Source organism: Polypterus senegalus, chromosome 4 (assembly GCF_016835505.1).
Source record: "Polypterus senegalus isolate Bchr_013 chromosome 4, ASM1683550v1, whole genome shotgun sequence".
Taxonomy (NCBI): domain Eukaryota; kingdom Metazoa; phylum Chordata; class Cladistia; order Polypteriformes; family Polypteridae; genus Polypterus; species Polypterus senegalus.
The window spans coordinates 112,511,124-112,583,212 of NC_053157.1; the positions used below are offsets into that span (position 1 = coordinate 112,511,124).

A 72,089-nucleotide genomic window follows, 5' to 3' on the forward strand; every position below is an offset into this window, starting at 1 on the left:
GATCAGTTTAGTCTACTTTATTCAGATAGATAGATAGATAGATAGATACTTTATTAATCCCAAGGGGAAATTCACATAATCCAGCAGCAGTATACTGATACTGATTCAGCACCTTCCTCAGTTCACCATCTCTTGACTATTTACTAAGCACAAAGCAAGCACACACAAGGAAAATAAAAATATCTGGGAACAAAATGTCCTCTTTTGTAAACAAGCACAGACCCTTCCCAGTTTACTGAAGGCACGTTCCTGCATGGAATCATGACCCTAGAGTGGCAGTGTTGCCCCTTAAGATAAGTTAAGGAGCATCAAGGAGACTTTTGCCCTTTTGATGGGGTTCCCTCATCAGATCTGTCTAAAACACAGGCTACCAAAACAGAGATCAGAAACCTCCTTCTGTGACCGTTTAACCAACAAATAAGAGATTCACATATATAGTATGGCTACCAGGACCCCCCTTTGAAGATAGGCAAGTTTATTTTTGTCAAGCACTTGGTGATTGGATGACCCAAACAGCCTGGTCTGGCTGGCTTACAACCCAAAAAGTTTTTTACATTTACTTATTTAGCTGATGCTTTTATAAGGGCAACTTACAACATTTATGATACAATTAATTACATTTCTTTTGGTTTTCCAGTTGAACAACAGGCAGGTCAGGTGACTTGCTTAGGGTCACACAATGTCAGTAGCAGGATCTGAACCCACAACCTCAGGGTTTGAAGGCCAAAGCCTTAACCACTACACCACACTACCTGCAGCTGCATGACTGAGTTACGTGTGATCTTCATAGGTAAAACAGAGGGTACAGTTCTACTCCAGAGATAAGCATGTTCAGGAAGGGTGCAGATAGACAACGCCTGAGCAATGGAAACTGCCTAGAATACAAGGTAGCTTTTGGGAAACAAGCAGAGTTATGTGGGAAGGTAAAAAGTCCTGGGTTGGTGTAATCTATCACACATTCATGCACACAGTTGGCAAAAGGCACCAGGCTTAGCGATGAGTGCTGATCTCTGTCCTGCTTTGGTGCTCCCCATGGAAGGGGTCCATAGTTCATGGTTCAGCTTCAGATTTCTTAGAATACGATTAACATTTCCAAATGTTAATTAATGAGAATATCATTTCAAAGTAACTAAGTTGTAGAGAATGAGTGTTATTTGTGTGTATGTAATGCTCACCACCTGCTGAGTGTGTTGCTCTACTGAAAAACTTCAGAGCTGACACAGGCAATGATGGAGACTTGACAGAGACACGTTTGATTACACAAAGGAAGTTTTAAAGTTGTAAAAAGGGCTGGAGAGATGTGGAAAATTAAAGCATCAGGACTTTCTGACATTTGAATTAATTAGACTTAGCCTTTAAATATGACTTTTCAATAGTGTTGATTGTTGAAATTTGTAAAAGAGTTTTTTACAGCAACCTTGTTGGCCAGATATTTTCCTGGAAAAATCATCAAGCAGTCAGTGTAAATATTTTTGTTTTCCCAGTACCCCATGATGCTTTGCTAGGCCAGTGTGACATCACAGGGCTGTAGTAACTATGCACACAATACTCACATGTGTGTACTGTAAACGTACTTCACCTCACATTTTATATTGCCGCACAGTTTGCTTTGCACATCTGCAGCTGCTCCAGCTGGATTTTTACTCCACATGTCTTTAAAAAAAGCCAAGCAAAACAATTATAGGGGTACATTAGCTGACCACAATGAGAATATTATAAAAATTTGCATACATTCATTGTACATTGTGTCCTCACTGCTCGATTAAGCATGTTATGCTCCTTGGTGTGTATCACAGATCAGGTACTGACAGGCATAGCACCCCCTAAGTATGTAATGCAGATTCCTCGCATCACAGGCTCTCTGATGGGTGAAGATACACACCGATACCGTATATCATCTACTGGTACTCTGAAGACCAAAACGGGGAAGTGCCGGAAATTCACTGTGCACCGGGTCCATATAAAGGAAAGAGGTGCAGGCCAAATGCATGCAGATTTAGTCATGTTGCAACACCTACTCAAACCAAGCCTTGAAGGTATAAAAATAACAATAATGAAAGATTTATTACTATTTACAGGGTGTTTCTATCTTTTTGATGGAGAAAAAAATATAAAGGATCGGCACAGAAAAAGATAATCCAGTAAGTGTTGGGACTACAAAAAGACATGCCAGCTACATCTGCTGTATAGTATCTGTGCAGACCCTTTGTACTTTTTTCTTCCATCAAGAGGATAGAAGTGCCATGTAAATAGTAATAAATCTTTCATTGTTATTATTATTATTTCACAGAGTTTATGTTTTGTTGCAGAAGCATTAATTTCCATTATATGGGCATGGTGCATGGCATGCAGTGACCCCCATGGCATGCATGCACCCCCATGTGTGTAGTTAACAGTATTCATTATTTAAACGAAATTATATGTAAAATGTAACATACACACTTTAATGCATTTCATCGTGAAAGTGATATCAAGTACAAATCTAAAGATTCTAAATGTGCAGAGAGTTGGAATATCGTACATTTAATTTGCTGTGTGTGGTGATCTATTGCTTCTTTCCGCTGCTGTCAGGTCCAAGAAGCTCGTATCGATTAAAAACTGGGATGACGTTTACGACGGTCTGCTTTAATGATAAAGTAAACTACGAGGTTAAAGTGGACATTTAGAGATTAAAGACGAAATCTCCACTTTAATCACAAAATACACGTTTTCACCGTGTCCTTTATTTTTTTCTCAGTGGCTCAAATACAGTGCTATACATTATGTTGCTGTTGTTAAGTTGCAAAAAAGACGGCACAAAAGATGGTATGTGAGACTTTTACAATATATCGTGTCATTACGATTGGGAATATGCGACGCTTGAATATAAAAGGCACCACGAATGCATCTGTATGTTGGCATTTTGCTTCACCACATCGAAGCATTCATCCCGTAGGATCAGCATAGAGGCTTTCTGTCACATGTAGATAGTAAACAGAGACACTGACATCACATTCCGACTTTTAGCACACTGCGCCCCCGACTTTTTGCTGGTACTGCAACTCGCGCACGCGTCGTGCTAGGGCCGGTTTATACTTCACGCTCAGAACGCGTACATGCCCGCATCATGGCCGCCACGCGTTCCCAGCGTTCATTTCACGCGTCCTCTGAGCAGGTCCTCAGAAATTAACGCGACGTGTGCGCGAGTTGCAGTACCAGCAAAAGTGGTAGGCGCAGTGTGCTAAAAATCAGAATGTGACGTCAGAGTCTCGGTTTACTATCTACATGTGACGGAATGCCTCTATGCAGATCCTACGGGGATCGATGTGCGTGCGCTGTTTGATGAGCGGTTCGATGTGGTGAAGCAAAATGCCGACATACAGATGCATTCGTGGTGCTTTTATATTCAAGCGTCGCATATTCCCAATCGTAATGACACGATATATTGTAAAAGTCTCACATACCATCTTTTGTGCCGTCTTTTTTTATTTTTATTTTTGCAACTTCACAACAGTAACATAATGTATAGTGCTGTATTTGAGCCACAGAGAAAAAAATAAAGGACACAGTGAAAATGTGTATTTTGTGATTAAAGTGGAAATTTCGGCTTTAATCTCGAAATGTCTACTTTAACTTCGTAGTTTATCATTAAAGCAAACCATCGTAAACGTCATCCCAGTTTTTAATCACTAGGAGCTTCTTGGACCTGACAGCAGCTGAAAGCAGCAATAAATCACCACACAGAACAAATTAAATGTATGATATTCCACTTCTCTGCACATTTAGAATCTTTAGATTTATACTTGATATCACTTTTATGATGACATGCACACGCATCGTCCCGTACATAGCGCGATTGACGACGTCACAATCATGTCACAGCCATGTGTGCATGCCCCTCTATCATGCACCTCGACATACTACACATCAAATGAAAATTCAGAGTCTCGTCTTTCCGATGATATAAACCATTTTGACACACAACAACCACAGCACTGACACTAAATCCTTTTTTACAGAGAAGTAAATACTGTTAATTACACACATGGGGGTGTCACGGTGGCGGAGCGATAGCACTGCTGTCTCGTAGAGAGTTATGTTGCTGGTATTTCCTCCTTGTATTCCACACTGTGCTCCAATTTCCTTCCAAAGATATGCAGATTTGGGGATTTGGTGCCGCTAAAATGACGCTAGTGTATGTGTGTGCTTGTATTCACCTTGCGATGAGCTGAGACCTCGTCCAGGGATTGTTTCTCACTCGTGCCCAATGCTTGCTGGAATGGACACATCCCTGGATTGATGGATTTAATCAATAAACATCCTTTACAGAGATATCACAGTAAGGTGTCATCGGAATTTAATAGGTGTTCTAGGCAATTCACAACACAGAGAAGCCAAACATGTTCTCACCGTGATAATATCTCGCTGCCACCTAGTGGATTCCTTCAGATTTATGTAAAGTACGCATGCAAGTATAAACACTACAATGCTTGCATAGCAGGAGTGTCCTCTGCAGCATGCATCGCGTCACGTGAATTAACTCCGGCCTTAATTTCTAAGGACCTGCTCAGAGGACGCGTGAAATGAACGCTGGGAATGCGTGACAGCCATGATGCAGGCGTGTACGCGTTCTGAGCGTGAAGTATAAACTGGCCCTTACCTGGCATCTTCATTGACACTTTAAAGGTATCACTGAAAGAGAGATGCAATCCACACCTGCTTCAGAAAGACCACAAATGGCCCGGTGCTTAAATAAATCAGAAGTGGTCTGTCTGTCTGAATGCACAGCCATCACCCCCACTGTGAAGGAATGTTAAGTCAGAGTCGTGCTGGGAAACATGAGGGACAATATGCCATATAGATTGGGTAGCTTCCAGCCTGCATATCATCACAAGCTGGCCTCTGAGGATACTCCGTATATTACCTGCACTTTGTTCCCACTATACTATAGTCCTCTTTACAGACTGCAGCTCAGCCTTTCACACTATTCTACCATCAGAGCAGATCCCTCTAATTTAAGATGCGGTGACCCCCTCTGAAACTGGATTTTAATTTGCATACCCTAATGTGCAGACTGGCAGATTTACATCCTCCACACTGACCCTCAACACATATCTCTCACAGGGTAGTGTGCTGAGCCCACTTCTGTCCTCTGTGTCCAGCACTGACTTTGTGGAAAGCAGCTCTGACCATTATTTAATCTCCCGCGTATCAGCAAAGCAGACCTGCTCACCAACCATAAAGACACATCTTACACAGAAGAGGTTCATCTGTACCATAACAATAATCACTCTATTAATGCTGGTAATACCAAGGAGGTGGTGACAGACTTTAAAAAGCACACTACACTTCCATCTGGATCAGACAGGTGCCATAGAGGGAGTTAGCAGCTTTAGATTACTTGTAGTTACTGTCACCAGTGACCTGAAGTGGGCACAACATGTGTTAGCTACAGTAAAGATGGCTAATCATCACCTTCTTTGGGTGTCTGAAAAAAGCCTAAATTTCTCCATCTGTGCTCACGAACTTGGAGAGATGTACAGTGACATCCACCTTGATTAGCTGCTAACATCCTGGTACAGCACATTTTTGGTTTAGGATGGAAGCAATGTGGATGCTGGCATAGAGTACCGCTGGCCTGGCCCACAGCTGCCTTCTGACATTGACATTTAACATGTGCTGCTTAGGTTTTTCACCCATATCTCCATATGTTTTATACCAACTTGGAATTCCAAATTGGCTCCAGCTTGAGTGTGGGTGTCTGCCACAGGCCCATCTCAAAGCCCACTCACAAACACCAACCTACTCTGGCCCAATTTGTTGGATTATATCAAACATATAATTTGACTCATTTCAACATAATTATGACTAAGTTTTAATTGGCACCCATAACAGTATGTGTAGAAGAGTGTCACTGCAGCCAGGGAGTGCGGAGTATGAAGGACTAGTGTCGTGTAGGCGGGGTTTATGGGCGCTGACCCTCTCACAAGTGTAATTGGGTATATGATGGTCATATATCCCCGCCCACTCCTTGACTTTCAGCTGCAGAGATATATGCTTCGAGAATGAGGCTGCCCTGCAACACTGAACGATTGGACAGAAAGAAACCCCTTCAATGTTTTTTTCTCTCAGTAAAAACAAAGAGGGGCAACAAAGATGAGAAAAATCCACACCACACCCCATTCAGAGGCTCCTGGACAAAAAAAGCTGCCTGTGGTAAGACGGTGATCCCTATTGCGAAAAAATAAGCGATTTTTAACAAGTGCAACTTCTTTCCTAAAGACGATATTGTGGATGGAGCTGCTTAAAGTTCAAAAAGAAATAAGGTGTAAAATACGTTCCTCCAGGAATCTGCAAGACATTGGTGTCACTTTTTCTAGTGAGATGCTTGGAGAGTCTTCGTAGTCAAGGAAGTCACTGAGATCTCGTTAGAACAAGATAAGGAGTATAAAGAAAACTCCAGAAATAGAAAGCCGTGAGGTTCCAGCCGCAGTCTGACCGCCTTATTCCCCCTTTCATTGATTGCGCAGCATTCTTCACGGTTCCATTCCTGGCTCCTGCCGCTAGATGGAGTTAACATTTCATAAATAGCACGTCTTTGTGCTTTATAATATAGTGAAGTGTATAATACAGTGGACGTTTCTAATCACTTTACTGATGTGATTCTTTGGAGCTCTCCGCGTAAGTGGAGCGATTCGTTTGATTTCCTTTAATAAGAGCTGCAGTTCAAAAAGTCCCCTCTGAATGATTCACATCGCAAATATATAATCATATAATTAACAGGCCTGGTCGACGCTCGGGAACGTGGTGGCCAAAAAAAACAAAACGTTGCTCGTTCACTCTAACGAGCCAACATGAAAGGTCACAGTACTCACAAATAAGTGAAATGAAAACCAGTGTCCATTGTCCAAACACAGCACTTCCACGCTGTGGGAAAATGATGGAGTTGCCCTGCAAGCAGGCTCACGGCAAAACGCTGCAAACGAAACGAAGCTAGTCCGTCGAGAAGGGGTGAAACTTGTTGTTTTTCCTCCGTGCCTGAGGAGCTGCCAGGCTTTTTTTTTTGGTCACCTGGAGTGCTATCTCCAAGTCTCCCGTGCCTCTTCGCAACCTTGACCCCCTCGATCGCCTCTCCCGCTCAACTCCAATAACCACCTCCTCTTTTTTTTTTTTCAATTTCCCCGCTTCTTCCTCTCTCCGCGTCCAACCGAATCTCGTGTGAACACCGCCTGGAGCTCTAAAGCCTCCGCAACCACATAAAACTTTTTTTTTTTAAACAAGTGAAACAACCAGTAAACATTATTAAGGGGAATATTATATTATATTATATTATATGAGCCTAGGGCTACATAACTATAGTGCAAGTTTACAGTGAGGTGATTGTACTTATAAGTACTAACAGTTCTACAAGGAGCAATTGATTGAGTGCGTTTATAGTTCTTGGGATGAAACTGTTTCTGAACCGCGAGGTCCGTACAAGAAAGGCTTTGAAACGTTTTGCCGTGGCTGAGGTAGCGTGTGCTTGAACTGTATACCGATAGTTCTCTTTCCGATCAGCTGCTGTGATTCACACTCAGATACAGTGATATAAATACTCCGAGTGGTGCAGTGAGAGTAATATGGAAAAAGATGATCCGCTGTGGCAACTCCTAACGGGAGGAGCTGAAAGAAGAAGGTGCAGTGAGAGTAACAACGCTAAAGCAGTTATGGTATTTGGAATACTATGGCTATTCCCTGGACCATTATATTGTTACAAGTTAATTACAATCAGATGCGTTACACTAATAAACAATATGCGGTTAGTTTCGGTGTATTTATAAAGCCGCGTCAGGAAAATAAGGTGTAACCACACAGGAACAGTAGCACTGCTTTGACGCTGGGTGCCGCCAGTCTGCAAAACCGAGCGGAGAACTTGCATACGACAAGGTATGAGGTACCGTGGAAAAGTGCTTAGCTTTACGCCAAGCGTAGGTTTTATACATCGCGATTTGAACGTGGAAAAGTTCTTAAGCAACATTTCTGTGCGTACGCACCGTTTATACATGAGGCCCTGGTGACTGACTTGGCCATTCAAGAATTTTCCACTTCTTTGCTTTAATAAACTCCTGGGTTTCTTTGGCTGTATCTTTTGGGTCATTGTCCATCTGTATCATGAAACACCGCTCAATCAATTTGACTGCATTTAGCTGGATTTGAGCAGACAGTATGTCTCTGAACAACTCAGAATTCATTCGGCTGCTTCTGTCCTGTGTCACATCATCAATAAACACTAGTGTCCCAGTGCCACTGGCAGCCATGCACGCAGGGCCGTTTGAAGGAATTTGGGGGCCCCAAGCAAAATGGACATGGAGGCCCCCGCACACGCGCACGCAAAGGAACCACAGCATAGCCATACAGTTTAAATTCACTCACACTTTATATAAATAAAAAGGTTTACAGTGCAAATACTGCTGTTGCATATACTGTGCATAAATAAAAAAATGTTTAGAGTGCAAATACTGCTGTTGCATATAAAGTGCATAAAATTTGAACATTTTCAACAATTAAACATTTGCAAAAAACACCACTGTACCATAAAATCAAATATACATTAAAAAAGTGCATATAAATAAACTTTTTACTGTTAACAAACAATGAAATTATAATTAAATGTTTACTAATTATTAGTAGTGCTGTGAGTCGACTACCAATGCTTAAAAACATCCCAAGCTAATGTTTGATGCACAGAATTTATTGTGTGGTTTTCCTAAATAGATTATCACAGTGGAATAGTTAGTATAGCATGCTATGCCACTTTCACCAAAACCTATTACAAAGCTATAGCAATGTCATGTCATTTATGTATGATACATAAACATATTTCTGCTAGCCTACCTGCTGCAAAATTGCACCATTTGTACAAGACAAGTAGAGCTATTTTATGTGTGTAATTTATCACTTACCACTGTCTTGTTTTTTCTTATCCTCCACTTCCTTTCTCTTCTTTCTTTTTTGGCTTCCTGAAGCATAATTCCACTTCATGACTGCCGAGGAAGTTTTTGTATTTTGCCGGCAGCAGAGATCGCGTGGTTGGCTGGCTGCTGTCAGCGAGGGGGGCCCCCTTGAGGGGGGTCCCGATAACAGTGTCATTGCACTTTACTGCATTCACTATCAATGGGGCGCTCACACAGTTTGTCGCTGCATTTTATTCTTAACCAGTCGTCTTGGGGCCCCAGGCCAGCTGGGGGCCCCAAGCAATTGCTTGGTTTGCCTGCCTTGTCGCGACGGGCCTGCATGCACGCCCAAGCCATCACACTGCCTCCACCGTGTTTTACAGATGATGTGGTATGCTTTGGATAATGAGCTGTTCCACGCCTTCTCCATACTTTTTTCTTGCCATCATTCTGGTAGAGGTTGATCTTGGTTTCATCTGTCCAAAGAATGTTCTTCCACAACTGTGCTGGCTTTTTTAGATGTTCTTTAGCAAAGTCCAATCTAGCCTTTCTATTCTTGAGGCTTATGAGTGGCTTGCACCTTGCAGTGCACCCTCTGTATTTACTTTCATGCAGTCTTCTCTTTATGGTAGACTTGGATATCGATATGCCTACCCCATGGAGAGTGTTGTTCACTTGGTTGGCTATTGTGAAGGTTTCTCTTCACCATGGAAATGATTCTGCGATCATCCACCACTGTTGTCTTCTGTGGACGTCCAGGTCTTTTTGCATTGCTGAGTTCACCAGTGCTTGCTTTCTTTCTCAGGATGTACCAAACTGTAGATTTTGCCACTCGTAATATTGTAGCAATTTCTCGGATGTTTTTTTTCTGTTTTCGCAGCTTAACGATGGCTTCTTTCACCTGCATGGAGAGCTCCTTTGACCGCATGTTGTCTGTTCACAGCAAAATCTTCCACATGCAAACACCACACCTCAAATCAACTCCAGGCCTTTTATCTGCTTAATTGATAATGACATAACCACGGACTTGCACACACCTGCCCATGAAATAGCCATTGAGTCAATTGTCCAATTACTTTTGAGCCCCTGAAATGAAGGGATTGTGTTAAAAAAATGCTTTACTTGCCTCACATTTTTATACAATCGTTTTGTTCAACCCACTGAATTAAAGCTGAAAGTCTGCACTTCAACTGCACGTGAGTTGTTTCATTTAAAATTCATTGTGGTAATGTACAGAACCAAAATTAGAAAAAAGTTGTCTCTGTCCAAATATTTATGGACCTAACTGGATGTGATAAATGATATATTAAACATTCTCATAATTCATCCTGCTTGAAAACATGAAGCATGGCAACGTAAATGCATAATTAAACTAAGATAATCTGGTAAGAGAAACCCAAGTGAACGAGAGTTACGTGACTTGATTCAGCTAGGCAGTGTGGTAGAGAGCGCAGTTAACGCTCTGACTGCTGTGGGGAACTGGATTGTCTTTGAAATAAAGGTGCTAAAGTGGTTTTTCAGAGTGATGCCACAGGGTGAATCTTTCTGGTTCCCCAAAGAACCTTTATTATTTGAAATCCACTGCTGTTTTTCCAAGATACCCATGAATTAATGGTAACAGATTTGTGAAATACCAGTGGGTTCCTTCGCTGTGTACAATGCCAAAGGCTAAGCTAAGGTTTTTATGTGCTCTGTTGTGTCCTGCCAGGTAGCCTACAATACATTAAACATGTCTGTTTTGTCCACTTATTATAGGAACCTTATTCCAAAGCCCAAAGAACCAACTTCATATCTGAAGAACCCTTACTCTTGTGAACAGTCATAACATTAAGACACAACACACAAATGATGTGAGGGTTGGCACTAATAGTGACCAAAGGTTTGTGTTAACAGCCAGGTGAGGATAATTCAAGCATAACATCCTCAGACCTACTTAATCTCTTTCTCTTCTGGCTCAGTAAATGGACACGAGGTAGAAGCAGCTCTACACAGGCTGCCACCAATCCATTGTGCATCCATTTACAGATATGCCAGCAGTGGACACATGTGCAAGATGTTAGTGGAGAGATGGGAGGAAAACCAGCGATGTCAAAATCCACATGGAAGTCCAGGCATAGGATTGAAGCCAAGAACACTGGATCTGTGTGCCTCACAGATGATGGGCTATAGATAAATTCTACTTACGAGTACAGCAATAGACAAAACATTGTAGACTTGCAAGTTTTGCAGTTGGTGGAGTAGGCGTAGGGATGGACATCTGTAGCTGGCTCTCTTCAACAAATTGTTACTCATAAACCTAAGAGTCTTCTGCCATAAAGCATTTTTATTCTTCCTGCAACGCTAAATTGTCTACTGCAGTTACAATTAGAAACCACAAAACATGCACCTAAAGCAAATTTGTTACAGACAGGGGTTTTAGATCTGCTAGACAGTGTAGATCACCCAATGCTTAAACAACTAGTTTCACAAGCTATGCAATTTCTGCAAATCTTCACACAAGATGCATTTGCGCAAGAGCTGTATGTCGCCCCCAAGGCCCTGCTTGCTTCATTGCCAATGGGGCCATTTCTTAATGATGTTATACAGGGTGGTTCCTGGACAGTCGGTGGATCCCAGCTGCCGGTGACCTTTCAAAATATAGCTGGACTTCAGCAGCCCTTTGGACACGGCACACTTGATGAGCTGCTGAGCAGCGTTAAGAGCTTGTGCCCCAGGGGCTACACCTAGAAGAGAACAGCAGACAAGTCCACAAATGATCAGTTTAGTCTACTTTATTCAGATAGATAGATAGATAGATAGATACTTTATTAATCCCAAGGGAAATTCACATAATCCAGCAGCAGTATACTGATACTGATTCAGCACCTTCCTCAGTTCACCATCTCTTGACTATTTACTAAGCACAAAGCAAGCACACACAAGGAAAATAAAAATATCTGGGAACAAAATGTCCTCTTTTGTAAACAAGCACAGACCCTTCCCAGTTTACTGAAGGCACGTTCCTGCATGGAATCATGACCCTAGAGTGGCAGTGTTGCCCCTTAAGATAAGTTAAGGAGCATCAAGGAGACTTTTGCCCTTTTGATGGGGTTCCCTCATCAGATCTGTCTAAAACACAGGCTACCAAAACAGAGATCAGAAACCTCCTTCTGTGACCGTTTAACCAACAAATAAGAGATTCACATATATAGTATGGCTACCAGGACCCCCCTTTGAAGATAGGCAAGTTTATTTTTGTCAAGCACTTGGTGATTGGATGACCCAAACAGCCTGGTCTGGCTGGCTTACAACCCAAAAAGTTTTTTACATTTACTTATTTAGCTGATGCTTTTATAAGGGCAACTTACAACATTTATGATACAATTAATTACATTTCTTTTGGTTTTCCAGTTGAACAACAGGCAGGTCAGGTGACTTGCTTAGGGTCACACAATGTCAGTAGCAGGATCTGAACCCACAACCTCAGGGTTTGAAGGCCAAAGCCTTAACCACTACACCACACTACCTGCAGCTGCATGACTGAGTTACGTGTGATCTTCATAGGTAAAACAGAGGGTACAGTTCTACTCCAGAGATAAGCATGTTCAGGAAGGGTGCAGATAGACAACGCCTGAGCAATGGAAACTGCCTAGAATACAAGGTAGCTTTTGGGAAACAAGCAGAGTTATGTGGGAAGGTAAAAAGTCCTGGGTTGGTGTAATCTATCACACATTCATGCACACAGTTGGCAAAAGGCACCAGGCTTAGCGATGAGTGCTGATCTCTGTCCTGCTTTGGTGCTCCCCATGGAAGGGGTCCATAGTTCATGGTTCAGCTTCAGATTTCTTAGAATACGATTAACATTTCCAAATGTTAATTAATGAGAATATCATTTCAAAGTAACTAAGTTGTAGAGAATGAGTGTTATTTGTGTGTATGTAATGCTCACCACCTGCTGAGTGTGTTGCTCTACTGAAAAACTTCAGAGCTGACACAGGCAATGATGGAGACTTGACAGAGACACGTTTGATTACACAAAGGAAGTTTTAAAGTTGTAAAAAGGGCTGGAGAGATGTGGAAAATTAAAGCATCAGGACTTTCTGACATTTGAATTAATTAGACTTAGCCTTTAAATATGACTTTTCAATAGTGTTGATTGTTGAAATTTGTAAAAGAGTTTTTTACAGCAACCTTGTTGGCCAGATATTTTCCTGGAAAAATCATCAAGCAGTCAGTGTAAATATTTTTGTTTTCCCAGTACCCCATGATGCTTTGCTAGGCCAGTGTGACATCACAGGGCTGTAGTAACTATGCACACAATACTCACATGTGTGTACTGTAAACGTACTTCACCTCACATTTTATATTGCCGCACAGTTTGCTTTGCACATCTGCAGCTGCTCCAGCTGGATTTTTACTCCACATGTCTTTAAAAAAAGCCAAGCAAAACAATTATAGGGGTACATTAGCTGACCACAATGAGAATATTATAAAAATTTGCATACATTCATTGTACATTGTGTCCTCACTGCTCGATTAAGCATGTTATGCTCCTTGGTGTGTATCACAGATCAGGTACTGACAGGCATAGCACCCCCTAAGTATGTAATGCAGATTCCTCGCATCACAGGCTCTCTGATGGGTGAAGATACACACCGATACACGTATATCATCTACTGGTACTCTGAAGACCAAAACGGGGAAGTGCCGGAAATTCACTGTGCACCGGGTCCATATAAAGGAAAGAGGTGCAGGCCAAATGCATGCAGATTTAGTCATGTTGCAACACCTACTCAAACCAAGCCTTGAAGGTATAAAAATAACAATAATGAAAGATTTATTACTATTTACAGGGTGTTTCTATCTTTTTGATGGAGAAAAAATATAAAGGATCGGCACAGAAAAAGATAATCCAGTAAGTGTTGGGACTACAAAAAGACATGCCAGCTACATCTGCTGTATAGTATCTGTGCAGACCCTTTGTACTTTTTTCTTCCATCAAGAGGATAGAAGTGCCATGTAAATAGTAATAAATCTTTCATTGTTATTATTATTATTTCACAGAGTTTATGTTTTGTTGCAGAAGCATTAATTTCCATTATATGGGCATGGTGCATGGCATGCAGTGAGTAGAGTGCAGTTCTGGTTGCTGAGACTTGGTTTGGACTAGCCTCTTTGTGACATGGCCAATTAATTCGCCGATTATTATAATTGTATTGTACTTTATATATATATATAATATACAATATATATATATATTGACTTATTGCTAGTTTGTGTCCATTTGTTCTATTTTGTTTGTAGTATTCCTTCTGACTGCATCCTTTGTTATTTGTGGCAGAGTGCTGCACTGGTTAGCACTGCTCCCTCACAGCTCAGGGTACATTTTATGCCCCATAATCAGTCCAGTGTAGTTCATAGATGCTTCTTTGAAGATCTGGATTAGGTCAACTTACGCAGTGTCTTCTGCTTGATCTCAAACAGGTTTAATACCCCGAGTCTATTGGAGTACAACATCTCCTGAAGTTGTAGGATGCACCTACTGTAGTTACTGTCCTCCGCACAGCTTCTGTGTCTTTATTGTACCGTAGTGACCAGAATTGCACACAGTACTCCGGATTGGACTCAGTAGTGCGTTTCTACGTAGTCTAAGCATAACTTTCCCCAATTTATATGTTTGACAATATAACACTTTTTGTTCCCTTTTTACAGCTTCTGTGTATGCCTTGGAAGATGGAAATGCTGTGCCAACATAAACCAATAATTTCTCTTCAGAGGTTGCCTCCTGTACGATGGCCTCTCCCATTTGTATTTATAAGTGATGTTCCTTTTGCCCACATGTAGCTCTTTGTACTTTTCTACATTAAGCTGCATTTCCCAAGTGTCTGCCTAGTTCTGAAGCATGTCCAAGTCTTCTTGACTTGTTTTTGCAGTCTTCCTAGTCTTTTCCATTCCTCCAGTTTCGGTATCAGCTCTGAAATCCACATGTTTACTAACTACATTGGAATCAGTGTCATTAAAATAAATCAGAAAAAGTACCGGCCCAAACACAGACCCCCTGAGCGGTTCCACTAATCTCCTCCCTCTGTGTGGAGTATTCCTCTCTTATCTGTACTCTTTTTCTTCTGCCACTTAACCAACTTGAGGTTACCTCTGATGTCTGCAGCTTCAGGTTTTAGAATTCATGTATGGTGTGTGACTCTATCAAGGCTTTTTATGTCTGTAGTATTAGGGTGTTGTACCGTGTTAGCCATAATGAATGTACTGAAAAGTCAAGCAAAATGACACCTTTTATTGGCTAACTAAAACGTTTGAGGCAACTCAGGCCCCTTCTTCTTCCTGATTATATCTTGCCTGAAGAAGGGGACTGAGTTGCCTTGAAAGCTTGCATATTGTAATCTTTTTAGGTTAGCCAATAAAAGGGGTCATTTTGCTTGACTTCTAAATGCTTAAAAAGACTTGCTTTGTTTTGTCAGCTACTGCAGCGGCCTGCTCTTCCTCTCATAAACTCATGTTCGCTGTTATTCAGTATGTTATTTTCCTATTGGTACGTTTCTAATTTACTTTTTATCGTTTCCGTAACTTTGCATGGTACACAAGTAAGACCTTTTGATCTGTTATTAGCAAGAACAATTTTGTCTCCCTTCTTTAAGACTGAAGTCACATTTGCAACCTCCCAGTCCACATGTCCTGTTCCTTTCTCAAGTAACTGCTCAAATATGCCTAATTAGTGTTTATAAGTGACGTTTTTAAGTACAACTCTTAAAAATCCCATCAGGTCCAGGTTTTGTTTTAGTTTTCAACATAATGAAGGGCTTGGTGACTGTTGTTTAGCCTGTGTGTTTAGCTTTCAAAGCGTTGACAGTTCACAGTAGCTACTTCAAAAGTAAGGCCAAGTCACTGCTGCAAGCAAAGATTTAAAGTTAAAACTGTGCAGTTCTGTGACTTGGTTTGTCATTAAGGCAGCACAGTGGAGCAGTGACTAGTGCTAGAGACTCATCGCTCTAGGAGGCTTTGTTTGAATTCAGGCTCAGTGACCGCCAGTGTCCTGTTTGCACATTCTCTACGTGTCAATGACCATTTTCTCAGTTTACTTGCCCATCTGCAAGACGTGGGTGGAAGTGATTGGCCAAAGGTGGGTGAGTAACTGTATCCTGTTTTCCTAGTACTTCTGGGATGAGGCTGAGGAACCTCAAGATCATTTAATCGAAAAAAGTGGGCTTGAAATGGTTGGTGAGTAGATTTGGATTAAAAAACAGACAAGTCATTTAGTTCTTGTCAAGTAGAAAGCTACTGTTCTTGCAAAACTTCAGTCAGAGTGCAGCGGATGCCAAAAAGATCAACCGAAAAGGCGTGATGAAATTTCATTTCCACATGTAAAAATGGGGATTGATGAGGAAATACTGTAACTGTAGTTCAGGAGAAGAGAACTGTCCTAAACAAAAGCTGTTATTTCAGCACATATTAGGCAAATTGTGCTACGCAAAAAGCGAAATCTAAAAGTGTGATAATTCAGCTTTAATTGCTGGCACAGAGGATTTACTTTAACCACAGTTATACTTGCAATTTAAAATTTCTTTACAGAATATGGAGAGACATACCCATGAAGTTTCCAAGGAAGCAGATGCCGTAGCCAACACTGTTGTAATTCAGTGTGTGGGCACCCAAGGTCTTCCACCCTCTACCTTCATACACATTTCCATCCTCGCCAATAAGAAAGCTGAAAGACAATATTGCATTAGTAAGAAATATTTATTAATTACAAGAAGACTAAGACACATGACAATTTATGTAAATTATTATACAGAGTGTCCATAAAGTCCATGTGCAATTTAAAATAGTTGTAACTTTGTAAGTATATGTGATAGAAAGATTTCGTAAAAAGGATTTGAAAGCTTGATGTATCTAGTTTTTATTTTTTTTGTCTTTAGAAGTTTTATTTTTTCCATATTTCGGGAACTGAAAATCCACGAGTCTGTTGAACATGAAGGAGATTCTCCCAAAGTTAATGTGTGGTGTGCTTTGGGAAAAAATCAAGTCATAAGGCCATTCTTTTTTGAAGGGCGTGTTGTTAATGGTGATAGCTATTTAGAAATACTGCAAATTGACTTTATTCCTCAACTTGAACAATTAGGACTGATAGAGAATGCAGTGTTTCAACAAGATGGTGCTCCTTGTCACTTTGCTTTGCATGTTACACTGTTTCTACATGAGAAATTCCCTTATAGTTGGATTAGAAGAGGTGGACCATTTTTTTGGCCAGATTTGACTCCACTGGATTTCTTTTTATGGGGACATGTGAAAACTAATGTTTATTTAACCAAACCTCAAACTTTAGAAGACTTGCAAGCTAGGCTAACGGATGTGATTGGTGGTATTACTGAAAATCAGCTGAAAATGTTTTCCGAGAACTACAGAATCGTATTACCCTTTGTATTAGTAATGATGGTGGACATGTTGAAAATTAACAAGAACAATAAAAAATGTGTTTCTTCTTTCTAATCCTTTGTACGATTCTTTCTATCACATATACTTACAAAGTTACAACTATTTTAAATTGTTACACAGACTTTATGGACACCCTGTTAATGTTTCTCTTGTTAATTTTGAAACATGTTTGTCTTTGTTACATTTCATGTCATGTTTATACTTATTTTATAGCATGCTAAGCTCATAAGTGGAAGTGTACTTTACGAATAAACTGAAATTATATTGCTTTTGAATATGAAAGAAAGTGTAAATGACAAAACAAACAGCTAACAACTTTCTATGCAGAGCTGAATAAATCTGAACTAGAATGTCATCATCCTCGGATGTACAATGGCCTGTTGCTCAGTACTCATTAATTCAACCTAACTGTCTTTCAACAGTTCTAATACACTTAAATTATATGGAGATGACATTTACAATTACTCTGTCATGGCAGGAAAGGTTATTGCAGCTGGCGTTAATGTGATATTTCCACTTGAGGATCTTCTTCAGAAAAGGTTTAACAAAGAAAACAAGGAATTAACAGCTTGTTGTTCATTTGCTCCTCCATCCCTAAAAACATTGCAACTTTAAACCTTTTTCTTTAGTACCTTTCCATAGTCATTTATTCTACATTCGTACAATTGGTGCGTTGGCATGTGAAACTTGGTTACAGAGAACCAGCAGTGGGGACTGAATGGTGAGTTTGTTGGGATGGCCATATGATGCCAAAGTGCTCCTTTTTTATGGAATACAATTTTCTTTTGTCATGTCTTTACAGTGGATATACAGTTGCTTCCTGCATACTTATCCATCCATCCATCCATTCTCCAACCCGCTATATCCTAACTACAGGGTCACGGGGGTCTGCTGGAGCCAATCCCAGCCAACACAGGGCGCAAGGCAGGACCTCTGCAAACTCCAGGCAGGGAGGACCCCGGAAGCGATCTCAGGTCTCCTTACTGCGTGGCAGCAGCACCATCATTGCACCACCATGCCGCGCTCATTTTGTAGTCATAACTTAAAATAAGACAGCTTTGACCTTAATTTCCATTTTTCACATCCACCCATCCATTATCCAACCTGCTATATCCTAACTACAGGGTCACGGGGGTCTGCTGAAGCGAATCCCAGCCAAGACAGGGAACAAACCCCGGGCAGGGCGCCAGTCCACTGCAGGGTGCGATACTTATGCATTGTAAGTAATATAAAAAATATATAGGCAAAAAAAAAATTCCGATAACCCGGACTGGAACTTCATTCCTATTACAGACCTGCTGTATTGTAGCCTCGCTTTGTGACACACGAGTATTATTCATTCTCCACCAATGTCTCTGCTGAAGTCTCCACTCAGGGTGTTGCTCCTACTCACAGCTGAGAGAGCAGAGATGAGTTGTGAACTCAAAATCTTGGAATTAAATGGAAAGCTTGACGGTAAGCTCAACTAAACAGAGAAGCTCTGCTCAGCTAGCTGCCACTTGCATGTGTATTGCACAAAAGTCAACCCCACCATGTTAGCAAACAGTAAAGGCTCATCTGTCTTACCTGTAACCGATATCACACCATTTTTTGCTATTCATATGGTAGCTCTGGACATTCCTCATCTGAGCAGAGCAGGAAGAGGTGCTGAAACAGCGTTTGCCCTCCGTGTGGTGGATCAAGGCATACGTCATGGGTGGTTTCAGTGATGAGGTACACTTTGAGCGCTGTCCTCCCCACTCTGATCGGCTTATGATGCGAGGGCAGCCTGTTCAGTGAAATGAGAGATGGGCCATTTAGCATGATGCTAAAAATAATGCTGCCCTAATCCTGGGCATTCATACACTTGTGTTAGCTTGCCTGGTTGGCATTGGGGTTTCATTGGCTGAAGTGCATGATGTGTTTTATGATATGGGAAGAGCCTCACATGTCCATTTAGCCCAACTGCAAACTTTTTGTACAAAGTAAAAAGACTTGTTTGGGTTTAGAGAGTGGTTGGCAGTAAAGGCACAGGGTGCCCTCAAAGCATACCAGGGGAGGTTGTCAATAAGCCACTAGTGAGCTGGCTGCAGTAAGTGTCTCAAGTCACTAAAATAATAGAGGCTGATTCAGGAAAAGATTGTATTCTTGTGTTTATACAATTAAAAATTCTGTGCAGTAAATAAAAATATTCCTTCATTGGTTCAGATATATGCAGTAAATACTGATTTGTTATTTTAGTGTGAAGCACTCGTTGGCTTTGTTTAGCCATGTTTCTTAGATTGGTAACATCTATATATATATAATTCACTAAGGCAAGACACCAATGGAAAGCACGGCGGAAGGGGCGTAGATTCACTAAGCCGCCGACAAGTAAGACGCCCATGGCACACGCAGGAAGGAGCCACGCCCACCAACTCTAAGACCATTGGATACGACGACAACTCGCAGAACCGCGCCTACCAACTCGGACGCGACGACACAGGAAAACCGGCGTCATTTATGTTCGTATGTCGTAGAGTCCACATGCACCTCTGAGCCACGTTGACTGTTCATAGAGGCATGTTTCTAGCGGAAGTGAATTGCTATATGCAGCGTGTAAAACAGTTTGCGAGGCGTATCACATGGGATCCTTAAAACAATCCTTTAAAACTGAGGTTAAAACACAATGAAGGAAGCAGTCTTTAAAAACCAATAAGTCCTGTGCCTCTGTTTCATTACCGTCTCACCTGCTTCACCAATGCAGGCCCTGCAACAGTCGAGACGCTCTCTCAGCAGTTGACCTTCTCTGTGCCTGACTGGTTCTCACAGAGGCACCACACGACGCGGCAGGACTATCTAAGAAGAGGCATGTTTGTCACGGATGTAAATCGCTGTATGCAGTGTGTAAAACAGTTTGTTTGTGGCAGATGTGAATCGCTGTACGCGGCGTGTAGAGCAGTTTGCGAGGGGTATCCCATGGTCTTACAGTTGGTGGGCGAGTCTCTGTTAGTTGCTCTTGCGAGCGGGCACATGACCAGGCAGTGTGTGTGCTGCGAGAGTGTGGGTGGACGCGACAGCACCATCTAAGAAGATTCATATTTGTCGCGGATGTGAATCGCTGTATGCAGCGTGTAGAATGCTGTATTGTATGTTGCCCTCTCCAGAGTTACATCTTTTCATTCACCTACAGTCGTATACACAATGAAGTAAGCAGTCTTTAACAACCGAGTTTTCGGTTACAACGCTCGACCGCGTGCACCATGGCAAACTGTTTTACACGCTACATACAGCAATTCGCATCCGCGACAAACATGCATCTTCTTAGCTGCTCCTGTTCTTTGTACACACACCCCCCTCCCACCTCGCTACCACCGTGGTCGGGTGTCTTGCTGGATTATATATAGAAAGGCAGCCAAAACTGCACAGAGCAATGAAAAACGTGAGTCGCAGGTGCATCTGGACTGTGCACAGACGACAACGACCCGAGTGACGAGTTGGAAGTGGGCACATGAGCAGGCAGTGCATACTGGACGAGAAATCAGCAGACTAGCATGATGGAGGGAGCGGAGTGGACGTCCTTCTCCTCTCTTCCCGTTCCACCCTCCGCGCCTGAGCGCCGCATGGACGATTGTGTGTTGGTTCGTTCCGTGCATTGTTACAATGTTGCTTTTCTTGCTGATTTATTACATTACCGATTTTTCAAATGTTAATTTTTTCCCTGTGCTTAAAAATTATTAAAAAAACGGCCTGATTAGGTTGCGTATCGTACACCGCGGGTTGGCTAGTATTTTATAAATTGCTATACTATAGATTTCTGACCCTGGATATATTACAAACCCACCATTACTTATTAAATATATTACAGATGCACTAATATAGGAATGCTGTTAATGATAATGTCTATGTACCCATCTGTCAATACTAATATGCAAATTTATAAAACACAGAAAATAATAAGACTACATCTCTCTCTGGATGAGGGTTATAGAAATATTAACATTTATTTATATATGTTTTCACTTTTGCAGACTATATACAATCATTGAAATGCATGGTATCTACTATACCACAAAGACTGAGCCAATTAGTAGATAGATAGATAGATAGATAGATAGATAGATAGATAGATAGATAGATAGATAGATAGATAGATAGATAGATAGATAGATACTTTATTAATCCCAAGGGGAAATTCACATAATCCAGCAGCAGCATACTGATAACCAGAAAATACACCAGGTTTACCCTAAATGGGAAACTGTGCTGAAGGTTGCAGTGGCTCCATTGTCCTGTCATCTGGTGTCACTGGATTTCCTTAGGGTGCCCCCTAACCCACAGAAGGCTTTAAGGCCAGTTGCTGCCAGAGTCACATAGCGGCTGAGTTTGGTAAGTGATCTGGGATACTAGCAGGGAGGTAGGGGGAGACAAAAAGGAAGATGAGGTACAAAGGAGACTATACTGCGGTTTGCAGGCAAGCAACTTGACAAGTCAACTGGCTAGTGACGTAGGAGCTAACCCTTCTGCAGAACCAGACCTAGAGGGTTTGTTTTGTATTCATCCATTTCAAACTCTCTGTTTTTCCTCTATTTATCCCTTTCTTTATTATTTTGATGACTTGGATATTGTTGGTCTCTCGGTGGCATGTGGAGGCAGTTTCATTACACACTACAACTAGGCATCTAGCCATTCTTAGTCTCTCAGAGTTTTATGTTGACTCATCATGGGTTCATTTTTGTACTCTTAATTATATAGTCTATTCTGTTGAAATCAGTCAAATGTGTAAAATGTTTGCCTTATTAACACCATATTTTGAATCATTTTCTGTTTCACCTCTATTTGGTTAAGTCTAAAGAATAATCAGCCAAGCGAGAAGAGTTCCCAGACTTCCCAACAACAGTCTGTAGGTCTTCCTGAGGAATTGTGCAGTGCAGTGGCACTCATGTGATAGGCTTGTATGACACACATGGTAATGGAAGTTGTGTTACGTTCATCTATAGATACTGATTCAAGTAAAGGTTATGAGTGACAAGACTTATTCTAGTTGTATTAGGCGTAAGACAGGACAACTCTCATAATGGGTCAGCAGTCCTTTGTGGAACACACTCACACTCACACACACATCTGTACTCACTCATACACAGCCTGCTTGGAGTCCATCATGCACACCTTTGGGATGTCGACGGGAGTATTTAGGGAAAACACACACAAACACACACACAGGGAACATGTATTCTTGGGGAAAAAGAGACACAAACTTGTTTGAAATGTTGTTCCTTTCCAAAAATGTATCAACTTTATATTTGCATTGGGTTTTAAATTGATAAATGGATATATTACCTTGGAATTTGCTTTGCTTCCTCCTGTAACTTTATATTGTATTTTTGTATGATGTAAAAAGAAATTCTATAAAGAAGGTGTGACTAACTATGTGCTTTCAAAACTATATCATGACGTTTTGAACTAAGAAAGACATATCACCAGATTGAAGTCCAAAGTAATAAAAAATGTAACCTGTGGTAAACTTTTTCAAACCGGACATGGAGTGTGAGTAACGAACAGGTAGCTTATCAAATAGGCTTATACAGCTCAGCACTCAGTTTTGGAGGGGTGTGAGCACATCCTTATGATATCAAGTATATTTGCACAGCTGGACGTCAACCCTGTGGTAAATGCATGAATAAATGAACGGATCCAATAGACACAGTAACCAGAACGGAATTTATTTAAGAAAAATGAAATCCAACCCAGCAGTGTCTGCATCAGAGTCCACCTGCTCAGAAGATCTGTTGAATACTCTATTCAACACTGAAAATAAAAACATTTATTTATTTTTATTTTTTTTGACGTCAAATGTGATGAAGACCATGGAGTGGCTGCTGCTTTACCACCTGAGGCCACAGGTCCGCCATGCCCTTGATCCTCTGCAGTTCGCATACCAGGAGAAGGTGGGAGTAGAGGATGTCATCATCTACATGATACACCGATCCCTCTCCCACTTGGACAGAGGCATTGGTGCTGTTAGAATTATGTTTTTGGACTTCTCTAGCACCTTCAACACCATCCAACCTCTGCTCCTTAGGGACAAGCTGACAGAGATGGGAGTAGACTCACACCTGGTGGCATGGATCATGAACTATCTTACAGACCTCAGTATTTGCGTCTAGGGAACTGCAGGTCTGACATTGTGGTCAGCAACACAGGAGCGCCGCAGGGGACTGTACTTTCTCCGGTCCTGTTCAGCCTATAATACATCAGACTTCCAATACGATTCGGAGTCCTGCCACGTGCAAAAGTTCACTGATGACACTGCTATTGTGGGCTACATCAGGAGTGGGCAAAGACTTTTAAACGGTGTGAGTCAAACCACTTACACGTGAACACCAGCAAGACCAAGGAACTCGTGGTGGATTTTAGGAGGCCCAGGCCCCTCATGGACCCCGTGATCATCAGAGGAGACTGTGTGCAGAGGGTACAGACCTATAAATACCTGGGAGTGGAGCTGGATGACAAATTGGAATGGACTGCCAATACTGATGCTCTGTGTAAGAAAGAGCCGACTATACTTCCTTAGAAGGTTGGAGTCCTTCAACATCTGCAATAAGATGCTGCAGATGTTCTACCAGACGGATTTGGTTGTGGTTGTGGAGTGCCCTCTTCTACAATCTCCTGTCAATCATGGAGAATCCACTGCTTCCACTGAACAGTGTCATCTCCAGACAGAGGAGTAGCTTCAGTGACAGACTTTTGTCACTGTCTTGCTCACTGACAGACTGAGGAGATCGTTCCTCCCCCACACTATGCGACTCTTCAATTCCACCCGGGGGGGGTAAACGTTAATATTATACAAAGTTATTGTCTGCTTTTACATGCATTTTTATTACTCTTTAATTTAATATTGTTTTTTGTATCAGTATACTGCTGCTGGATTGTGTGAATTTCCCCTTGGGATTAATAAAGTATCATCCATCTATCTATCTATCTATCTATCTATCTATCTATCTATCTATCTATCTATCTATCTATCTATCTATCTATCTATCTATCTATCTATCTATCTAAAAGTTCATGGAATGACATCCATAAGTTATAACTCTTTGACAACGCGCCAGCCACTATATGTCTTTGGCACTCGCATTGTGAGGAGTGGGGCTGAACGCACCCCAAGGAGATGCAGTCGCTCCCCTGAAACCCCATCTTAAACGGTGATACAATGGGAAACAAATACAGGTTTTTTTTAACCTCCTTTTTGTTCGATCAGCTGCTGGCTTGCTGCTGCTGCCGTGTCATGTGATCTGCACCTCGGGTGGCGCTTTGAACGTTTAAAAGCCTGTACAGCAGCTGTCCTTTTGTCTCACTGCCTTATCTGTCTTCTCCCCCAGACATCCTCTGCTCCTGTTGGGAGTCCAACTCCTGAGGTGCAACCCTATGAAGAGGAAGATTTTTCTATTCTTTTAATTGAGAGACTGAACTGTCCACTCCGACTACACACGGAACTCGATTCACTCCTGAAAGAGACTTATGTTTGTTTGAAGTGTTTGAATAATGTTTCTGTCTCTAAAATCTCCTGTTGTATCTGTGCAACTTTGCAACCTAAGCACAGCATATGTGGATTTCACTTTCACCAAACAACAAATCTTGTAATTCTCTCAGATACGCCGCTTCATTGGAAAGAAACACTACTTTTCCCTGATGGCAACACGAATTATATGATCTACAAGTCTCCGACTTAAAGTTTAAATCCCAACAATATATTAGATCTCTTTTCGCTGTTCCGATATTTCCTCGAGTAATAATTTCCGTTTGCTTGCACTAATGCAATCTTTACTATCATTTTTTGAGACTTTTGAATTTTATTACTTTCATTATCGCTAACCTGCTCAGCATGAGTATCGCGCCAACATTTTTGAATTCTTTACGATGTTCTACTCTTTGCCTTTTATTTCTGGCTCCCGGTTGTGGTCAAATCTCTTGGCACAAAGTCTCATCTTGCAGGACGTGAAAGTGTTTCTCTAAGAAAGTCACGTCTCATCTCTCTTCCCAAGATTTTTTTTATTATAACAGAGAGATTTGTCTTCTAGTTTGCTCTCACATCCAAGATATTTGCAGCTTGTGTATGCCTGTTCACCATGTTGAGGTGCCATTCTTTCCATAATGGCAAGATCTGACTAACTGCAATCATAAACTGGAAAAAGTAGTCCTAGAAAATGGATGGATCAACATAGGAGAAAATGTGTGCTCTGAAGTTTGCAATTGGAAATACAATATATGCGAAAAACTAAAATAAACTGGTTCCTACCTTATACTGAGTGCTGGAGTAAGGTGGGTTTTGAAAATGAATATACAACATACATGTTTGTCTGCCTAAGGCAGGGGTGGCGAAGTCCAGGCCTGGACTGCCGCAGTGGCTGCAGGTTTTCATTCTAACCCTTTTCCTAATCAGTGACCAGTTTTCACTGCTAATTAACTTTTTCCCCATCACTTTAATAGCCCTGTTAGAAGAGTTCAGCCCTCTGAATTGATTCCTTTCTTCATTAAATGACAGCCAAGCAGAAATTAGATGTGAAACGAGCCAATAGATGGCCAGCTAAATTGGGGCTTCAAACTGCAACCAATTTCACTCAAACCAGTTTCTTAATTAGAAGCCGATTTTTGCTGTTAATTAAACTCATTCTTTAATCCCATGGCTTGTTGCTGCTCTCATTCTGCCACAGCAGACATTTCCAAAACTGTTGTTTTTCTATTTTTTTAGGAACACCTTGAGAGATCAGCCTTACTGAGACCCTCACCTTTTCTTTATTTTCAGATAATATGTGATGGGAACATGTGAGCCGGTCATGTGGCATCTTGTTTTGTGTCTCATTATTGTTTGGCTGCTAATGAAAGAAAAAGAAACAACTAAGGGGCCTGAGTCAAGTCAATTATAAGAAGTAATTAGCAGAAAGAACTGGTCACTAATTAAGAAGATGGCAAGAATGAAAACCTGCAGCCATTGCGGCCCTCCAGGACTGGAGTTTGACACCCGTGGTCTAAGGCTTTATATTATTTAAGGTATGGAAACTGTGCAAATGGGCCTACTTTGTACCACTGTGGAGGACCTGGTACTGTGTCTATTATTATTTTCTGGCTTGCGTCCGATGCTGCTCAAAAAAACTCTGATTCCCACAACATTAGAAATGAACTGACCAGGTTCTATAAAGGAACAGATCACTGAATATAACTGTCAACAATCATTTAAGGACATATGTCACAGTTGGCATTGGAACATCTGGAAGTCCACTACAAGGAATGGAGATCTGTTGTTAGGGACAGTTAAGCTAAACATGAAAGGTCTTATTTGTTAACATCATGACCCTTACCAAGACAAACACATTATAAAATTAATATCCATCTATCCCTTTTTTAAATAAAGTAAAATTCCACATTTAAAGCAAAAGTCTATTTTCATATCACCCGTGGAAGCTAAATACATCAGAAATGGTGGGTTTATTGATAAATAAAGAACACAAGAAAGGGAAAACACAAAGTACAATGTAAGCACAGAAAAATAAAAACAAAAAATGCTTTCTCTAAGTAGGTCTTGCACTTCTGTCTCCTGGAAGGCGTGGCTCTCCATAATATCCACCCTCAAAGCACTAGAAAGAACTCCCTTTCTTGGCTCCCACTTATCTCTCTCACACACTCATAACTCTGGCCTCCTTGTCCCTTCCATTGCCTAGAACTGTGTTGATGGCTCCAGACTCCATTACACCTCTAGCGTGAGGTGGCTTTATACCCTTTTCTGAGATAACTTTCAGTGTAACAAACAGATTCATGTCACTGGGATACAAAGCTAGAAGATCTCCTGTTAGCTTCTGCAGTCTCTATACCCCTGAATGTTCAGCTGTCCCTAAAAGTCCCTAAAACTTCCTGTTGACCATTATCTAAAAGGAGCAATCAAGTTCTTCTGCTCAGAATGACAAACATGTGCTTTTCCCTTTCTTTTTCCATCTAGGGGCCACGTGCTGCCACCTGTCAGCCAGGAGGTCTTATAACTACTTGAATGTCAGATATTTTAGTATCTGGAGCATGACATGCCATTCAATGTTCTAAAGTAATTGCATATGCCAGGCCTAAACAACAAGGCATTTCTCTCTCTCATCCCTGGAGATGTTGTTATGCTTCCAGACAAAAAAAATATATAGAAAACAAATGCACATCTTAATATATAAAAAATGGATAGGTTATTTTGAACGCATTATTAAGCAATAAAATATTAGGTTTTAGTGTTGTATGATTTCTTAGAAATGATAACAGTTCTTTAAAAGTATAAAATCTAATGCAGTAATTCACAAGTTTGGCCCTGAGGGACCCCTGTAACTGCAGGTGTTAATTCCAAACAATTTCACAATCGGTGGATCACTTTTTTTTAATTGATCTCATTGTTTAGTGAGCTGTCCTATATTTATTTTCTTGTTCTACAAAACTCAGAAATATCTGCATTTTTGCCAGAACTTTAAGTGATACAGTTTACTTTGCCATTTTTTTATATTCAGTGTTTTATTTAGAGTTTGCTCCCTAAATTGTGTAAAACTGTTAACAACTTTGAATGTTAAAGGGGTGCAATTAATTCAGTGCCATATTCCCACTATTAAATTGGAAACATCATTGTGGTTTTCTATTATTTTTTCATGATTAAATTAAGATTTTTTGGCGTGGTTGGACTTTTCTGGGTCTTGGAGCCATGAGATCAATGAATTAATGAAAAGTATTTTTTCTTGGGCTGAATGAAGAATCTCTTGTCAGTCAGTTTCTGAGTCAATCGGGGGGCATTTGTGTGTCTGTGTATGTATATATTGACCCTAATAAAAGGATAAGTGTCTGTGTGTCTGTCTGTGTGTCTATGCAGTTTCTATGTGTCTGTCATTCCAGTAGATTGTGTAACACAAACATTAACAAAGTGTTTAGGAATCCCATACCAAATGGCAGATGACATTGCCTGGTTCACTGCAAAGGTAAATGCTGAGGTCTTTGATGGCTACTTAGAATTTAACCTGTCTTAGATGTGTAGCATAGTTAGTATATCTCTCCCTATATAAAATCCAAAATATGTCTGTCTCTCTGTCTGTATGTCTGTCTGATCTTCATGAGAGAACTACTTAACAAATTTAGATAATTTGCTTGAACATTCTGGTTGATTTTGCAGCTCCTCTCATTGCGCGTTGTATCATAGTATCATAGTTCGCTTGCAGTACCAATTTATTTGTGTGAATCCGAGAAAGACGCAGCAGGCCGAGGGGAGGGGGCGGGGCCCTCCTCACTCACTCACCAGCCTCGGCCCGAGTACCTTACATCTGCTTAGTTAGCGAACGAGAGAACTACTTAACGGATTTAGATTGGGTTTTTTTTCTAGAATTTGCTTGAACATTCCAGTTGATTTTGCAACTTCTCTCATCGCGCTAAGAATCATAGTTCACTTGCAGGAGTAATATATTCATTCTACTTCAAGACAGAAGCTGCTGGCTGAGAGGAGGGGGAAGCGTGGCGTCAGGAGTAGGAAGCCGGCCAGGGCCCTCCTCACTGTCCTGTTTCATTACTATGTGGGAGAGCCACATGGGACGGCTAGTAGATTTTATATATAAAAATACATATATACACACTTACAGTTGTGCTTGAAAGTTTGCGAACCCTTTAGAAGTTTCTATATTTCTGCATAAATATGACCTAAAACATCATCAGATTTTCACTCAAGTCCTAAAAGTAGATAAAGAGAAACCAGTTAAACAAATGAGACAAAAATATTATACTTGGTCATTTATTTATTGAGGAAAATGATCGAATATTACATATTTGTGAGTGGCAAAAATATGTGAACCTCTAGGATTAGCAGTGAGTTTGAAGGTGAAATCAGAGTCAGGTGTTTTCAATCAATGGGATGACAATCAGGTGTGAGTGGGCACCCTGTTATTTAAAGAACAGGGATCTATCAAACTCTGCTCTTCACAACACATGTTTGTGGAAGTATATCATGGCACGAACAAAAGAGATTTCTGAGGACCTCAGAAAATGAGTTGTTGATGCTCATCAGGCTGGAAAAGGTTACAAAAAAATCTCTAAAGAGTTTGGACTCCACCAATCCACAGTCAGACAGATTGTGTACAAATGGAGGAAATTCAAGACCATTGCTACCCTCCCCAGGAGTGGTTGACCAACAAAGATCACTCCAAGAGCAAGGCGTGCAATAGTCGACGAGGTCACAAAGGACCCCAGGGTAACTTCTAAGCAACTGAAGGCCTCTATCACATTGGCTAATGTTCATGTTCATGAGTCCACCATCAGAAGAACACTGAAAAACAATGGTGTGCAGTGGAGAAAGCCACTGCTATCCAAAAAAAATTGCTGCTCGTCTGCAGTTTGCTAAAGATCACGTGGACAAACCAGAAGGCTATTGGAAGAATGTTTTGTGGACGGATGAGACCAAAATAGAACTTTTTGGTTTAAATGAAAAGCGTTATGTTTGGAGAAAGGAAAACACTGCATTCCGACATAAGAACCTTATCCCATCTGTGAAACATGGTGGTGGTAGTATCATGGTTTGGGCCTGTTTTGCTGCATCTGGGCCAGGATGGCTTGCCTTCACTGATGGAACAATGAATTCTGAATTATATCAGAGAATTCTAAAGGAAAATGTCAAGACATCTGTCCATGAACTGAATCTCAAGAGAAGTTGGGTCATGCATCAAGACAACGACCCTAAGCACACAAGTCGTTCTACCAAAGAATGGTTAAAGAAGGATAAAGTTAATGTTTTGGAATGGCCAAGTCAAAGTCCTGACCTTAATCCAATCGAAATGTTGTGGAAGGACCTGAAGCAAGCAGTTAATGTGAGGAAACCCACCAACATCCTCGAGTTGAAGTTGTTCTGTACAGAGGAATGGGCTAAAATTATTCCAAGCCAGTGTGCAGGAATGATCAAAAGTTACCGGAAACGTTAAGTTGTAGTTATTGCTGCAAAGGGGTTAACACCAGATACTGAAAGCAAAGGTTCACATACTTTTGTCACTCACAAATATGTAATAGTCGATCATTTTCCTTAGTAAATAAATGACCAAGTATAATATTATTGTCTCATTTGTTTAACTGGTTTCTCTTTATCTACTTTTAGGACTTGAGTGAAAATCTGATGATGTTTTAGGTCATATGTATGCAGAAATATAGAAAATTCTAAAGGGTTCACAAACTTTCAAGCACAACTGTACATATAGTATATATATGTATATACTTAATGCAATTGTCTCTGTGTAGAGAGAGAGAGGACATTCTCTCATACAGTCTGGCAGTCTGGACATTAGCCGTGTGACAACTGTGTGTTGTTGGTAATCTTGTTTTTCAGCTTTGCGCTAACAATTAGCCTCTTTATACTGTAAACGTATTATCTTTAATATAGAGGACTAAATTGCTAAACATTAAATACTGTATTTTAAAAAAGAAGGGAATTTGTATCCCTGATAGAGGCCTTGTGTTTTTCATTTTAGTTAAATCTTGCAATATTTTAATAATAGTTGAAGGTAGTGTAAATTCCATGCTAAAGAAACAAGGAAGAAAGTTATAAAAACAGCATTTTTACTTATACAGTATCTTTCTTATCTGTCTCCCATAGTCTAATGATGTAATGAATACACCTTTGTTGTTATAAATGTGTATATTTATTTTTTCTTAAGCTTGCATTCTTCCTAAAGATACCAGGAGATGGTTCAGTAGACTAGATCTGTGAATGTGACTCCCTAACTGAACCAGAAGATAGAATTCAGCTCTGGTTAGTTGCCATATGAAATAGTAACACACAACTTACCTTCACTGCACAGGAACAGGGTGAAAACTACAAATGCAACTTTCATTTCTGTAAAAAAGTGAAGGAAAAGTTACTATATTGAAGGGTCATACCTTTTAAAACTAGACAATTATTGCCCCACTCAGATAAGATCTGCACCTATATCACTCTCATTCAAATGTGTAAAATATAAAGCACTCTGATTATTATTATTATTTTCCCTCCATCCGTTGTTGAGCCTGCTTAATCTGCCATTGTGTCATGGAGAACAGCGCATGCAGGATTTATAAAATTGAGTGGCATCTCAATAACTGAATGTCATCATTTATTAGATCAGATGGAAATTATTTAATTAAATTGCCACAACATAATTTTTGTGTTTTTTATCAGTATGTTAGTGAAATGGAGTTAGTTAACTACAATGGTAAGTTGAAGCAATTAGTATTATCAGTAAAACATATTAAATAATGTCTGCAATTCACAAGATTTAACAAAATCATAAAATATGAATTGTCATCTTGTAACCACACTCAAAAATAGTGATGACATAGGGGATCCATTTTTGGTTCACAAAAGACCCATCCATGCACATGAAGGCTCCAGGAAGAACCTTGATTTATTTAGACAAGTAACAGGATCCATAAAGTAAGTAAACATGAATAGATGGCAACAGATTTGTCAAATACCAATGGATCCTGATTTTAAAAGGACTCTTGCTGCATACAATATCACGGACTAAGTCCAGGTTTTCTTTATCTCTTAGTGTTCTGCTAAGTAGCCTACTATATAGTAAATATTGTTTTTTTCTATAGATTTCCAGAATTAAATTGTTCTTTGTTAAGCAATAGTTCTACGAGGAACCACATGACCCAGTAAAGAACCATAAAGTGTCCTTACAGACCTGTTATTTTAAGAATGTATGCACTTATTTTAGAGTGTAGATTACCGCTGCCTTTATTAAGACCATTTGATCACATCCCAAACTTAGCAAGGACATTATAAGCAGTCCTCTTCAAAAAGGTACAAAAGTCACAGCTGTAGACGTATTTCAATTTAAAAATCCATGCTATTAGAGGGAAATGGTCAAAAAAAGAAAACTTTTCTTCTGAGTTGCTTAAGTGGAGTGGTGGCACTGAGGTTAGGGATCTGCGCCGGCAATTGGAAGGTTGCTGGTTTGAATCTCGCAAATGCCAGAAGTGATTCCAGGCCCTTGAGCAAGAACCTTAACCTGTAATTGCTCCATCTTGGGTATGACATTAATGTGCATCCAGCCCTGCAAACAGGTCCCCCAACTTGCAGGAAAAACATGGAGGTTGGTGGTGAGATTGGCACTCCAGCCACTGTAAAAAACCTCATACTTTCCACACTGCACTTGGGTCCTAATTTGAGATCCTGCGGTACCAGTACATGCTCCTAACCTCTCCTATCTGTGAGTTGCTTAAGGTCTTTTCTGAACATTGTGTGACAGGTGATGAGTACTACAAGTAAAGACAGTGACCTTTGGTTTTGTGTAGTAAAAAAATGTAAGTGTCTGATGGTCTCGCTGAAAAACTGAGCAAAACTAAAAGGGAGTGAATTATGAACCAGAACCACATGTATGCAGGATTTAGAGAATTGAATAGTATCTGATGTGATGGGCATTCACGGTCATTACCAGACCGGGAAGCCACCTGGATGGAAGGAGAAGGGGAGAGAGCAACAGCTGGGCATTACCTTCCTCGGGACACTAGAGGGCAGCCCTCCTGGGTGGCTGTGGCACCATTGAATCCCGCAGGGCATGCTGGGAGTTGGAGTGTGGCACAGCCCTATTGGGTTCCATGGGGGCCAACAGGGTGAGCTGCAGAGCCCTAAAAAGGTCTTTCACCAAACCAGGGGCTGATTCTAGGACTGATTAATGAGCCACCTGGAACACTCCCAGGGTCTGCTTAAAAGGACAAGAGTCAGAGTCGGGAGGAAGAGGGACGAAGTTTACCAACAGGAGGAAGAGGTGGAGGAGGAGGAGGCAGCAAACGCAGATGACAATGAGAGAAGAAGGAAGAAGAAGAAGGACTCTGTATTTGGTGCTTGTTGTGGGGAGTGATGGAGATGCGCTCTACATGTGAAAATAAACATGTGCTGTGCTGAACTTGTGTCTCTGTCTGTCCGTGTCGGGGTTGGGGCAGCTGGAGTGCCCTTGGTTTCCACACTGAATAACTGAACATCATCATTTATTAGATAAAATGTGAATTATTCCACATACTTACATTTAGTGTGCAGCATAGTCAGGAATTAGCTGGAAGCATGGAGTTCCATCTGTTTCATGAGCTCAGTACTGGACTTTTTTTTAGTCTTGAATATTATTTTAGGTCGAATATTGACAGACGTCTGATATTTTTGCCAGATTGCATTTTACTGATTGGTCCAGTGGTTGGCATTCATAGCAGCACAGCTCCAAAAGGCAATGTTTGAATCTTGGAGCCATCACTGTCTGTGTAGAGTTTCAATATTCTCTCTCTGTTTTCCGTGGGTGCTCTGTTTCTCACCCATATATTCTAAAGACACTAACAGTAAATTAACTGCCAGTTTTAAGTTGGCATGGCAGGAGTCAGGGTGAGTGACTGTGGCTCTGTCTTGTGATGGACTGACCTGCTGTCCAGGGTTGGTTCATCTCTCTCAGTGCTGGAGAGCCAAATTTGAGTTTGGATAAATGGATGGATACAGGCAAGATGTGATGGCGATTTTTTTTAGATCTAATAGAACGGGGAGAGTAAAGAAGCAACAGGATTATTAGAATGTAGAGTTTGATATTCTGGGTGTTTCACTTGAACCTGCGGCCATTGATGGAGCATTCCCAGAAAACACAACTTTGTGTTTTCTTATGTGCGATTGTGCCATTAAGATGGACTGTAAACAGAGTGACCCGCATCAGTGGTCACTACTTATCTGTGAGGCGAGGAGAGCGGAAACCCGACTTCCAGCTTGTCATAAGGATGAACTTACATTTAGGTGTCTTTTTTCAAACGTATTTAATGGAAAAGATCTTTTCCCGGCACCAAATTCCAATTGAGGTGTTTTTTCAGCTCTTTGTCAGGTTGTTCACTGTTGAACCGCGGCGTCTTGCAAAATAAAGACATTCTTTTGGATCCATAGTGCTTGGAGATTTATTTGAAAAATAGCATGGACACTGGCGTGATGCTGAAGCTTGCCTGCAGCCGACCAAACCCCCACCCTCCCCATTAGATGAGGCGCGGCCGGCTACACGCGCAGACTGTCTTTAGTGATAAGAGCCCACCCGCCGCCCACACCCCTCCAGCAGCTGATGCGCCTCCCTGGCACTCTGTCTCCCTGTTGTCTCTCCATGGCCGTGTGCGCACAGGTGCCCGTGTCCTGGTGTCTGCAGGACTTTGGCGATGAATGAACTGCTGTGCGGCGGTCTTTAACCTGACAGCGCTCGTTTTCAAGCGGTTCAGCCATGGCAAATGTACGAGGAGTAACCAGAAGTGATATCTGGGTGAATTTCACCGATGTGTACCCTTCGTCTGCTGGAGATGAGCCAACGCGCTCTCCCGAGGACTTCTTGGGGAGTGTGGCCGGAGAGCGGTTAAAAGGCAGCACAGGGCGCGTTGATGCCACTCTCTGGGCGACAGGTGCCGTCCCCGCCTCTCTAAAGGAGGATTTTTGGGATTCTCCCCTGAACCACTGGATTAACGTGTTTGTCGGCTGCGTCCTCTGCTTCACCATGCTAGGTCTGGGCTGTACAGTGGAGGTGAGCCAGTTTGGGGAGCACATCAGGAGACCCATTGGAGTCTTGCTGGCCCTCATCTCTCAGTTTGTCATTATGCCCCTGGTGGCCTTCCTCCTGGCGCTTATCTTTTCGCTGAACGATGTGGCTGCCATCGCCGTGCTCCTCTGCGGCTGCTGCCCTGGAGGGAACCTCTCCAATATAATGTCTGTCTTGGTGAATGGAGAAATGAACCTCAGGTAGGCGATTTCGGCGAGGGCATCTTTCTTGTAGCTTTGCAAAAAGTTTCAAATACTAGCAAATGTAAAAAGAGAGCAATGCAAAGGGGCGCACAAATGTATTATAACATTAACAAAATATCAAATGATCGGAAATGACGGTTACGATTTTATGATGTTCTATACTAAATGTATTATCTTTGAATTGCTTGCTGGAATATGAAGGGTATGAATTTGTAATTTAAAACGTGTCTGATCGGAAAATATATTCGACTGTAACTACCACTTTTGGAGAATTCTCCGAACGTGCACTCTCGATGGGGTGGTACATTATATTATACAGTACATCTTTAGCAAGTCTAGTTAATCAACTGAATACTAATTCATGATGTTATGAGAACGATCTGTCATTAAACAAAAGTTTCCTTCGTTTTTTTCTTTTCCACAGCATTATAATGACAATCTCATCCACGGCGCTGGCTCTCTTCCTCATGCCGCTCTGCTTGTGGCTTTACAGCCGAGCCTGGATTAACAAACCTGTGGTGAAGCTCATGCCATTTGGAGCCATCATTCTGACCCTGTGCAGCACCCTGATTCCTATTGGACTGGGGGTTTTAATCAGACACAGGTACAGCAGAGCGGCTGACATCATCTTGAAGGTGACTACTGCATACTGGCTCCTGTTTTTTTCGCATCAGTTACCATGTAAAAGGGACGTGTGATTTAGGATGGAGATGGGAGATCAAGGTGTTTATACCAAGGGGGTGTCTCCAACACTTATTAGGGGCTCGACACGTACACCTCTAGGATAATGCATTTACTTGAGCATTATCGTTAGATGGAAAAGCAGATGGCGTCTTGGTCATAAGGAGAGTAGGGTAGGTTGTAATAACGTACAACGGGTGGAAAAAGGGCTGGGCTCTTAAAGTAAAGGGTGTGGAATGGAGTTGGGGAGAGGGCAACTGCTATATGCCGCAACTTGGTTGGCTCAAGTAAGGCAGCTATGAGCAGTGTACAGGCTCAGTGAGCCCTTCGTGCAGGTGACTGCCACTAAGGTGAACCCCAGGATAAGGCGAGTTTTACATCTAATTTTTTCTACTAGTACAATTAAGTTTTTAAATATAATTATCCTAATCCATACATGTTTAACACGGGACTAATTATAATGAGTACAATCTAACGGGCCAGGTCCTTTAGCAGGCGAATCAAACTTGATCTTAGAATCAGAAAATTCGTTGTACCCACCTTATTTGCCCCAACATCAAGCGACCACAAAACGTCCTTAGCTGAAGCCACGCCCCTTTTAAAGACGCCCGTTTCATTACGCATTGATCTCCAAGGAGGTCGGTCGTCAGGCCCAGCTGTTCTGCGCCGTCTTCGAAACGCCCGTTAGAAGAAGCTGCTTGAGCATTTTATGTGTAAAAAAGAGGTTGGCAAACGGCAACTTTAAATCGCCCTAGTTCGTTACATCACATTAAAATGCATTTTCGAACGATCTTAGACTTTTTAGAAGACTGAGTGCATTAAAATCGAGCTTTTAAAAATTTCTGTTCAACTTATTCATTATTAAGGAAGCTGTGCAAATGAGGTTTTATAGTTCTTGGAATAGTCCACAATAAAGAATAATATGAAAAGTGTTACCTATATATGTAATGACCTATATGAAGTATACTCCAGATATTTCACTCTTAAAAATACTAGTTCTTTAGTTGCACTGTACTTTACTGGGTTGTTGTTCCTCATAGAGCCATTGTTTATCAAAAGAAAAAAAAAATCTAGGAAGTTGGTTCTTTGTGTTTTGAAAAACTTCCTAATATGCAGAAAAAAAGATGTTAATTGAAAGGAAGGATAAATATAGCAGGACGCTAACAGATTAAGAAAATCTTGATTTAACTTGTGTTATTGTACATATGCAGAAATAGTCGTTTTAAAATCATGAGCTACTGGTATTTCACAAATCTGCATCTCTTTGTGATTATTTATTTGCATGGGGCATGTTATAGATCTAAATAAATAAAGGTTCTTTCTGGAACCTCCATGTGGATGGGTCTTTTGGGAACCGAAAATGGTTCCTCTGACGAACCACTGTGGCACTGGTGTTTTAAGGGTTATATATACTATATCTATATTACATATTGTGTATATATATATATATATATATATATATATATATATATATATATATATATATATATACTCATATATTTGTGTGAGTGGGTACGTATATACCCGTGTGTGTTAGACTCATTTTTGCTGCTCTGGGTTTCAAAATCCTATCCAAACATTCGTGATATAAGTTGCTCTCTGACAAGCTGGCAGGTTCTCCTAAATTCACTGAGAAAACGCAGTGCAGAGATGGATTTATGTAATCAAGAGGTAAACGTTCATACTCCACATAGAAAGCATTCAGGCGGGAATTAAGGTGTAACAATGAAGGGTAAGGAGGTGACAAATGTACCACACACAGTCCTTAGAAAAAAAAAAAAATTATATATATATATAATGTGTGTGTATATAAAATCAGTGTATATATGAACGCATATACCGTATCGCCATGTTGTACTAAAAGCGATCCTATTGCACAAACCATATTCAATTTTAATCTTGATACATCAAATAGGCATTTGATGGAAAAAAGACAACATGTCAGTCCGTTAATCGTGTGAGCCGTTTTCTTCGGTACGGTTACGTGGTGGATAACGCTGCATCACAACTCCCATAACTTTACTTCGTTTAACGGTCACAGGATTTTGATTTGGTTTCCGCACTCATCCAAACACTTATCTTTCTCGATTAATAGAAATGTAGACATGGACTTTTGCGGTCAGGGTTGATTATTGCCATAAAACAACGCTGTGGCTTACCTAGATTATGCAACTGAATAACGTATTCACAATACATTAATATTGTTAGTAAATTGTTTTCGACGATAAGGCACTGAAGAATGGTACCAACATCTATTAATACTTCTTCAGAGCAGCAACATGTTAATGATTGCAGTTAGAAGATACGAACAGAGATGGCCGCACGGTAACGCTGTGATAAGGGCTCCGGGGTAACAGTCGGGCTTCAAGTCTGGCAAAGACGCCGCTGTGTGGGGTCTGTAAACCTTCCAGTTTTACGCGTTTTTCTCTGCACGTTTCATTTTTTCACATATCACTAAGACTGGTCCCTTCGGTGAGCTGTTAATTGAAAATTATATTGATGTGATTTGCAACAAGGAGATATATATCAAGTATCACATGACGGGTGCACCCTGTGTAAAGTGTGCATGTTCTCCATGCGTGTGAGTGGATCTCCTCCCTCTAAAGACATGCAGGATCGGTGGATTGGCGGTGCTAAACTGGCCCGGGTGTGTGCGTGAATGTGTACTGTGTGTGTGTGTGTGTGTGTGCACCTTGCGATGAACTAGCGCCCTGTCCAAGTGGTAATTCTGCCTTGCGCCCAAAGCTTAGTTGGGATGGGCTCCAGCTGCCCCGCGGCACAGCTCTGGATAAGCTGGTTTAAAGATGAATCGTTATGAGTAGCTCCCTACTGGTCTCTTGCCTTGCACCTGAGGTTCCGGCTTCTCAAGATTCTGACAGTATTAAACAAAACATGTTGGCGGATATAACCTGCATTCGAAAGCCGGTGTAATTAGTAATTTTTCTGTAAATAAAACTTATTTTAGAGAAAGTGTAATAACCTTAAAATCTTACACTTTAATTTTCTGCAATTCAGCGCTGAACACTCATGCTGCTTTCAATAAAGTAAAATTGAAATGCCAGTTTAAGTTGCCATGAGAGTGAAATATAATCGAATGCACCCAATTACATTTTAGCTGAAACATCACAAAATATTCGATATTATAGGAAATTCATTATTTGCGAAGAACGCAGACTGAAAAGCACTACGGATCATAAACGATGCACTAACCTTCTGAGATCCCGGGCTTCGCTTTCCAGTTTGAAAGTTATCGAGTTTTGCAGAATTCTGCTCTGTTTTAACCCATATAATCTCGTTTTCTGGAGTTCCTCTTTTGGCGGTTTAGTAACGTTACCCAGTTCCTCTGTCGTTAATATAAAAATGGGATAACGTTCGAGGTCTGAGGTAATTTTAAACCAAAAAATGACCCCATTATTTCGTTATAGTTTAACTAATTGCCAAATCTGTTTCTCTTCTGGTTATCTGTTGCATCTTACATCACATTGCATTGTAATTCGCCGTCAATTCCAGCGCCGTTCGGCACGGGCGTTGTGCCCCTTGGTTCATCGTTTTATGCTAAAATGTTATTGTTGAATTTCTCGCTTACATACGGGTGGATAGACATCAACAACATTGATTTGTGCAGCACATTTATAGACTCAGGTTGTAGCTCAACTGCTTTACAAGATACCCCAAAATGTTACAAAAAAAGAAAACCAAATAAAAATTAGAAAAGAATAACAAATAAATACCATACAAAAATAAAAATACGCAGTTAAATAAAATACATATATTAGTTGAAAAGTAGAAAGTACTGTATATGAAACACTAGGACAGCCAGCAGCTGGGCTCCGATAAAACACCGTACTACCTGTTAAAAGCATCAAAACACTGGACCGTTCTTGCACATGGCCATGGTTAACGGGTTCTGACAGGACATGAGTATAAATTTATCGGATTAATTGGCAACACAACACGATGGGCAGACGTGCGCCTCACTGACCCTTTACATCATGAGCCAGGCAAGCGCATGGCTTCAGAAATCGAAATCCATCTCTTCAGTCTTATTGGAAGTGAAGCACTTCAACAAAACGAATGAACGGCTTACTGAGTCGGAGGACTGCTAATTCCTCAAGCAGACAGGCAGAAAGATCGCGGCGGCGCTCGCTTGTGCTCCTCCTTTCAGTTTAGGCTTGTGCCCTCAGGCTGGTTTAAGTGCGTTAGGCGAACGTTTTGTGGTCAGACAGAAAGTGGCATTTGCGAGCCTTTGTTTCGATTACTCGCGACTCATAAACCATTGCGTTGATATGTCCTTCACTACTTTCTGGTTTGTTTCACTACATACAGCACGGGATGGCTATTCTAATTTGGGCATTACGAGTTTACGCTTATTCTTTTGCCGGATTCTGACAGAACATTAAAGTTCTTGCATATGGATTCACTACCACTATAATCAAAATGGCTTGTTACGTGTTTATTTTCTTAACTGTCTGAGGTAAGAATGAGCAGCAACCGCTGTCAGATGATCAGTGTTAGAAATGAAAGCCGTTATTCAGAACTACAGTGAGCCATTTGGAGGGGCGGTGTCAACAATAAGAGAGCGGCCGATTGTAAAGCTGAGCGGTCTTACAGACAGCGATACTGAAATAGACGCTTATTAACTTCGAATGGGATTGTTTTCTCGTCTGTCCATCTGAACCTGCATGCTCAATTTTTGGAAAGGTGCAGAAGTGACCCTTGTTGGGGTGTTTGCCTGTCAAAGGGCATAGACACAGCCACTATCAATCACGTTAGAGAAAATGTGTTGACTATTATTTACATTTGTCTTATTCCTCAATCCAAAGTGAAGTACTGAGTCAGGATACACTACAGCTAATTAAATTTTAAAAAATGTGTTACACATGTAGAGTAAGTGATTTTCTGAGAATCATATAATGAGTCACATGAAGGAAATGACTTAACAAAGTTGAGGATTTATATCCAGTGCCATATACACAATACCACACTACTATGGCCTGCCATTTAGGCACACAAGTCAACCTAACATGGGTGTCTTTAATATGTGGAAGAAAGCCTACATATATATGACAAAAATAAGCCAACTTCATATGGATAGCTGAGCCTAGACCAATAGAGTTGTGAGGTGGCAGTGTAAAATAACATTCTTAAAACTGCTTAATGCAACTGAGGGTTGAGGAAGGCTGGAGTCTATCCAGCACCACCAGCAGAAAGGCAAAAGCAGAGGGGGTGACAGTCTATTTCAACAGAGTGTAACTACAAATCGCAGAACCTATGAGGTCAGTCAAGTAACACCCCAACATCACGACACGCGCTCAACATCAATCATGAAACTTCCATCTAATTACACTATGGTTGGGTTAAGATTAGGCAAGGTGGGGAGTGTTATCTGACTCAAAGGGTGTTTTGTGACTGACGTTGAGAGGATTACCTGACCTACGTCATAGGTATTGTAGGCTGCAGTTAGAACCATTTTGTCTATTTGGGAGTTCACATTTGCAAATACTCATAATCACACTCATACAGGGGGAACTTAAAATAGTCAACAACCTGACTAGCACATGTTTGAGCAGACTGAAGGAAAACCATCACAGACACAAGAAAAATGTCAAGACAACAACAGGGTGTTGGATTCAAATCCAGGATACTTGATACTTGAGGAAGTAATACTAGCAACTGTGCCACTGTGGCATATTAATAAGAATATTTTGAATCTAAGGCTATGTGAACGCATTTAAAAACACAGACTTTAGTCTCTATTTTTGACTTTTGTGTAAACTAACCCAGCGCATTTAACCCTGAAAATGGAGATTTTTGAAAATGCTCTCCAGAGCTGTATACTTTTAAAAACATTGGATCGGTGTTGTAATGTGGATGGGTAAAAATATAGACTTTTAAAAACCACAGGCTTTAATTGTGATCTAATTGGTCTCTGCTTATTACATAGCCTTTTCCTGACTGGATCCTGCTCATTATGTTTCATTCCCTGATTGGTCACCCTTCATGAAAGAAAATCACATTCTCATATAGCGAACACAGAGGAGTTGCCTTCCATGGCGCTTGTTGTGTCACTTACCTAACGAGTCAAGTCAAAATTTATTTATAGAGCACATTTAAGGCCACAGAAGAGGTTTCCAAAGTAATGCACATGAAAATAGATAAATAAAATCAAAGATTGATAGATAAAAATTTAATAAAAAGAAGTAAATAAAAAGAATAAACAATTGACAAACATATGCATCTAAATTGTATTTTGTACAGTTTGAATGCTGCATACAAACTACCAGTCACTACAGTTCTGCAATAAATCCCATGGCTGGCAGTGTTGTCATCCCTTCATGGATTCTTCAGTTGATTCATCCATCCATCCATTTTCCAACCCGTTGAATCCAAACACAGGGTCACGGGGGTCTGCTGGAGCCAATCCCAGCCAACACAGGAACCAATCCCGGGCAGGGTGCCAACCCACCGCAGGACATACATAAACACACCCACACACCAAGCACACGCTAAGGCCAATTTAGACTCACCAATCCACCTAACCCGCATGTCTTTGGACTGTGGGAGGAAACCCACGCAGACACGGGGAGAACATGCAAACTCCACGCAGGTCTCCTAACTGCGAGGCAGCAGCGCTACCACTGCGCCACCGTGCCACCCTCAGTTGACTCATGCATGTCCAATATAGGCAAACAACTGTGTCATATGTGTTTTCAGTCATTTTAGTATGGGAGGAGATACTTTCATAAACAATGTGAAAATACTAATGTGAATGGAGATCAATTTAGATTAAAAACGCAATTTTTAAATGAAAACATAGTAATTTGGATATTTGCTTGTTAAACACAACAGAAAAAAAGACTAGTGTTTAACAGGACATTGTTCATGTAAATTTTTAGAGATAAAAAAATAAAGCTAAGATAATCTGATAAAGAAACAGTGTGCTTAGGAGAAGCTTCCATTTACTGCATTTGCACGATAATGTAGGAGCCACTTGCCACTTAGCGAGCACACTGGGCAGGCTGTTTTTTATAGGCTGTAGTGTGCCCAAAGACATCTTAGGAGGATACTACTAGCAGCTCAGGGCTAAGTGATGTAAGCATCATATGATCCAAAAGCTTTTTCCAAAGTGGAGATTAATTTTAAATCCACCTGCAACTCTCTGTTGATGATGAGAGAAGCCTCCAAGTTGTTTACCACACACACATAAAAATGACATTTTAATGGTGAAATTGCACCACTTGCACATTGGTATATCTGTGGCCTTAAAAAACATTACTTGGGGTAACTCATGGAGGTATCTGGTCACCATAAAGGTCATGCAAAGTATGAAATCATTTCTCTCTAAATAAGAAGCTGAAATGTGTTTTTGCATTGTTTTTCTTACAGATCTCCTTGTGGTCGATGCTGATCACTTTGGTCCTTCTCTTCATCCTGACCGGTTCCATGCTTGGACCAAAGCTACTTTCCACTATCCCTCCCTCGGTTTACATGGTAGCAGTCCTGATGCCCTTTGCAGGCTATTTATTAGGATATGGCCTGGCTGCCCTTTTCAAGTTGCCTCCAAACTGTCGGAGAACAGTATCCCTGGAGACGGGTTGCCAAAATGTTCAGCTATGCACCGCCATTCTAAAGCTTGCTTTCCCACCTCATATTATAGGCAGCATCTACATGTTTCCACTGCTTTATGCCCTCTTTCAGTCAGCCGAGGCAGGTCTCTTTGTCCTAGGGTACAAGGTATACCGGAGAGATGTCCTTCATAAACAGGAAGAACCTGATGAGGACGAGGACACAGATATCACTTATAAAAAGCTAAAGGAGGAGGAGATTTTGGGGGATGCTGCTTACGGTTCAGTGACTGTGTGTGAGCACAACTTTGGCAGCAGTGAAGCGAGACAGAGTGAAACACAAATGTAGTGTCTAGCGGCAGGCCGCAGGCTGAATGGTGCATTACTGGACCATTACCACAGATGCTGCTACTCACAGATAAAATCTCAGCACACTCAAGGGTTCCTTCATCTTACTGTGATTGTCACTGATTCAGTTTCATGAGCTTCAGTGAGACCATGGCTTTTATCATTAGTCACAGGTCAAATACTGGTATTATGAAATGCTGTTGCTAATGCCTTAGAGTGTAACTGTGTAGGTTTTGCATCATGAGTGCACACATTGTGTCTGTCACACATGCAGAGGACAAAAAAAGTCCTTCTGACTGGATCCACAGGCCTTTCATTCATTCATTCATGTTTAGAGTGCCAGAAGCATTTTACTGACTATCCATTTTTCCCGTTCGTCACAGACATAGCCCTATGTGTAACATATTGTTGTCTGATAAACCTCGACTAAACACAGGACAGGAAAATGACTGCCTTAAAGGTGTCATGGAAATACCAATGGAATAGTCCCACTTTTGTTCTGATACATATAAATTCAGCTCTTACTTGGTATTTAAAAACATAATCTGTGTTTTTTTTACAATGTAATTGGAGATGTGAAATATTCACAATAATTATTATGTTTGTTTTTTTTTTAACTGATGAGTTAAAAAGAAATGGGGAAATGACATCTGCTGAAAACATCACCTTTGAAATATTTTGGAGTCATCCTGTAAAACAAGGGTGATGCTTAACTATTACCCAGCACTGAGAGTTTACTAAAACTAATAATTTCATAACCTTTCAGAACATACTGAATGGCAGAAATGTCATAGCTTCATGTTCATAGAAGAAAAAAGTCTAGCATGTAACGTTCTACATATTTACAACATGAATTTACCAAAATATATGAAAGATGCAATAGCATTAGTGTACTTGAAAAGTTTGAACTGTAAACATTCAAAGACCTTTGGAGCGAAATCAAAATTCACAAAAGTCTTTCTTAAATTCATATGCCCAGCTCTTTGAACATGTTGTTGCTGGTATCAGCCGTATAAACTTTGAACTTTAAGAACTAGAAACTTGAATAGTCGGAGTTCACTGAACAGTTGTTTAGTGCTTAATATTAACAAGTGCAAGTCCACAAAATGTCATAAGAATCAGTCCATTCATTTCAACAGTGTTCACAAAATCTTTATCATGCACGCAAACACACAGTCAATGATATTTCCAAAAATGCCCAACATAGTATAGGAATAGCAGAAGATGTTTCTCTGTTGGAAAGTTGACTTTTTCATGAAAACAAGTCTTTCAATATGAAATATGGAAAAAGTAAAAAAAAAATGCACAATGAAGAATTAATGTAATGAAACAGATCAAATATTTGCTATGTATATCAATTTATTAAGTTTACTTTTATTTATATTTATCTATTTCAAAATGTAGGCTGTCCTGACAAGATCAGGAACAGGGCAGCAACCAAACACATTTGGGCACTAATCAATTATAATGAACATTCAAACTCAGTTATACTGGGTCAGATTGCAGTCACCAGTTAACCTAAACCGCACATCCGGGTCACAGGGAGGACATGCTAAATCCACAGAGACTGTGAACATTCTGAAATTTGAACCTAGGAACTTTAAAGCTGAGAGGAAACAGTGTTAACAACTATACCACCACAATGGCCAAATTTACTTTGGTAATTCAGATATTAAATTATGTAAGAAAATTTAAATACCATACAATAAGTTTTCAAAAAAACGGCCAGAAATGAGACAAAGGTTAGTTGTGGATTTATGAGTTTAAAAAAGTATATTAGTGTTTCAGTCTTCATAAATATGTATCTTTTACCTAAGTGATATTCAAATCAAGAATAATTTCTTTAAGCCACAGTCCATTGAAATACTTGTCTTAATTAGTCATTGTTTTAATACACGTAACATTGGATTATTATTATTGCCTGTAACATATTCTTATGTATTTTGTTTTATGGTTTGTAAGGTGCGATTGACATAAGTGCTGTTGTTTCATGTAACTAGTGTAACTAACTTTTGACATCAAACAAAAGGGAAGTTCACCTTGTTGATAGAGGGACTCATTTCAGTACTCACAGGTGTATATGTTTGTACTGCTGCCCACTACACCAAACTTATCGAACATCATTACTCATCTTACATGGTTGTCTGACACACAACACTCCTTCCTAATGCTGCACTACACGTGTCTATAATTATTTTCCAGTAACTCAGCAATTAACTATACATCCAGTATATGCTGCAAATAAATATATCCTCAAACCTGCTGACCCCCAATTTGGGGTCATAAACAGCTGAACATATCACAGCAGCACTTGCTTCAAGGTAGAAAGCTGCCCAAAACAAGGTGCAAGTGCATCATAGAAATCAGTAATTGTTTCTGTAACAAAATGTTTTGAAAGCAATATAAATGGAGAACTTGCCTGTATGTTAAACTACTAGTGATCCACTTTGTTTTACCTATGTTGAAGAAAAAAAGCAAAAGCTGCTGGTTCATCATGGCTCCTGTGCAAATCAAAGAAAAGATAAGACTTGTGTTGAAAGGAAGAAGGTCTTTTTTATTTGAATAGAAATGTTATAAATTCAAAGGCTTTTTTGCTAAGAAATGTAAAATGGACATACAAACCATTCTTAAGAGCACTGAGTTTTAGTACATTTTATTTCATATTGAAAAAGAATGTTGTGAGTCAAAAATACAAACTATTAAAATCTATGCAATTGATATAAAAATATTCATCCATTTTCTAAACCTGCATATCCAGAGCAATTGCAGTTGCTGAGTGTGATATGCTCTATAACTTGTCATGTGCCATTAGTCTTGGATTGACTGGTGATTCCAAATTGGCCATACTGGAGACCATCTGCATGTATAAATGAACCCTGAGATGGACTAGCTGTCTCCTTCATTGGTTCCTGCCTTGAAACTGACACTGCTAGAATATGCCCTGGTCCCCACAACCTTGATTTGGACCAGGTAGGTGATGAGACATTATCTTATTTTTCCCATCACATATGTCACAGACTTGGAAGTATTTGCATCCTTTGTGCTGCTTCAAACAATCAGTCTGCTAATTCCAGTGTGAATCACCTTTTAAAATAAACATCCAAGTAAACAGTGAAACTTAAAAAAAATGGTGGAAAACATCATCAACCTTAAGGGCTGGAACTAAATGTCTTAGCAGTGTGCTACTAATTGTAAAGAATACTCTTAAAATCCATCTTAAACTTTTATTATATTCAAATGTGTTTCAGTATTGTAGAATTGTTTATTTTGGATGAGATGTGTGAAAAATGTTCTACAGCAAGTAAAAACACAGCAAATGCTGTTCAGAATCTACAGTACATGTGGAACTTGTAAATGGAAGGAAGCCAGTGGCTGATGTTTCACAGTAGCACTGGAGAGAACCAATTTCAAAAAATGGATGAACCTGATGGTAGCAAGAGGTCTTCTCTGCAAATACACTGAGTGATGACACAGTAGAGTGTGTGGACAACTGAGTCTGAATAAAATATTGCTCTGTGAATGGTTGGATGAAAACTTGCTTTTGAGTTACTTGTAATGTGTCCTTCACTCTCTGTGAATTCCCCTAGTCATGTGTATACAAAATGTGAAGTAGTGGAAAACACACAAACATGTAATAACATTGACAGAATGACAGCTGCAAAATATGGATCTGACTTGTGCAAATCTGTCTGCTGGCTGAACAATTTGGAGGACGGGCAGAACACCTAGCAGCCATGTGATGAAATATTCATTTAGGCAGCACTGACCTCCAAAGTGGGGAAGTACCTGAAGATTTGGACCCTTTTTCTATTCTGGGGACTTACACAACTGTGCTGTCTTTAATCACTGAGAGTTTAAATTGGAATTCTACAGTAACATAAGCTCGTTATGTGTTTATTCAATAAAAAAAAGTAATGGTGGATGCCTTACTGTCTCTCGGTGTTCATTAAGAGATGAATATATTAGTTCTTGCTTGTGGTTCATCAAAGTTCATGGGAAAGGTTGCCACCTTTTGAATGGGTGAAGGCTAGGACAGAGATAAGATTGGATTATATGAGAAGCATTTATGGTCATTATACCATGTATAATGAAATTACAGAGCAGCTACTCCATCAGAGGCAATGAAAAAAATAAAGAAATGCTAAATAAAAAGAATATAGTGAAAGTGGGAGCAAAACTCTGAGCAAGGTGGGCAAAAAGAATTCATCGATTCCAGGAGGGTTACTGGAACTGAGCATATTCCCACTGTCAACTACATCTAATATACCCGTGAGTCAGCAGCATTAAGCCCAACTGGACTCAAAACTACGGAGAACGAAGAAGACGCGCAAAAAAGCAGTTCAGCTCCACTGCCAGAGAAGCACCCAAGTCCACAGATGTTGTATTGCAGCCCCTGTAGTTGGTGGTCTTGTATTCCCTGCCAAATACACTGAGGGTCTTTTCCTGAGAGGTGAACTTCTATCCTCCTCTTATAGATCACATCCTTTTATTCCTCACTTTGGCTCGACTCTAGCAGCATTACACAGAGCACAGTCACGGTCTTTGAGGAGGGCCCTGACCTTTCCGGTCATCCAGAATTTCTGGTTGGGGAAGACACGGATGCACTTCTCTACAGTGACATTGTCAGCACAGTACTTGATATAGGACAGAGCAGACTTTGTGTATTCAGTTAAGCTCTGATGTTCAACTATGTCTCAAATAGTGTGTGCAAAACAGTCCTGTACTTGAGAGTGTGCATCCTCAGGCCATGTTTTAACAGACTTTGTGTATGGCTTTGTTTTTTCTCCTAAGAGGTGTTTATGCAGGAATGAGGAGAAGAGAGAGGTGTTCTGGCTGGCCTGTGGGGAGGGGTGTGGCTCTTTATGTGTGTTTAATATTGGAGTAAACATGATCAAGTGTATTTTTACTCCTCGTTCATTTCAGAGAGAGAACAGGAGATGTTGGAAGCATACAGTGATACAGCTCATTGCTGCACCCACCACACGATGAACCACCTCAGGATTGCAAATTAGGACCCAAGCGTAGCCGTACAACGGATGACACCTCAGCACCACACTAGTCTGAATGGAGTGGAACAGTGTGAGGTATTTTACAGTGGCTGGAGTGCCAATTCTGTCACCAACCCCCAGGTTTTCCCTGCAAGCTGGAGGACTTGCTTGCAGGGCTGAATTCAGTTTAATGTCATACCCAAAATGGGTACACCAAATTTTGTAAAAATTTATGAAGTACCGGCTTCAGTTTTGACTGATTAAAATCCCCCACTAAGACATGAAAGCCATCGGGGTAAGCATGTTGATGTTTGTTTATGGTGTTTAGCAGGAGATCAAGAGCTATACTAACTTTAACATCAGGTGGTATAGAGGCAGTAATGACAATCAGTACTACAAGCTAGAAGAAAGAATGGTCAACAGTTAACTGAAATAAACTCTAGGTTAGGAGAACAATGGCTGTCTAAGATTAAACTGTTTTTGACGACTCATTATGCACATAGATGCAAAGACACCCCCCATCCGATCTTACTGGAGTATTTGTTACTGTCCCTATGGTAGATTGTGTGGCCTGCTGGCTGCACTGCTACATCCAGAATCATCACATGATGCCAGATTTCAGTTATTATTATAACACAGCAGTAGCAAATGTAATGATTTCTAACAATTCATAGTTTTAGTTGATCCATTTTCTGAGTCATGGATCTTGCATTGGTGAGAAACACACTTGATAAAGGAGGCTGATGTGGTTGTTTCCTTAGCCTCTCTAGTAGGCCTCTAAAAAGTCCTCTAAAGTGAAATAACACATTTTTAAATTTTGTCTTGTAAAAAATGTGCCTTTATGTGAACTTTATGCCTTTATGTGACATTAATTTAATAACAAGAATATAATGATTTAGTTTGGAACCAGAAATGCATGTTATTCATTATATTCTTATATTTATTTAGTAGGTAGAAGGTTAAAAAAGTGTACTCTAACCAGGACCGGTTATTAAAACTTTTAACCCTGACCTACTTGCATGGCTGCTCTCCTCCCTACCACCAGTCTTTTTGTGTCTTCATAAGCTCATCCAGAACAACTCTTTCCTTTCATTTACTGTGCTGTGCTTCTGCCAACTAATGTTTGCACATATTTTAGTGTGACTGTTCTCATACATGAATAAAAATTGTACTGCTTAATTGACTGGTTCCTTCATCCTATCATACCAAGCAGTTAAGACGTATTAATGTATGCATTCTAACTTTTGTAATTGTTGCCTTGGGTAAAGGATAATGCATACATGCATTTATTCTCAAACCTACTTAATTCAGTCTTGAATGATTTCTGGGTGCAAGGAAGGAAACAAACTTGGATAGGGGAAACTCTAGCACAGGGTATATGTGCACACCATTAAGGTAACTTGCATATGGGAAGGAAAGCAAATGCAGACAAAAACTGGGCACAGAATTTGAACACAGCATATCAGATATATAAAGCAACAACCATAACCACTGCACAGTAAAATGCTAAATAATAATAATCTCTGGAGCAGGAATTCATTGCCTTACTGTATGGTCATCAGAGGGGCATTGTGTGCACAGAGTAAAACCCATCCCTTGGCTTTTCCCTTAAACCTTTATAGAGAGTGTGAAGCTATCAATAAAAATAGGAACAAGCTTGCTAGTCCATAACATGGTGCACTTGTTCTCACTGGGTTAACGTAGTGGCATAAATCCACAAAACAACATGTCTTTGGATAGAAGGATTAAATCTACTATGTGGTGAGGGTCTAGAGAAATACTACATAACCACAAGTGCTGTGAGTTGGACTATGGAAAATGACACCTTTAATCTAAAGAAATGGTTCAAGAGAACTAATAATACTGAAATAATGAAACCTTTGGGGTTACCCCTAACATTCTAACACTGGATCTGTTGCATCCCCATAAATGCTTAGAAGAAAGGAATGCATCTAATATCCTTATCTCTCACTAAGGCATTCCTTCCCTCTTGCATCATTTTAAACAATATTCAACTTGTCAATGTCCATAGTTCTGCTGTTTTTGAGTAAACAAATTCCAAACTGAATGTACTGTATACATGTTTTATTGCTTAATGACAATTTGACAGTCCAAAACAAGGTTTTCATTCTAGTTTGACTTTGAAATTAACATGTAAATACTTTTTAAACTTAAACGTTTACTGTAAAACTTCAGTAAAAACAATATTTGGAATTAACCCACGTCAATATCGCATTGAATTTTGATTCTGTGTTTGAAGTTACATTGTGACAACGCAACTTACAACCGCCCGTGAGTAAATATCATTTCTTTCTCTCTTATAAATAAGCCGACTTTTTTGAATGTTGGCCTTGTGATTTGTTAATTATCCAATTGCATAGCCCATCACTCATATATAAATTACGCAATAACATTACGATACATCCTTCTTTCAACAGTAATTCGGACAGTGTTAACGGTTGTCGATATTCTACAGGATATTGTAAGTTGATGTTTTCATATTCCGCACAATCACCGCCAACTGTTTCAGCATAGTCTATTGATAAAGCATTTAACCAATTTGCCGTGTAGCAGATCGACAATTTTTGCATTAATTTGTTTGACTTCAATGTTTCTCGGTGCAAGGATTGCCTGTGTACTCGTTTCTTCTGTCTATAACCCTTTAGGAAGAAATTCTTTAATAAGATTTGGACATAGTAAGTCTTCTTTTATTGACAACTTAAAGTGAGGAAAACATAAAAATTTATAAGAGCTGAGAGCGCAGGAACTGTGTCTGACAAAAGCATTCACATGAATGAGAGGTGAGAGGACTGTGGGTGTGGGCCGTTAACCTGAAATGGTTGACAGGAGGACAGGACTTGAAGAAATCTCTTGGCAATAGTCTTGTCTTGTCTTAAGATTTCATTTTTTATAATAGATATATTTATGTTATATATCATTCTCACACCTGCTTAGTCCAATTTAGGATTGCAAGGGACTGGAGCCAGTCCCAGACAATACTTATGTTATAATGTTACACTTTAAATCAATTTGATAAAACTCCTAACATATTATTATCAATTCATTTTTTGCTACATTTCAACTCCGAACATTACCACAACTATGAAAATTAATAATGTAATAAAAATTACATTTCTATTCATATTCCACAACCTGCCTTTGAAGGTAATGGATAGCCAAACCTGTAATTTAGGTAGTGGACACTACTTTTTCCCACTGTCCTTCAATCAGACCTCTTGGAACCGCTCAGTTTCCAGGTCTCGACCGCCCTCCTGGATATTTAAAGTTATTCCAACCCCAAATCAACACACAAGTGATTTAGATTTTAGATGCGTTTATTTTTTCATCTACTTTGGAGACTATCTATAGCAGTACTTTTAATTCTGTTGTCCATGACTTGTCAGCTGTGCACTTTGTAATCACTCATACTGAATTTATACTACTGTAGTATGTATCATGCTTTAGCTTGTAGGTTTTCTTGAAGGCCATTGACAAAATTGTATGAAGAACTAAAAGGTACAGTGAGTTCAGCTACAATATGATTAAGTATACATTAAAAGAGTTCCTTTTATTAAACTATGCAGCTATGATACATTTCCAACCTTCTTCGGCTGGCATGTTAATACTGTCTGACTGGATTTCACTAGCACTGGCACTTCAGCAGAAATCCACTTTTTTCACTTTACAATGTTTCCACAGTACCATTTTGTCTATAATCAATAACATAACATTCTTAAATCTGTGCTAATTGAACACCAGCTCTAGATGGAAGAACACTGTTTTACACAAGTACATCACTGGTCTTCTTCAAGACTGACATACATCCCAGTAACACTGGTGCCAATATGTAGCAGGGCATGCTTGTCCATAAACTTACACTGACCCAGGCTGGCAGTGTGGTGTAGTGGTTAAGGCTTTGGAGCTCAAACTGTGAGGGTGTAGGGTTCAAATCCCACAAGTGACACTGTGTGACCCTGAGCAAGTCACTTCATCTACCAATGTTCCAATTGGAAAACCAATCAATTGGAAATCAATTGTATCATAAGTGTTGCAAGTTGCCATGGATTAAGGTGTCAGCCAAATAAGAAAATATACATTTAGAGTTGCAATATACATAATAAATGAGCAGCCAAAATTAGGTTGCTGAAGTCTAATATTGCAGCATCAAGGAAAGAAGAAAGAAACAACCGTAGATGCTGGAGCAGGGACAAGGCTAACATACACACCAATACAGTCATGGGCTTAACTATCTTAACTTTTATACCTTGATGGGACAACAATCTGCCATTAAAATTCAATTCTGATATCTTGCTGCCACTCATCATATCATGCTCAATTGGTTATCCTAAGCCATTCTCCCTGATTAAAAAAAAAACAAAAAACAAACAAAGAAAAACATGTAACTCTGGACCTAAGAGGAAACCACACAGTTAAGCTCCATGAAAAATCTGAGGAGGGGATGAGGCTATGAAAGGTGAGTTACACAAAAAGGGGTGATACAATAGGAGCATGTCCATCATTCACATAAGGATGGATAATAAATAATCATTACCAATTGCTAGTGTTTCTTTCTGTTGCAGTGACTTCCCACCATTGGATCATCACAATGTGTTATTTGAGTTAAAAGTAGAAAGAAAAAATAAATTTTAGTCAAAGGAATGATCAACAGCTTTTTTACGACTTGGAAATAATTAATGAATGCCGTCCTAGTTGGAACTAGCTCACCTTTTACTAACCTTTTTGGTGTCTCAGTGTGTATAAGTGACTCCTTCATAGATGAACTTTTTGCAAAGGTTTTCGTTACCACTCTGACATGACCTGATTCAGATTTATTTCCACATTTCTGACATGAATTACAAACTGTATAAACCCGAGAAATCAGTATGGTATCTGACCTTCTGATGTCAAATATAGACTCCATTCGTATATGGTAATGAATTCCGTTTCAGTTCTGATTGTCCATGTCTGATCTGAGTTAAAACTGTTTGGATTTTTGCTCAAGATTGTGCCTTGATTAAGTCATGTTGTGCAACATGCAACATTTTAGAAGGAGATAAAGAAGGGTGTTGACATTAAACTATAGACATTAGACCTGATTTCAACTTTGGCAGAGTTGCCCTTTTGAGAGGGTCCCTTGCAGCTGAGTCTGAAGCTGCTCATTTACATGATGCCAGCTCATCTGTTAATGACTCATACCCAGGCTGATGCAACTTGTCAGGGCTGTTACATATCACTGTTACATGTCACTGGCCCTAGCAACTGCTTCTAACTCTTTGCAGCAGCACACAGACTGAGCATATCCACAGGGGTCTTGAATGATTCATTGTCAGATGACACAGCAGGGCTGGTGCAGCAGAGGTGATAAATGTGCTTCTCTGTGGTGGTGTGTCCATCATGTGTTCATATATGTGGCCAGCCAATCCTTTAGGTGTGGAGCTGCAGATGTACCAGACTCTTAGCGGTCTTCCTTTCCTAAACTGACACTGCCACCAATGTTCCAGGTACAGATTTCATGTTTGAGACTCTCCTTTCTTGATTGCTTTTAATGCTGCCACAATCTGCCTCATCCCTTGCCTGTGCATTCTTGCCACTGTTTCTGCACAATACCACTTATCTGAGATCAATTACACTTTCTCCAACTCCATGAAACAAACCTGGCAGATCTTTCTGAAGCCCTGCTGGCAGCTGTGCAATAAGGCCAATGGAGCTTGGCAGATGGAGAATGTATCCAAAGTGTTCAAGTTGCAGAGTTAACAGTCACTCAAACAACCAGCATTCCTGATCCCAGATTTCAGCCTCACAATTCTTTGGCAACACCTCAGAAGATCCCAGCAATTCCATTTTGTGTCTCCACATTACTCAGTTAAGTTGTACAAAAGGTTACCTACTCATTCAGCTTCTCATACCAACATAATGCTGCACCAGTGCTTGCTAGCACCAGCTCAATGGATTCTGGCTCTGTCCATGTTGTTTTGTTGTTTTAGAGTCCTAGAGTGGCCCGCTTCTCCCTTCTATACGCTTTATAATGTAGACCTTAACAAAATTTCACCACATCCTTGCTATAGCTCTCATATGTTACACTACATTTTATATATAAGACTTCAGGCAACAAGACAAAGCCCCAGAACAGGCAGGAGAAAAAAAAAAGTTTTTTTTTAATATATGATAGCTAATATATCCAAAATATAAAGATGTGGAGTAACTTATGTCAGTCCTTTGGTTTACTGTGACATGTCATGGACTAATAGGACATTGTGCTACAGAATGATCTCCGGATTTAGTGACCAGTTCTACTCAGCCACAACCCAATTCTACAATGATCAATGGAAAAAGAAAAAGGATCAGATACTTGCCCAGTACAATCAATGACACATAAAAGAAGGGGCACTAAAGTAAAGTTGAAAGCAAATAATTGTTATAAAAATATTATTCTGATTTCTAAGGATCAGTTTTCTGTGACTAATATGTTGAGTACACAAAGGGACATAAATGCATTAGTTTCAAAAATTGTATAAAAGAAATCAATTAATAAATCTTATATAATATGCTACCATGGCTGTCCATTTGTCTGTGCAGGATTTTAAATCACCTGTAGCTCGCAAACCGTTTGAACTTGACCTGAAATTTGGTACACATATGCTACGTGACCTCTACTGTCCACTTTCGGGGTGATGATTGACCCCCAAGTTATTCCTCTTTTTATTTTATTTAATTGTAGAATCAACTCTCGGCAGCGGCCAGCAGAGCTGCTGTGAGGCGCATGTGCATGGGCGCCGTTCTCATCCCTACCACCTTCGCCGTCACTTCCCCTACCTCTTCATATCTTAAGTCATTCCTAAAGCAGATTGAAGACTTACGTGACAGCTTAAGTGAAAAATTAAGGAAAATGTACTAAGTAATTGCAACACAAACACTAACTTAATCAGTTTTAATGCGAAAAGATGCCAACGAAAGAAGAAAAGAAATGGGCCGCTAGGGTGGAGAAAACAAGAGCTGCTCAGGAAGCAGCAAGTGCATCAACCTCTGAGCAAACGAATGCTAAACATACAGAGAAAGAGGATGAAAACTATGAATGATCAAGTCAAGTGTATTCACTGCACGTTATCGTGCTAACTTGCAGTGTGCCATTACTGGTTCTGATATAAATTTATTGATACAGCACTGTGCTTATTATATGATGAATGAGAGAATCACCAGTGACAGAGTTTTTGTTCACTGATATTGATATAGTATGAAGTCAAAAGAAACACAAGTGAAGCAATTTGAGACTCATGATTTAGGTGGTACTTGTGCTTTAAACATCTATCAGCATCAGCAAACACAAGAAGCTAATGGCATCACACATGAAATGAATGTGCTTTAGCACTCCTGTTGAGCTCCACTGAATTGATTTGTTTGTGTTCATGAACTGATTCACTTGAATCACTAAAAAGAGTTATTCAAAGAATGAATCATTTGCGAGTTGCCCATCACTGCAGAATGATCCCATTCCATCTCTAGGCCAACCTTGTTGCCCTTTCATCTAAGCCTAGCTGGCCAGTTTCAGAGGTTTACTTGTCCCTTCCTGGAAGCCCGTTGAATTTCCTTGTAAAAATGGTTACAAGTAGATTGATAAATCCTTCCAAACTCACTAACACAAATTACATTCTCCAACAAATGTGATAGCATTCCTAAAGTTCTAAGGATTTTACAAGGACTTGTTTAAAGAAAGTTGTTTCTTTCCTTAGATCATTACTTCTTAAAAGACCATTTGCAAAAAATTATCAAAATATTAAATGTTAATCCACATTACATGATACATATGTAACTTGCTGTCCTTAGAAGGACTGCTTGCTTGTTACTGCACAACTTCCAATTCAAACGTGACTTTACAGGCTTATTGTTTATAGAAGCTCCCCTTGCTAATTTGCATGATACGAGTACATTCCCAGCTCAGAGTGGACTCATTGCTAGGCGGATGCAATTTGTGTGCACTGTTACAATAGAACTGTATTCCACCATTGCTCTTTATCTTATTCTCTGTAATAATAATGTACAAAATCACAATAAAATATATTTGTGGGATGTGTAATGAAAACTGACATACATTGAGGAAACTCAAGTACACACAGGGCAAACTCTGGCAGCATGTACAGTAAGCAGCAGTAATCACTGTGTTGCACAAATATTATTAGGCGGATTTGTTTAGTATTTCATGTCTAGTTTTTTTTTTTTTTTAGCCAAATGCCCAATTTGTACATACTTTTGTGGTGGAACAACAAAAAGCCAGGATACACTAGGAAAATAAAACTCTTTCCCACATACCTTAAGTCAATTGTTTTCCTGAACTTAAACACTGGGGTGTAATGCGCCAAAGTAAACACCATTAGGCCTCTGTTTAAGATACTGCTTATGATGGAAACCTGTACTCACTGCATTAGAATTAAGTTAGAATTTATGAGTTTTGGTGTAAATTTCTACCTGTAGAGTTTGAACCCATGTATTCATTTTATATCCTTACTGGGTGGGCTCCAATCCCAGGCCGGGATCCCACTTCACTTGCAGACCCACGGACATGAGGACACGAGCTAAGCCACGTGCACCTGACTGTGTCCATGGCAATCAGCCAAATAGGGTGCAGATGAGGTAGCACGCCCGCATTTAAATAGAGGCGCACGAGAGCGGTCGGATGGCTGAACGACATGGCTTCGTATGGCGAAGAGGCTCTTGATAGCTATCTGTATTCGTCGTACAACCCTTACTCGTACCGGTACTTGAACCCTAAGCCAAAGGGTTCTTCTTGGAGGCCCAAGTCCTACTTCACCAGCTATGGCGACGTCGGAGACTATTTTGACAACCAACAGCGAGCGCAGCTCAAGTCCATCTTGTCTCAAATTAACCCAAACCTAATCCCGCGCCTGAGGAAGGCCAACACAAAGGATGTGGGCGTGCAGGTGAACCCCAAGACGGACGCGTCGGTCCAGTGTTCGCTGGGGCCCCGTACTCTATTGGCAAGACGGAGACGGCGTCCCGATTCCCCGGCCCTCGAACCTGGTAGCCCTACTTCGGAGGCAACGGTGCGCTTTCCCCGGACACTTGCCGTCTACTCTCCCATCGCTTCTCGTCGTCTTGCGTCCTTCTTGGAGGAAACTGAGGAGAATCCAGACGACGCCGACAACCACATCCGACCTGACCAGGGCACTTCCCGTGAGGAAGAGAAGGGCGAGGCCCCTGGCAACGTTGTTACGGCAGTAGCAAGTGACAAAGATGACTTGAAGGAAGAGGATGATAGTGGCGGAGGCATAGTGGAAGCGAAGGACGGCAAGGTGGTTAGCGACGTCAAGCAACAGGCAGCGGAAGGGAGCAAGGCGCGGGTGCGCTTCCAGGTGAGCATCGTGGTGCAACGGGCGGTAGGGTCTTCGCAAATCTTTCTTCGAACCAGTAGCTTATCCAAAGGAGTCCATAGAATGATATCTAGACTATTGGTCTAACTTCATTACTTAAGTGCCAAGACCACGAAGCCGCTTGCGTGTTATTGGCAAAGATGCCCGTTAAAATTTAACTTCTAAATGTACCACTTACAGGCAAGCGTGACTCTCTTTACAAATCACCTACTAGTGAAACCGGATGAAAGTTCTGACGTACTGAATATTTCTAAAGCTCAGGAAAATCTGCTTTTTGATTTCATAACTGTCATTTGTCAAACGTAATTTATGAATATTATAGCACTCAACTAGTGTTCACCTGTGCTTTGTGCCTGTGAATATTTGCTTTTTCATGGTCCTTGGGTACCTCATTATCCTTTAGAGTGCTTTCTACTGGTCCTTAAATTGGAATTTGAGTCTTTGGCAAGTTTTTTTTTCTAGGCTTCCCTGCAGCTGGCACTCTCTTACATGAGAGAATGCCAGCCAATGAAGCTGTTTCAATTTTGATATATACAAAACGGTCTGAAGCTATTGCTTATAATTGAGTTATTTTGAGACCTTGTATTTGAAGCAGTGAGATTGTTTGGGGTGTAATTGCCCTTGGTGGGTGAATCATAAGTTTGGGGCACGTGCTTGAGGGACTGGGCACAGTTTACAGAATGTCTAGTGTTATATTCCAGTACAGAATAGAGTGTTGTTTCCTTATTGTATAGTGCAGGGGAGGCAAACTCCAGGCCTAGAGTGCTGCAGTGGCTGCAGGCTTTCATTCTTACCATCTTAGTGACCAGTTTTTGCTGCAGATTACTACTTGATTAACTTTACTCGGGCCCATAGTTTTTCTTTAATTAGCAGCCAAACAAAATGAGATGAAACAAGCCACCATGTGACCAGCTCCCTTGTGCCCATTACACTATCTGAAATTAGAGGTAATAGTCTTGGTAAGGTTGATCACTCGGGTCACCCAAAACATTTTGACAGTGCTCTTAGAACAGATTTTGAAATTTGTGCTGTGGCAGAATGAGAGCAGCAACAAGCTATGGAATTAAATAACTTGTTTAACAGCAAGAATTGGCTTTTTATTAAAGTGACTGGAGTGCAATTGATTGGCATTTGAAGCCCCAGTTTTAGCTGGTCATCTGTTGGCTCGTTTCACATTTTGTTTCTGTTTGGCTGTCTTTTAATGAAAGAGTTCAGCCCTCTGTTAGTGGTGAAAACTGGTTTCCGGATTAGGAAAACGGTTAGAGTGAAAACCTGTAGCCACTGCGACACTTGAGGCCTGGACTTTGCCACCCCTGGTATTGTGCATTTTACACTTTCTGACTCGGTTTAATTCTGTCTAATCTGCACATCATCCTTCTATGACATGTGGGACATTACAAAGCTTTGAAACTGTTACTGGTGCTTCAGTGATGTCTGAAGCTTCAGATGTCCTGTCACATGGTTGTAAAGCTTTGCATGGTCCTGGAATTGTGATTCATTAAACTAATACAAGCTTTGAAGCCTTTTTGTCCAACATCCCATCCCTTCTGAAAGCATTAGAATTGGTTTGATTCCTGGCTGAATTGTTACTGTTTTGTGTATTTTTAAAAATGGAGGGTCCCCAACCCCATTCCTCCATCCTTGGCCTTAAAGTGTTCTGGAACAGCTGGGCTGACATTCTGTTTGAGGCAACTTTTTTGGCCTTTACCTTAAGTGTAGGGCTAGATTTATCCTAGATAAAATGGGCAGTTAACTTGGACTGCATTAACCATAATGGGCCTTGTTCTGTGGTCTATGTAATCAAAGAATCTCTGCAATTGAAACCAAGGGCACCCCCTACCCTTTTCAGATATTTTATTGCTGGCCCTGTTTAAATGACTTTCTATATTAACGATGCAGTGGATTTGAACTACTCAGTTTTTGGTTCTTTAGCTGGAAGATTGTTTAATTTGTCAACTGAGTTTTATGATTAAAATGTATGTTATGCACATGTACTACACTTCCTGACTGGTAAAGCAATTTAAACATAGTACAGTAACCTATGCTCTAACCCACCTCCTGTTCAGTTAAGTGGTCAATGGTCAGATATGCCTAAACTACAGTGAATTTCTTTGGTAAGTTGTAGGTAGTGTTGGGTATTCTGTGTCCATTTTTGTGGGCTTTCTTGTTGCCACTGAGGAGCTGTATAGGACTTGGGCAACAGTTTCTCTCCCTTTGTACTCAAGTAAAGGAGTGCTGAAAAGGGACTTGGTTTGAAATTCTGCAGTGATAGAGGTGTGGACCTACAAGATGGGCTTGGGCATTGATTGTGCTGTATTGTGACTCATGGGCCAGGTTTTCCCCATTGTATATTTTTTTTTTTGGGGCTCTGGGGGATATTTGGCTTTTTATAGAAACTCATTTATATATTTACACTGCAGTCTGAACATGGCATTCAGTCACAGTTAGGCTTTATGGAGGTACATTGCCATTGGTATAAAGGAGCCCCAGTTGTGTGAATTCTGCTGAATACTTCTTTGGCTACAATGAATTGGAATGTGCAGAATTGTTGGCACTCAGATTTAATCCTATGGGCTTTTGAAGTGATTTACTGGTCCACAAGTGTAAATTGTACTGTCAGTTGTAATGTGAAGGTTTTGTTGCCACATTAATGGAACACTGTCTTTAAAGAGCCTGATGTGACTTGTATAGCTCCACCATTGTGAGGTCAGTCTAGCCAGTTGTGGACCTCCTAGTACTTGGAGTAGGCCACCTCTACAGTCACTCCCTGAATAGTGACTGGATATAGGCTTTGGTTCAGTGAAAGTAATTTTAATTAGTTCCTTGGTGCTGCCAAGTTTCTTGGTACATAAAGAATTGTCTTCAACTTTTCTACACTTGATTCCTCTACAGTCATCCCCTCATCAATACATCCCATAATTGTAGGATCTGGCTGTTTCTGCAAATGAGACAACCTGGTATTAATCTGAGGTTTACAGAATAGACAGGACTGTTCCTTGTGGTTCTGTCACGCATATCAGATCATACATTGCAGTTTGCTTGACAGCCTACAGTGCCCATTAAAATGGACTATGGTGGGAGGCGAATCTAAGAATTGGTTCAGGGAATTCCTTCTCTATCCCTCCTAGAACCGGAGCCCTGTTTTGCTAAAGTCTATGCCCACTCCTTTCCAAGTGTCATGTTCTGAGTTTTGGTTTTGAGATTCCCTTCATCTTCAGGGTTGTGCAATCTTCTGATTCAGTCACTGGAATAGTGGCACAAAGTTAGATTTGTGATGCAATATCCCCATTTGACTTGCTTCTGTCATTTTGGAGTGATTTCAGCCTCCAGGATACCTTAGGAATAAGATGCATCAGGTTGTCAGTTCTGCTCAAAAGTGGCAGAAGTTTACACTTGAAGGCATCTAACATTTAAATAGAGCAGGTCCAGATTGTTTCCTTAAGTGGAGCATGTCAAACTGATGGAATTTTGTCAGTGTTCCTTCCATTGTCATGTGGGTGAAGTCACTACCATATATAGATAACTGCAAGTTAAGGATGAGTTAGTGCTAGTGACAGAGTGAATCATTTGTTGCAGAGTCAATTTCCTGATGGAGGAATATACTGTAAGCCTTAGGATGTAACTTCTCTCCCTGGGCAAATTTGGATGAATTCAGGCAGCAAGAATTTTAGTCTAAACTGCAATTCCATAGCTTAAATGACAACCTAATTTACAAAGTAAAGCTTTGATCGAAAGGGTTGTTTATTTTGTAGGCTTTCCCAGTATGATAAAATAGTATTTAACTGGTTTGTAACTAAATTCATAGTGAGTGTCTGTTAACTAGACTAGCATCACTGCAGCACAGAACATGCTAAACATACAGGTCATAGCAGTGGTATAAGCAGCATTGGGACTGTCTGCTACCTGGTCCAAAGAATTTTGGACAATTGTACCATATTACTAAATGGCTTATTTGCTTTGCCATTAGTCCTTAAGTGTAGGTCATTAAATTGTAAAAAGCCAAGGTGCTGGAGTAGTGTTCTTTAAGATTAAAGGAACTTAGAACTGTTCCAGTCAAACTTCCTCCATTTTTCCAACAGAACCAAATCCAAAGTTTCTGTGAGCCATTAGCTGGATTTTGTAAGCAAGTATCATTCAACAGTGAAGCCTGAGTTGCAGGTTTGACAGGGTGGTAATAAGGAAGCAATTGCTAAAATAGGATGGTCTGCCTCAACTCGGAACTACCAGTGGTCTAAGAGTGGAAGGTCTTGTGGACCAAGAATCAAAATTTGAAATCATCATGCAGGAGTTCTGTATGCTCTTGAATAAGCAAAAGGAGTTCTTGGTGTGTGTCAATGTGGAGCATGATGGTTTGGGACTTTGACAGATTTCAGTGACTTGCACTGAGGGTACTGCAGAAAGCAGTTATAGGGCTTTTGGTTCATGGAGTTGACTTCATGCATCAGTTGGTCAAGTTTACAAGACCCAAATGAGTAAATTTCAAAATACCTGAAAAACTGGAGTGTTCTCCTACATTAGTAGATTAGGATACAGACCCCTTTCTACACACTAAATTTTGACATTTTTCCCCATCCACGTGTATTCAAAAAACCATGAAAATTGATTTTTTTGTTTTAAAAGTTTGCAACTTATTAAAATACAGCTGAGATGTTGTATTCAGACCTTTTTAAGTACTTTTGTATAAGCCCCTTTGACAACTGTTCCAGCTTTGGGTCTTAAGTCTAAGCTTTTTCACATCTGTTTGGGCATTCTGTTCTTTTAGGCAGATCACATCAAACTTCATTAGATTAGAAAGTGTCCAAACTGCAATGTGCTGGTCTTCCACCCTAGGACAGTGAGACCTGTCAAAGCCACGTGTTATGGCTGTATACTTTAGGTTATTGTGGTGAATTTATGAACTATCACACTAGTCTGAATTTGCTTGTAGTCTGGTAACCTTAGTCTCTGATTGCCTGTTGTACTGCCTGTTAGTGCCTGTTGTACTTTACAAAACAGTTAGTTAATACAGCTAATAGTTTAATACTCTATATCCCCTCAATGTGAAATTTTAATAAAGATGCTACTGAAATTGTTGTTTTCAGCAGATGTCCGTAACCTGTTCTGAATATTTGGATCCCTGATTTTTAATAAAGTTCAAACCTCTCTACTAAACCGTGGCTCACTATCAACTTAATGACTTGTGCAAGTCATTTGAGTTTCTGCAATTAAATATGTATTTGTCTATTTTACTCATCACATCTCTTTAGCTAGGTTTCTATTGCATATAATTTCATAAGTGCTCTGCTGTATTCAGCTTTGCTTTCTGCTTTCTGATACTCCTGACCTTCAAGCAACCTAATACTTCTATGACTAACTTTGGGCTGGAAGTTTCTTATTTGTTCCACAGCTATTCATCCCTTCATGTGAAGATTTAAACCTTTCTTAAACACCCTGGCACCCAATCCCCAACCTTGTACATTACCAGTACAGTGGTGCCCATTTGCTTTAAATGCAAGGTTACTGTTGGAGAGGTCCCATACCTTCAAGGAGTCAGTGTCCCACAAATTCCATACCCTTCTATTCTACATGAATGTTTGATTCACATTTAAAATGTCCTCTGAGCTGGACTGCCATGTAGCACAGGCAGAGCTTTAGCAAAGGTATTGCATGTAACTGTAGAGTGCAGAGCTTCTAGCCTGCCATTGTTCTCCTCTTCCCTTGTGGATAAGAACCTATCCACCCTTTCAGGTGGTTCTACCACCTGTGGACCTGGAAGTTAATTCAATACCTCTGAAGACAGTCCACCACTATCTCTGTAGACTTTTGAGATGACCTATTGGACCATCCCCTGCCTAACACCTCTTGAGTGAGTTGCTGTCCTTCTCTGCAAGGTCCTGAATCTGGAGTTGATGCCCCAGGACGGAATGTACTCTCTACCTTGTGGTTGTCAGAGTGACCCTTATATCTCTACCTCAACTTGAGGACAGACTTGAGCCCCTTTAAATTCACATTATAAAATTAAGTGGTTGAAAGCAGCTACTTAAGTATTTAACACCTGTTTCTGTCAGTTGCTTACCTAGGTGACCTTTGCTGTATTTTCAAACTTGGTGCTCCCATGTAATGACAGGGTGCCCCATATACTACAGTGGTCTAAACACCTTTAACCAGTACTTCCTAGGCTTGTCCTGGATTTACTAATACGAGGCAAACTTTATATAGAAAATGATTTGGGTAGAAATATTGGCATGCTTAGTTTATTACTGTACCTTTACTGTTGTGGTGGCTTCATACAATATTCAATTTCGTTATGCTCTTCAGGAATGCAGAGGAGGGAATGGAGCATGTTGAGTCTTCAAGTTAATTTACAGCATAATCCTACCTTGGCCATCTCTAGTGTTTTGGCAGGCTAGGAATCATTTCACTAAAGCTTTGACTCCGTTACTGTTGGTGTCCACCCCAAACATCCTTATTTTAGCTTCACATATTCCTTTCCACTCTTCACTTTTTGTGGACGTTGCTGATGGTTCTTCACCCCAACATTTAATTTGTTTTTATACACCGTTTAATATTTGGCTCATGTATTTTCACAAGTCTGTTTTTAGTGTGTGTTCTAGATTTCACTTGTAGCAGTCTTTAGTTTCATTTCCCCAGTGGTTTTTAGTTGTTAAGCATGCCTCTGGCTAGAGTAACTTCTCTGTTGCCTTTTCCTCCTTGTGATAAGATTTTTGTCATTTTGTATTCCTCATTTTGAACCCCAAATAACCAAACCTTTCCAAGAATACTGTAACTTGATAGTGCACTCGGTTTGCCCTTCCATTCTTATGTCTTTCTAAAATGTGCATAAAGACATTGTTAAACTCTATCTGGACAAACTACTGTTGGTGGTGGAATACAAATGACCACCTTTTTACTGTGGTTTGTGCATCTCCTATATTCTCTCCTAGTGGCATTTACAAAAGTATGTTGGAAACAAGTACAAGAAATTGAGGGATAATCCTATGTACGTAATCTTGTTATCCATGTTCATTCTAACCTTGGATGTTTTTTTTCATAAAGGTTAAGTCCTGTGTATCTACCTCTGATATATAGAAATCCTATTTTAGCCTGTGTCTAATAGGCTTTTGGCAAATGTGTAAAGCATTTATTCTTTAACACTGCAGTTAAATGGCAGTTACCTTTTTAATTCTCAATCCGTTTAAAAACTGTAGAAATATCCAGGTTCTTGACTGACTACAGATTCTTTAATCTTTGAAGACGTTTGCCATTTTATGCATTGATTTGGATAGATAATGCCATTTGCCAAGTTTACCTTTTGGCTCCAATGCGTGTGGGGTGTGTTTTTTTTTTAAAGCCACAAAGTGCCATAGCAGTTTTAAATAGACCTATTAGACCATTGTAACATGCATCCTACAGTAGTTATCCATTAGAACAGTTGCTCTCGTGCTATTCAAGGCCCTGGTTGAGGTTTTTGCTATGTTCTATACAAAAGTGCGTAGTTTTTGAACTAGTACTTGTTGCTAGTATGAATGGTATAAATTTGGAAACCATGTATAAAATGCACTAAAGAGTCTGAGTGATAGTCATGCTTAATATGTTGCACAAGTCAAATATTGAAGTCTAACTTTAAAATAGTTAACATCCTTGCTGTAGCTAGAGTGCATTTTGTTTTGTTGCTATGGTGTAATTTTCAGTCATCAAGCCCCCAGAATGGGGGGGCCTACCATCGCTACTGCTGGCTTGTTTCATAACCTTTTAGACTTGACTAAAGAGGCCCAGTGCTGCTGCCTATGCAGTTTTCTTTGTATCCATAATTGTGGAACAATCTCTCCATAGTTTAAATTTCTACAGGCACAAGCATTTTGCAGGTGCATTGAACTAGAAAACAATTTACTGAAGTTTTAAAATGGTTATTTTCTTTATATGCTCACCTTAAATATTGGAGTGAAGAATTTGAGTATTATGGTTACTTAGCCTTAAGTGTGGTGGGTCCTCAAATTTCTGTTTCTTGGAATGCATGGGATTTAAAAGTTGCACGTGATCTTTTGTTATTTCCCAAATATTGGTTTTACTATAAAACTTACGGATCTGAATGCTTGACTTTCCTAATCCTAGAGCCTTGATTAAACTTGCTTAGTTTTTGTCCCAGTGATCATTGAGTTTAGCATTTGAGTTGGAATGCCGGGTGCTTTAAGGGTTGAAGGTAAGAGATTATGGTAGTTCTAACTTGGTAAAACTATTGTGCTGCCTTAAACCTCATCTTCAAAGCTTGGTTTATAATCTGCAGAACAAATATGAATCTGCTCAGGTAGACCATGTTTGAAAGATTTCTGTGTAAACAAACCTGTCATTTTGAACAGACAACATTATGTGGAGATTTACTACATTTGAACATCTTTCAAGTAAGACAGGTTAGTGAAACATGGTTATCAGATCTCTGACACATTGAAACCTTGCTTTAATTTACATGGCCCATTTTGAAATGTCTACTTCAATTGCTTTTAATACAGTATATGTAAACTTAAAACCTATAAGGTGTTCTTCGCTAAATCATTTATATTTTAGACAGTCTTTAGAATTTTCCTGTTTCCTATGTATTGAAATTGGCTTGGGATTTTATGCTGTTTAGGTACTTCAGTTTATAGAATTTATAGACTATAACTGATGTGCCTGAGTGCCCCATTTTTAAAGTTTATGGCACAATAGCAGTAAACAGATGGTGGCATGTAATGAGCCATGTCTTGTTGCTCATACGGTAGCTGTGTAGCAGCAGATTGACTGCAGAATTGCTTTTCTTAATGATCCCACTAAACTGCATTCCCATAATTTTTAAATTCAAATTAAAATTTGGCAAAGCCGTGTAAATGTTTATCTAGATCACAGAACCAGGGGGCTTGGCTACCAGAACTGCAACTAGGTTTGGATTTAAACAAGTTGAAACTGCCGCCATGGATCTTTATGGATATAGTTTATAGAGCAAGGCTGCTTATACTGAAATCAGGAATGTACAGTATTTAAGCAAATGCACACTAGCCAGTGTTTACTCTTAGTGCACTAGATGCACTTAAACATGCAGAGATGTACTGTATATGGGCTAAACTTTCCAGATTAGTGCCAGCATATGGGGTGTATAACTAAAGGTCTCAAAAGGAAAGCATGATTGGACCCTGTTATACTTGAGGTCCCTTCACTAATTGCAGTGGACTTAACTAGATGCCTTGTAGATTGGAGTTGTCCTTGCCAAATTAAACACTTTGTTGAAATAAAGTGCCCTGGTTTTGGCTGCATTTCAGGGTCTTGAGGCAGTGGTTCCCAAGCTATTCTGGGGACTTGCTGTGGCTACAGGTTTGTTTCAACTAGATTCACAATTGGTGATGGACATTTTGATGTAAGTAAAACTACTTTAACAGCTTTATTACCAAACTTGGATATTTCTAATTTCTACATTGACCCCAAAAATCAAACTGGAATCCTATTCAATGGAAAATGGCTAGAACATAACCTATAGCCACTGTGGGTCACCAAGACAATGTGGGAACCACTAATGCAATTAACATCACTTGGTAAAATGCAGTAACTTGGACACTTTTTTTTCAAAGCTTGTTTAATTGGAAAAAACTAATAGGTGGCTGGTTTTCCTGACCTGTGTGCACATTTCTTGCATTAACATTTTTTAAATATTTCTTTGGATTTCATGTAAGCTGCTACTGCTGTAAACATGACTGGACCTGTGACTGAATAAAGCAGAAAAGCATGATCTTCTCCCAAAATGTTGGAGGTACTTAAAATGTTTTCAGAAGCAACAAATTCAGTTTGTACCCCATAGTTTTTATTTGGATCAAGATTAATTTCACTAAATGACAATGCCTTCCTAAATTTGACTCTTAAAACGTTGTTGCGTTTTGCTAATCTTTTAAATCCAGATACTCCAGAAGTTATATTATAACAAGCTTCATGAACCTGGGTTTGGGAATTTTCTGCAGATCCCCATTAAGCTCTGCAATGTCTAGAGACCACTGGTTCTCCAGAGTTTTGATTGGGTTAGTCTGGGCTCTGGCTGGGCCACTATCATTTCAGAGGTGACCTTCACTCATTTTGTCTACTTTCTGCAGTGGTTCTTTGGACAAAGGTTCAGGACAGGTCTTAGTAATTAATGTGCATTGCTCCATTCAGCTTTTACTGTAACAGACCTACTACACCACCCACCCTGCCCCCTGTCACTGAGGGAAAAACACCCTCCACAGCATGATTTTGCTATCACTGTGCTTTATTGGATTGGTATTGTATAGGTGAGTGGTAACTTTTTCCCCAGATATACATTTAAGGCTGAATAGTTTTATCCTTTAAGACCAGACAATTATTTCTCAGTACTTGAAAGCCTGCTTGGAATATAGTAAAGGGCACTTAATGTGTCATTTGGTCTCTGTCCACTCTGCCAGATCTCTTAGATCAGGTAGATGTGGTTGTCTCTCTGGAAGTTTATGGGACTCTGCTAGTGACATTGGTCACATCTTACCATGGCCCAGTTTAGTCAACTCTAGGGTGAGTTGTGGTTGTTCCAAAATTTCTGCAGTTTTGAAAGTTCCCAAGAGTACAGTGGCCCCATAATTAAATGGGTTTTCAACCCCTGCTTATATCTTACTAGATAAACTTGTTTCTAAGCACTGCGGGCAGTTCAACTTCATGGCTGTAATTGTCGGCTGTGAGATCTTGTATAGACCAGTTTGCCTTTTCTACTCCTGTGCAATCAAGTGAATTTGCCACAGGTGTAAAACTCCAAACAAGGTTTAGAAACACCTATTCCATAGGATGACATTAAGTGTCATAGCAAGGTATGTGAATGTGTGAATGTGAGATTTGAAATTTAAAAAATTCCAGTTGACTGCATGTCATTCTGTGGTATTGAATTTTTAGGATAGGTTTTAACACAGGGGTATGACAATGTGCAAAAAGGGAAGGGATCTTAATATTCTGACAGCACTGTAGGCTGGCTTAATACAACAGTTCTCTGCAAAATTGACACCCATAGCCACATTTTTGAAGGCAAGTGTCCGTTATTTTGCTTCAAACTAAAGGAAACTTGGCATTTCCCTAGGTTTGGTTACCCTTCAAAGTCCCTACTTTTTTGCAGCACACTCAGTTTTGCCAATTTTGTAGCCATATTGGTTTTAGGATTCTTGTTTTGGAAAATGTTAGTTCTCCCTTGCAGATGGCATCCAGCTACAAGATTGTTGGACTGTCTTGCATTTTTTGGTACATTTAAGATTTACCAGAAGTTTCAGTTGTCAAGCCTATGTACTGTTAGGACTGCTTCAAAACCTTCACCTTGTTTCTTGAGGTACTACATTGTAGATTTGTCTACTTTCCTGATCAAGCTTAACTAAAGGCCATACAAGCTGGCAACATGTGTATTTTTTTACTCTTCAAATGCTACTTCCCCAACAATCTCAAACCTTACAGGAGATTTTAATTTCCTCTATCCTTTGCACTTGATTCCAAAATGATTATGCAGATGTTTTGCATCTTCCATAGAATCTTATTCTAAAAAATTTATGAATTGAAGATCTGTCAAGAATCCGGTTTACATTTCCCATAAGGCTTTAGCTCCCTATTAGGATTATAAATTTGTAGAAGTACATTTATTTAAGCAAAACTGCTTTGTATTAAATCTGTGGTCACATTATCTATCTGACATGAGTAATGGGTTTTCTGTGGATGGTTTTTTTGCATAACTTGCCACTGTACACTGATATACAAGCGTGTAGAGAAGTGACCAAACTTTTCTCCATTCTACAGTAGTATACAGTACTACCATACCTTTTTATAGGTAAGCCTGCCTTCATGTGCCTTGCACTTCTATGATTTGCCTTCCTGCACAGTATACAACCTGTTCTACATCAGTTTTCTTGACCTTCATGGTTTCACTTAACTAATTTAGTTACATTTTATACTGTCAGTAGTTAGCTGCAAACTCTATTGTATTTCCATGCTTTGTATGCATTTTCAGGTCCTTGGAAGAACTTGGTGTTAACATTTTTAAAGAGTCACTTAGGGTCTAGAGTTGTCATCCTTTTGATGGTCTGGTCAAGAATTGGGAATTTTTCAAACTAAGCCATCCCAGAATTTCCTATTGAGCTGTAAAGCCTGAAGCACTGCCCCATACCTTAGCAAATGCCATTTCTCTTACAGGTCACATTTTAACTGTAAATTTAATAAATGCCATTGTTTCATATTGGTTTTGACACTAGCAAAATAGCTTTTGGCAGGGATGACCAGCCCTTGTGTAGAACTGTTTGAACATTTTACAGATTTGATTATAAACTGCTCAAAAAAATTAAAGGAACACTTTGAAAACACGAGCTCTCAATGGGGGAAAAAGAAATCCACCTGGATATCTATACTGATCTAGACTGGGTAATGTGTTAGAAACGAAAGGATGCCACATCGTTTGATGGAAATGAAAATGATCAACCTACAGAGCCCTGAATTCAGACACCCCAAAAATCGGAGTGAAAAAATGATGTGGCAGGCTAGTCCATTTTGCCAAAATTTAATTGCAGCAACTCAAAATTGTATGCAGCACTTTGTATGGCCCCTGTGTTCTTGTATGCATGCTTCTAATGAGATAACAGATGGTGTTGTGGGGGATCTCCTCTCAGATCTGGACCAGGGCTTCACTGAGCTCCTGGACAGTCTGAGGTGCAACCTGGTGGCATTGGATGGACCAAAACATAATGTCCCAGAGGTGTTCTATTGGATTTAGGTCAGGAAAGTGTGGTGGCCAGTCAATGGTATCAATTCCTTCATCCTCCAGGAACTGCCTGCATACTCTCACCACATGAGGCCAGGAATTGTCGTGCACCAGGAGCCACTGTTCCAGCATAGGGTCTGACAATGGGTCCAAGGATTTCATCCTGATGCCTAATGGCAGCCAAGGTGCCTTTGTCAAGCCTGTAGCGGTCTGTGTGACCCTCCATGGATATGCCTCCCCAGACGATCATTAACCCACCACCAAACTTCTCATGCTGAATGATGTTACAGGCAGCATAATGTTCTCCATGGCTTCTCCAGACCCTTTCACTTCTGTCACTTCGTGCTCAGGGTGAACCTGCTCATCTGTAAAGCACAGGGCACCAGTGGTGCATCTGCCAATTCTGGTATTCTATGGCGAATGCCAATCGAGCTGCATGCTGCTAAGCAGTGAGCTCAGGGCCCATTAGTGGACATGGGGCCCTTGGGTCACCCTCATGAAGTCTTTCTGGTTGTTTGGTCAGACATTCACACCAGTGGCCTGCTAAAGGTCATTTTGTAGGGCTCTGGCAGTGCTCATCCTGTTCCTCCTTGCCCAAATGAGCAGATACTGGTCCCGCTGATGGGTTATGGACCTTCTATGGCCCTCTCCAGCTCTCCTAGAGTAACTGCTTGTCTCCTAGAATCTCCTCCATGCCCTTGAGACTGTGCAGGGAGACACAGCAAACCTTCTGGCAAGGACACGTATTGATGTGCCATCCTGGAGAAGTTGGACTACCTGTGCAACCTCTGTAGGGTCCAGGTATCTCCTCCATGCTACCAGTAGTGACACTGACTGTAGCCAAATGCAAAACTAGTGAAGAAACAGTCAGAAAAGATGAGGAAAAATGTCAGTGGCCTCCACCTGTTAAACCATTCCTGTTTTGGGGGTCATCTCATTGTTGCCCCTCTAGTGCATCTGTTTGTTTCATTAACACCACAGCAGCTGAAACTGTAACAACCCCCTCTGCTACTTAACTGACCAGATTAATATCCCATAAGTTTCATTGACTTTATGCTATACTCTGATTAAGTGTTCCTTTAATTCTTTTGAGCAGTATATTTAGATCAAAACGAAGCATAGTGTCTACTTCTGATAAACCCTTGCAGATCCAGTCAGACTTGTGACCCTAGTCAGCTCATTCAACACCCTTTGTTTTAACTATCATAGTATGGCTGTCATATTTGCCAAAGAACTTGGTATTTTCATATTGGATATTTTGAAATACTTCTATTGCTTTTTATACTTGTGCTGTTTTGTAAAGCATTTAAGTGCTTGTGATGTCTAT

At 40.2% G+C, this 72,089-nt stretch overlaps 3 protein-coding genes across 3 annotated transcripts in view; 2 read left to right on the plus strand and 1 right to left on the minus strand.

The window, feature by feature from the left end:
* Positions 1-11,215: 11,215 nt before the first annotated feature.
* LOC120527588 (peptidoglycan-recognition protein SC2-like) lies at positions 11,216-39,081 on the minus strand. Its single transcript, XM_039751181.1, has 5 exons — positions 38,962-39,081; positions 31,129-31,176; positions 18,906-19,107; positions 16,493-16,611; positions 11,216-11,635 (listed from the first exon to the last, which is right to left on the minus strand). Exons 2-5 carry the CDS (start codon positions 31,172-31,174, stop codon positions 11,460-11,462), a joined length of 543 nt encoding a protein of 180 aa, XP_039607115.1. The 5' UTR covers positions 31,175-31,176; positions 38,962-39,081; the 3' UTR covers positions 11,216-11,459.
* On the plus strand, positions 34,389-47,586 carry slc10a4 (solute carrier family 10 member 4). The gene is made up of 3 exons (XM_039751180.1): positions 34,389-35,067; positions 35,495-35,705; positions 43,138-47,586. The coding sequence occupies exons 1-3, from the start codon at positions 34,559-34,561 to the stop codon at positions 43,663-43,665; spliced, it is 1,248 nt and encodes a 415-aa protein (XP_039607114.1). The 5' UTR covers positions 34,389-34,558; the 3' UTR covers positions 43,666-47,586.
* A 9,710-nt stretch (positions 47,587-57,296) lies between these two features.
* Positions 57,297-72,089, plus strand: part of zar1 (zygote arrest 1) — a 25,696-nt gene continuing 10,903 nt past the window's right edge. The window contains exon 1 of the mRNA XM_039751182.1: positions 57,297-58,017. Coding sequence (XP_039607116.1) covers positions 57,334-58,017 — 684 coding nt within the window. The 5' untranslated portion in view covers positions 57,297-57,333. The remainder of the gene's footprint in view (positions 58,018-72,089) is intronic.

Excerpts from the sequence above, each read along its gene's own strand:
- LOC120527588 (XM_039751181.1), bottom strand. The coding sequence starts at position 31,174 with ATGAAAGTTGCATTTGTAGTTTTCACCCTGTTCCTGTGCAGTGAAG. Across the intron at positions 16,612-18,905 it reads TGGTGTGATATCGGTTACAG|CTTTCTTATTGGCGAGGATG; the intron begins GTAAGACAGATG and ends ATTGTCTTTCAG. Across the intron at positions 11,636-16,492 it reads CTTCCTTGGAAACTTCATGG|GTGTAGCCCCTGGGGCACAA; the intron begins GTATGTCTCTCC and ends GTTCTCTTCTAG.
- slc10a4 (XM_039751180.1), top strand. The coding sequence starts at position 34,559 with ATGGCAAATGTACGAGGAGTAACCAGAAGTGATATCTGGGTGAATTTC. Across the intron at positions 35,068-35,494 it reads AATGGAGAAATGAACCTCAG|CATTATAATGACAATCTCAT; the intron begins GTAGGCGATTTC and ends TCTTTTCCACAG. Across the intron at positions 35,706-43,137 it reads CGGCTGACATCATCTTGAAG|ATCTCCTTGTGGTCGATGCT; the intron begins GTGACTACTGCA and ends TTTTTCTTACAG.